We start from the raw sequence: 72,089 nt of genomic DNA on the forward strand, positions 1-72,089 counted from the left end.
GTTTGTGTGTGTGTGTGTGTGTGTGTGTGTGTGTGTGTGTGTGTGTGTTTGTTTGTGTGCGTGTGTGTGCTCTAACAGACAGCAGTCGCAGTGTGCTGTCTTATGTCATGCAAACACAGCTGTCATGCATCTAGGCCCCACTGGGTCTTTCATATAGAACCAATAACAGCTTCCCTGAAGATACCAAAAAAGCCTTGAGGTTCGTTGATACGATTATACAAAAAGGAGTGTAAACATATCTATTTCTATGAAAATGATTTACCAAAAATGAATCTAACTGAAATAATTTTGACTGAAGGAGCAGTAAACCCTTTTTGCAATAGATGCATCTCCCAGTATTAGGATTGGGATTATTTTAAATGTGTCTTTTAGGGCCTGTCATTTCTAAACAAATCCATTGAAATACCTGAAACAAGACAAGATGCACAGAAGGTATCATAATACCAGGAAACAATCTCTTTTTCATCTTGCCTTCAAAATTACGTCATTGCATTACTGTGGGTCTGGACGACACATGACACTTCCTGAACCGTTAATCTCTGTATCTTTCCTGAGGTGTGATCCTGCCCAGATGAGCACAGAACAGGGGTGGGGAGGGCAGTAAGCAGGGCAGGTGCTGATGCAAGACATGTTTGTGTAGGAGAGGGCGCACTGGGAGATGGGATCATGCAAAGACTGAAGCTGTGCGAGTCATCCTTTACTCCCTCAGGCGCCGTTGCCATGGAGGGTGTGATGCACGGCACAAATGTGAGTGTGAATAATTCCCCAAAAATAAAGCAATCAAATATAATCATAAAGATATATCATGTAATCAGAAATAATCATATAAACACTTCCACAGATTTTGAGCAGTTTTATCAGTGATAGCCCTGCAGTTTGGCAAAGAAATCAAAACAAGCACTTTTGAGGGACGTCCATGTATTCCAGTGGAAGGCTTTCTGTGGCATATTAGGAGGGAGATGAGGCAACTACACCATGTGACTCGTTAAAGAAAGAAAAACAAGGAAAGCCAGAGAGAAGAGACAAAGAGCCCGGAAAAAAAAGGAAGGCCTATTATAAGTCACAGAGGTCATAGACCATCCTTGAGCCTGTGAGAGTCGGTGGGAAGAGTCTGGGAGGAGACCCTCATATTCCCATGAGTCAGTGCACGATCATCTCTGGAGGCTAATGAGCACGACTCCAAACACATACGCTTCACCGTGTAGACAGATGGTGGATGTGCAAAGCCTCCCACGTTCACCTGAACTCTTCTCTCCTCTTTCAAACCCAGTGTTTTGGTCCTGGCTAATCTTTTGTCAATGTGCATCATTTTGTAAAACAAAACAACAACTATATTTTGAAGGAAACAGAGAGCTCAGTCGTCTCAAACCCAGGTCCCCGGTGTCATCTGTGCCGAGGAGTTCAGCTCTTTGCCAAGGCACTTTAAGCAGTGCACAGCACAGCTAACCTGAAATGGTGCAAATGATGTGTCCATCACTACGGTGATGACACATTGGCAAGGCTATTGCTTTAATCGGAGGAATTTACACACACCAAAATCCTCTCTCTTGAGATACAGTAGACATTTACCACATAGGTCAGTGAATCCACAAATTCAACCTGGCTTTTGTGGCTCACTTGAATATTTGTGACACATGCATCAGCGTTCTTAATAAGAAACACAACCCTTCACTTCACTTCAACTCAACTAACGTTTAGTAAAAATAACTACATTTATAACTGAATCAAACGAATGATGTAGTCATAAATACAAAAATGATTTACTTTTCAATACCAGGGCTGTGCTATTAGGCCGTACACTAGAATAGATAGCAAGATCTCCCCCCGGGGTGATTTAAGAAGCTCTATACATCACGTCTGAACCCAAACACCAACACAGCTCTTTTTCCATGGGAGACCACAGCGGACCCAATTATAAGTGATTTATAGTGATTTGTAGTGAGGAACTGACCTGATGAGGCAACATCCCATAGCATAAGATGTGACACGTCAGGGCTAAAGGGGAGGATGGCACGGCTTACAGCGTATTCCTCAACACAGCTATGATGTCAATGGGAGTATCAGAATTCATATCAACTGTCTCTAAACATTTTTTTTCCTCTCTTTCTAATTAGGTCAGACAGTATTTTATGAGAGTTTTCAAGGACATCCTATAGCAGAGTGATGAAAGATAAATCAATTAGTATGCAGTGCTTCATGTCTGGTTAATTATAATAAGAGCTTTCAAGTGAATGATAAAATTATGTGTTTTATTGGTGCTGACCTACAATGGTGGTGTTGTTAACTTCAGCCTCACGGCTCTCTTGCATGTATCTTCTCGACTTACCACTTTCACAAAGATGCTGGGGTCAATGAAATCATTTTTTCAGTTTTTTTTTTACAAGTGATTTGTGAATATGGAGCTGACATTTTTAGAGTAGTGTTGTCACACTGTGTAGGCATAAATATGTGCGATGAAGGATTTGCTCAATAAAAGACATAAACTGCTCGGACGAAAAAACTGACAAGACAATGACTGTGCCAGTGCCAGCCCCATCAGGCACTCTGTAAATGATCTGTGGTTCCATTCATTCTCAATGGTTCATAAGGAGTCAAAGTCCACAGCTCACCATCACACACACACACACACACACACACACACACACACACACACACACACACACACACACACACACACACACACACACACACACACACACACACACACACACACCCACACACACACACACAAACGTGTGGATGAGGGACTATACATTAACACATTTGATTGCATTAATAAAACAAGAACACACATCTCGCAGAGGAGTTTTACTGCTGCACAAACACATCTACTGGGCGCCCTTCTGTCAACAAAGAGACTGGGAGAACAGTGTGCCTCAACCTAAATGCAGCAGCCTCTGCTCAACGCCTGCACACAGCCCACGCACACACACACACACACACACACACACACACACACACACACACACACACACACCCCTGACCGGCTAAACAATCAGCATGAATGCTACAATGCAATTGCAAACAAGAAGTACACACATAGACACACAGCAATTTATTGTGTCACAACAACGGCAAAACAGCAAAAAAATAATAATGCTATTTATCTATGGAAGTTGCTACATGCGACGTTATTCGGAACTTTTTCAGATATGTTTTATTTTTATATTTCATTCAAGTATTTTTCTCTCACTGTCACAGTAGCACCTTTACCGTTACCGGAACCGCTCAAACCAGCATGATTTCAACAACCCAATTTACAATGTATGCTCATTCAATGCTAAATTAAATCATGTCCATTACAGCTTCAATGGTGACTCCATATCTTAACTGACTATTCCCTTGCTAGATTAATCTTCCAGTTTAAAAAAAAAGCAGGGTTGCCCAGGGTCTTACCCTGGGTGGCCTACCTGGTTGAGAGCATCCCTGGAGCAAAGTCCCACTGACCAGTGTCTTCTGAGATTATCCTTCCATTTTCTACAGTTCTGTCCACACAAAAAAGAGCAATGGCCACCGCCCTCAAACAATACTTTTAAATTCATCACGCCGCATGTGTAAACCTTTGGATTTTTATGGCTAAAAGTCACTTATTCCATAGACTTCCAGTGAGCACAGGCAGAGCTGCGCAGGAGGGGAGATGTGGGAGGCAGCTGGGATGGCCGGCCAGAAGAATGCACTACCGTTATCAATATGGGTTATGCAAGACTAACTCGGTGGAAACCTTTGCCTGGTACAGTGCTGGGCCCCAGCCTCGGCTCGGCCAGAGGAATCCTGCCCTGAAGAATTCCTAATTGCCCTCACTGCGCGGGAGGCTGCCAGACTTATGGAAGTCATCCTGCCCGGGGTTATCACACACAAGCTATGTGCACACTTCTACTTTTTGACCCCCCTACCTACCCCCACACCACCCCCCCCCACCCGACCGGAGCTCTATTTTTAGCTATAAATTCTTCAGTTCCTTTCTCTTTTTCTTAAAAAAAAAAAAAAAAAAAATGGACATTGAGGTCATCACTTGAGATGGTGAGGCATGGGGGAAGGTGAGATAGTGGGCAAAATAAAGTGCCAAAAGGAAGTGCTTGACTTACTGCAGGAGACTCCCACTGCATAACTAAGGTGGTCTTACAGTATGTCAGTGAGGCTTTTCCAGAAACAATATTTTATCCCGGCGGAACGTCTCAATGTGGCTTAATTTCACACTGCTTGCATTGCAAACAACTCTGAAATACAGAGGGCTACCTCCACACGGTGTCAAGTGCAAATCAGGCTGACATTTTCACATGGCGTCAAAAATGTCTGCACAATGGCAGCGGAGTGGGGAAGACAGGTATGAAATAGACAGATGATATGCGTCTGGCAGATTTAGGACTTTTTGTGTCTCCGTGTTCAAAGGAAGCAGCTGCCGACAGCGCCGGGCTCTGGCCCATTCATCAGGAGGGCGAGACACAGACACTATCCTAAGGCGCACACACACACACACACACACACGCACGCACGCACGCACGCACGCACGCACGCACACACACACACACACACACACACACACACACACACACACACACACACACACACACACCCCATCCCCCACACACAAACACACACACACACACACACATATACACAAATATCTGCAGACTGCACACACACACTCTCATACACAGACTCACAAGCCTGCCATTGCACAAACACACTTCAAAGGCACAGAAGTGTTGCATGGCACACCCTCCCCAGCCCACACATAGTGATTAGTGGGATCTGAGATCTTCACAGGTGCATCACTGTTGATGGCTATTTACTGAGGGGGACACAGACAGCGTAACCACAAGAGTTTTAAAGAGAGCTGATTATGCAACTCCACATTGTACTGATTAGTGCCACAATAATGCTGCATAAGACTCACCCAAGTCATGCAACACATTTAAAAAAAAAAAGTAGTTTATAGATTAAATGAATACAAACATTAATATGGCGAGAGTCAAGAGAAACCATCACCCAGTTTCTTGAAGGTAGAGATGTGTTTATGTGGTGAACAGCAGTTTAATTTTAATCATCATTTTCACTGGTAAATTCACTGATAATTGTTTCTGAAATTCACTCATTAGTGCAAATCTTGTACTTTTACCTTACCTGTTACAAGTCATTGAATAAATCTGAATCTGTCTGTGTCTAGAGTTCAAATGATCGTGGTGTCCGCTTATAGCTGTTTTTTTGTAAAATGCCGAAAACAATGTTCTAGGAAATGGCCTCACCCCTCGTTTCGTATTGTGAGACGATGCCGAGAAATCCCAGCCCAGGTGGTGTCAAGGGTCAGGTCAGGTGTCAGCAGGTGTGGAGGTGGGCTGTAAAAAGGGAGGTTCGGCTCGTCCCAGGAAAATCAGCCGTGTGTTTCCCCCCCCTTTCACTTACTGCCATTCAAATATGGCCCCAGATGTGAGTCATCATACTGGCAGCTCCAATTCTTCTGTTACAATTTGCATTAGAAGCAAATCAGATGTGCGTGTCCACCCTAGTTTAAAGGGAAAGTTGTTGGATATGTATGTGTGTGTGTGTGTGTGTGTGTGTGTGTGTGTGTGTGTGTGTGTGTGTGAGTGTGTGTGTGTGTGTGTTTGTGTGTGTGTGTGTGTTCAAAAGGTGATCTTAAGAGATATTTGAATGTTCTTTTAGTCGCCATAAAATATTGTTTTTTGGTGGTAATTGTAAGAACCTTTAGGTCAATAAAGCCATCTCTAGCATTCTGTTTTAAATGGTCTAGAGACAAATATCGAAATAAAAAAGCATTATAAGACAGGCTTTTGGCACAAAATGCTTGCAGCAAAACGAGAAACCTGTTCAGAAGGAGTTTGGAAAGAATAGCTTTGAGTATGAGCATTTATCAAGGACAGAAGGCGAAGACGGGAGGATGCAGTTTTGCTCTGTCATTTCCCTATTCAAATAGATTTGCATGGTGAGAGTGCAGGGCTGCCTGGGCCAACACAGGGACACTGTATGGCAGACTGCTGCTCATCTGCTCCTGGAGAAAAGTCCAACCTGCATGCAAAGTGGTGCGTAGAATCCATAGGGTTGAGAGTTGGACGGTGTGTGGCCGGTGAGAGTTTCCCTTTGGGTACTGGTGACTGTTGGACCACGTAAACATGCTGTGTACCTATAGAAAATGATTAAATTCATTAAGTTTGAATGTATTTAATGCTTTCTTAACGTATGTCCGCTGCTACTCACAAATATGTAAAAGCCCACTGGATGCTCTCATCACCTGTGATCCTTGGATGAATCCAGCTCTGCTGAGTGCCTGGCTCAGTCACTCTCCCAAGTAAACAATAGATGTCTCCCTCCCAGCCCAAGCATAAAGCCCCCCGACGTGCCCCTGTGTGATTAGGCCCAAGCCCTGTCATCTGAAGGCTTGTTTGGAGGGCCATCATTAAAGGAGCATGTTAACAAGGCCCATCTGCATCCAGACAACAGGACAGATGGGACTTAGTGGGGACAGTCACTTAATGAGGCCAGTGCACAGGTGGGAAGGCGTCATACGTTCAATCAGGTAGCTGTATGGAGCAATGCTGAGGACAGGGTTTAATTACCTGCCGGGGCAGTGTATAAATAAATCCCTCAAGCAGGTACTATGGAAACTAATTCCAGATCTTCAAATTACTGTGTGAAAAGGACTAATTACAGATAAAGGCATGCATTTGCTCCACTGAAGGCATTACACAATAGAAGACGTAATCCTCAATTTTCTTGAACTGTCAGAACAGAAAGAAAAACATATCTTCAAATGCAATTGTCATAGAAAGGGACAACAAAACCAAACGATGTAAACATTGTTTCATACATCATTTCACCAGCAGAGCAAATGATTTCTCTATCCAGGTTACGTAAAAATCTGATATTATTACACAACCTGTAGTTATAATAATTTCTATAACTCTTTTACACTAACAGTTCTACAAAGCCAAGTAGGAAGTGCAGCAAGACATCCAGACATTTTTTTGTTGAGGATATCCTACTCTGTAAAAAAGCAGTGCTCCCGTGAGCGACTTGTTGCTACACGACAAAGTAACCGAATCAATGAAGAAACAAATGCCGTTGGCCTCTACGTTTAGATAAGACGGTAAAAAAAGCGGGAAAATGGGGGACAAAGCCAAACTGTTATTGTGAAAAAACAAGGCTAGAAGCAAGGGCAGAGTACTTGTTCCTTTTGTACAGTACAGTACTTATCTTTTATACAGTACAGTACTTATCTGAGCATTGCTGAAGCAATGAGGAGTAAACAGAGAGTTTCTGAGTTGTTCACACAGGAGAGTACCAACTCAGGGACACATTGCATCAGTATAGTTTGCACCATGGCAACAGAGCCACTCCCATCCTCTCAGGAGCTGAGTGTGTGTGTGTGTGTGTGTGTGTGTGTGTGTGTGTGTGTGTGTGTGTGTGTGTGTGTGTGTGTGTGTGTGTGTGTGTGTGTGTGTGTGTGTGTGTGTGTGTGTGTGTGTGTGTGTGTGTGAAAGAGAGGGGGAAAGAAGCACAGGGAAGCGGAGAAAAACTGGATCATGAATACATATTTCATGAGTTCTTATCATCTAATTGCCATCATTAGCACTAGGACACTATTTATGTGTGAAAAAAAACATCAAACTGCCAACTACCCGTACCCAGGAACTGGAACTGGAACTTTGAACTTTATGAAGTACAAACACTCTGCATTGATGCATTCATATGAAGTGTGTTTGGTGGCTTCACAGTCAGACGTATTACAATGGAGGATTTACACAGTTATGAACTTTATTGTTTGATTTTCAAATGACTCAAGAAATTGACATATGACTAAATCTCAAGAATATGTGCAACATAAAGTATCCAAGTGCAGTCACCTTGAAACAAGCCTTAATTAAGGCACAACTCATAGAAGGAGCATTTCTCAAAAAGTAAATGTATGATGTGAATGCATTTATTGTTTTTGTAGATAAAGTAGAATGATAATAGAACTATAGAATATTTTAAGGATGACACATTTACAAGTGTTACATAACACAAGCCTGAATGCTAGCCTTAAGTGTTGTTGTAGCACTGCAAAACTACATGGTTAATTGCTGTGCCCATGGTTAATGGTGACCATTCACAGACCATTTAACCTTCAGCAAAGATAAGCTTCAACAGCTCAAATGATAAAAGCTCATGCATGTACTCCAATGTGACAGAGACAGCCTACTGAGAGATGCATTTAAATAAAGGTCTCAGGTGAGGAGAAATCACAGAGTCCTTGATCAGGGAACCTGAAATTATTGGCGTTTGTCTTTGCAGATATTTACGCACATATTCTGTATTACTTATAAAATGAAAAGGAAATGGTTACAGTTCTCTTCAGGACATTTTTTGGAATTCCAGCAGGAAGTTTGAAAAGAGAAAAAGCGCCTCAAAATCACCCCAATTTGAACCGCAATTTTTAAAAATTCAATTGTTTGTTGAAACAATCCCACCAAACCCTCACAAGATCCTGGACAGACTGCTCAACGACACAATGAGTTGGAAATAAGAGGCTGATGTAGATGAGAACTTTAACTGATTTCTATTTGACCATGTAAGACCATCTAGTGATAGTGGTAAATGAAAATATAGAACATCGTTTAAGATTTTAAGAAGAGCAACAACACAATAGCTGTACAATATGTTCTCAACATCAGCATTGTATAATATAAACCATAAGAAGCATGAGACGAACCTCAATGGCCAACGTTCATTTAAAAACTATCCTAACCTGTATAATAATCTGTGATTCCCTTTGTAAAGCTGCAGCTGTAAGATCAAGCTATCGGACGGAGATCACTGACTTCAGCAGGTGGGTGGTTGCCTGGTTGCCTGTTTGCCTTTTGACCTCCCGCAGCATGACACAGGCTCCCTCCTCTGGAGCAGCTGATTACTGCAAAAGGTTAAAAACCAACTGATGGCCCAATCAGCAGGAGGGGGAGCAACAGCCAGTCTGACACACTGCCGTTGCTCCTCTCACAGCAAGCACACAACCAGGGATCACCGAGGGAAGTAATGAGCGCACTATCAATGTGGGAGGTTATACATGAAAGCTTATGTTTGGCCCCGGGCAGTAGTCTGAGGTTAGTAGACTGAGTTCATGCTGAAATCGACAAATACTTTGCAACAGTAGAAGGGAGGATTTTAGAGATAAGAACTTTTACAGTTACATGATGGCTGTTTTATATACAGTACTGTGCAAAAGTTTTAGGCAGGTGTGAAAAAATGCTATGAACTAAGAATGCTTTGAAAAATGTAAACAATAAATGTTTATTTTTTATCCATTTACATGGTAAGACTGAGCACAGCAACAAGACACAACGTAGTTATACTGCATCAGCAGGGTCTCTCCCAGACAAAGATTTCAAAGCAGACAGGGGTTTCAAAATGTGCAGTTCCAGCTCTTTTGAAGAAGACGTTGAGGATAGACGTAGACGCAGTGTTCAGCCAAGGAAACTTAATGCAGCTGATGAAAAACACATCAAGCTTATTTACCTTCGAAATCGGAAGATTTCAAGCAGTGGCATCAGCTCAGAACTGGCAGAAACCAGTGGTACCCAGGTACAGACATTTACTGTCCGGGGAAGTCTGGCCAGAAGTGGTCTTCATGGAAGAGTTGCAGCCAAAAAGCTCTACCCCGACAAGGAAACAAGGCCAAGTGACTGAACTAAGCACGTAAACATAGAAACTAGGGTGCAGAAACATGGCAGAAGGTGCTCTGGACTGATGAGTCAAAATTAGAAATATTTGGCTGTAGAAGAAGGCAGTTTGTTCGCTGGAGGCTGGAGAGAGGTACAATAATGAGAGTCTGCAGGCAACAGTGAAGCATGGTAGAGGTTCCTTTCCAGTTTGGGGCTGCATTTCTGCAAGTGGAGTTGGAGATTTGGTCAGGATGAATGGTGTCCTCAATGCTGAGAAATACAGGCAGATACTAATCCATCATGCAATACCATCAGGGAGGCGTATGATTGGCACCAAATGTATTCTGCAGCAGGAACATAACCCCAAACATACAGCCAATGTCATTAACAACTATCTTCAGCTTAAAGAAGAACAGAAAGTCCTGCAAGTGATGGTATGACCCCCCACAGAGCCCTAATCTCTACATCATCGAGTCTGTCTGGGTTTACATGAAGAGACAGAAGAATTTTAGGAAGCCTACATCCACAGAAGATCTGTGGTTAGTTCTCTAAGATGTTTGGAACAATTTACCAGCCGTGTTCCTTCAAAAACTGCGCAAGTGTATCTGGAAGAATTGATGCTATTTTGAAGGCAAAGGGTGGTCACACCAAATATTGATTTAATTTAGAATTTTCTTCTGTTCCTTCACTGCATTTTGTTAATTTATGAAGAATTGATGAAAATAAACTGTTAACACTTCCATTTTTGAAAGCATTCTTAGTTTACAGCATTTTTTCACACCTGCCTAAAACTTTTGCACAGTACTGTATACGTGACAAAAGGCTGTGTCAAATTCAGACACATAAAGACAGACAAACAGCAAAATATAGAAAACATTCCTCAACTCTAGGAATGCTGTGGATTCTCAAAAGCATTAAAGTAGCACACATAAAGCAGGCGCCAAATGAAGACATTCACAGTTGTATCTGTCACCAGAGACACACACAAAATCAGAAGAAAACATTCTAACAATCCATTCGATGGGATAACTTAAATGACAACTGTGTCTTTAGTTTTGAGAAGCCCCCGCGGAAGGGTTAATGCTGCTATAAATGCCTTACACCAGCAGGAGGTGCAATCCCCTCATGTGGTTCAAGACTGCACAGCCCCAAACATGAAACAAGGTGTTCAGATCACAACTCACCAGTAGCCTAGTTAGCACGTCAGCGGCGCAGCATTAGCAGGCACCGTGTCAGTAGGCTGAATTTGGTGGTCCTCTTTGAGAAGGTGACAACCGTTCAGTAACTATTAACAACTTTTCAACTCTTAACACACCTGCCAACTAACTCTGAACTACATGCCAAGCAATCGCCTGGTTTAAACCGTTAATCCGAGCTGTTTGTATAATAACATAGACCAAGCTGTTATGTTGTAATGCACATGGTTACAGCAACATGTATATGCTCATCTATGTAAACGTTATGTCTTAAAATATTATGGAACCACAAACACAGGGGGAGCTAGTAATATATAGTAATAGGGTGTTTGGATGAGCTACGCTATATGGAAACAGATGGAAAGTTCTAACTAGACGTAACGCAAAGCGTTACAAAATATGGCCGCCGAACTGTACAGTATAGGTTTTGGCACAGAATGAGTCATGGTTGTCAGTGTGTTTGTGTGTGTTATGTGTTTTGTGTGTGTAAATTGGTTTGTGTTTCATTTTTATGTATTAAAGGAATTATTTGAGATAGATTTTGATGTTTTGTGTACTTCTTTTTTTGTGGATTGTTTTGGTTTATTTTTCTTTTGCAATGTAGTTTGTTAAAACAGGTCACATAAAGAGGTGCGGAAACAAAGTGAAGTTTCCAACCACCAACAGGTGGCGCTATAGGTGATATCAGTCAGGCATATGTACGCGTTCGGGCCGGATCCAGCGTCCACCCTAAGACATTTTCTCTGGATCAAACAATGTACGCAAGAGTTACAAGAGACTTTGTGTTTTGTGGCAAGCACTGGCAAGTTGGCAAAGTTTGAGGGTCTGCCACGCCCACACCTTCCAACTAATCAGAAAATCTTATATAACTTTTAGTCGCCCATGGCTGAAGAGTAACCTGACCATATTTCAAGGCGTTACCATTAAATTTGTCGGAGGAGTTCGATCAGATGCAAGGTGTGCAAATGCCGTCAAAACACATCTTCCACTCAAAATGGCCGACTTCCTGTGGACCTGCCACCATGGCGTCAAGAGACTTTTTAGTGCGTCCAAGCATGATGAAGACGTGTACCGAATTCCGTCAAGCTACGCCAAAATAACCCCAATGCGCAGGGTTTTTTGCAATGTTCTAGGGGGCGCTACAGATCCATTTTGCTCCATCCATGGACAAAAACTCTACCGAAGATGGACGGTTACAGGCTTGATGTCCCTGGCAAATTTGGTAATTTTTCGAGCACTTTGACATATGCGATTGAGTTATAAGACACTTTGTGTTTTGTGGCAAGCACTTACAAGTTGGCAAAGTTTGAGGGTCTGCCACGCCCACACCTTCCGACTAATGAGAAAATCCAATATAACTTTTAGTCGCCCATGGCTGAAGAGTAACCTGACCACATTTCAAGGTGTTACCATTAAATCTGTCGGAGGAGTTCGATCAGATGTGAGGTGTGCAAATGCCGTCAAAACTCATGAATTGACTGTGGCAAAAAGAACACAAGCACCACTAATAGGCCAATTAAAAAAAAAACGAGGCATGATTTAGGCAACACGGACTTGCTAAGAACTCTGCCACAGAGAGGATACATAAGAACATCAATATCCTCAATGAATGGAGAATTCACTGTATTTATCTTAGACATGGTTGTATGGATCATTTCTTCCTGACATTTGAAAGCATTTTATCCTAAAAGAATGTAATAATAGCTTGTGATTGTTTATTTCATTACATGCTTTACAACACATCATTTGCTAGGGTTTCCTGCCAACACATGACATATATCTCTTAGATCCAAGGCACAATAACACTGTAGTTGGTTATGCCATTATACCATGACAAACATTGAGATTACAGATCCCATAAACACTGTTTTGATAACAAGGGAATCTTCTTGCTGTACTCTGACTTGTACGCTAAAACATCAACACAAGAGGAGTCTGCCTTTTTGTTCAAATGCTCAATGTTTCATTGAATTTTTTTATAAAAATGACTTGTTTTGCAAATCTATTCTTTATTCTTTTCTGTTCTTTGCTTAAAATATTTTTGGATTATTACTATTATTATTATTATTATGATGATAAGGAATATTAGTCGTGATGACTTAGTTGCCACTACTCAACAAACAGTGGGGGGAAGTCATTAATGTAAAGGAACAGCATTCTAATGCCTCTCTGATGTTGAATTCAAGATCAATCAACAATTGTGGTGGAAGAAATGCTTGAGACAAGTTTATATGCTTTCCAACACAGTATAGTTCGTCTCAATAAAGTGTGTATGTTTATTTTGTATTTTTACACAGGTCTGCGTGTAAGTTTATGTGTGGTAAGATATAAGGCCTACCAAGTCTGCTCTCATACCATTAGTAGTTGAAAGTCAACTTTTGGGCATTTCTTTGGCTATGTTCAAACTATGAACTTTTCTGCTCTGCTGCCAGTGCATTTTCAATGTCAGCCAGAGCGTAATGAAACAGTCTAACTAGTCTCAGCATTCAGCACGACTTGTTAAAGTAGAAAGAAGCCACACAGAAGACAATGACATTCCTAGAAGCAAGAGATTATTTGGCACATTACTCCCAAAAAAAAAAACATTTCTAGTAATACCACTTTTATAGTTATATAATGGCAAAGCTTAGGCTTGTGATGTACGACCCTAGAACCAAAGAAGAGAGACTGTCATAGGCAATCCTGCTCAGTAACATAAAATACTTACTGAAAAATTAAAAACAAAACCCTCACATGACTGACACAACGCTGTTACACTGCCACTCTTCTTGTACCTCTTTTCCACCCTAGGCGTAAATTGTGCATGCCTGTTCAACATCGCAGCCAAAACTGGGTGCAATTTCACAAGTTACACATTTCAATTACAAACTGATTCCTACAACTATTCAGTGAATGTGTCTTTACATATTCATTAACCAATTCACATTTTCATTCAAGTGGAAAATATATGTAGACAAACTGTATATTTCATGTTCAATTAAGGTTAAATGGTGTGTTCATTAAGTCGTTAACATTTTTCAGTGAAATTACCTCATGGCTTATATTAAATCACACCCGATTTATTAGATTGATATTCATTAGACCTGTTTTTAAATTCCTTGAAAGCTTTGATCTTCTGCACTTCCTTGTGGCTTCTATGTAAATGGCACATTTCTAAATATGTGTCACCCTTCAAAAGCAACATTTACAAACCCCGGCACACCCTGCAGTTCAGATTAAGAGGAAGGGAATTTTATCAATTTCCTCCACAGAAGAGACATACGTTGTAGAATTGATCATTAATGGCAGGACACCACACAAATGTGTTTACCTTAAGAGAGGGATGGAATCTAAGTTAGTAAGGTAAGTCTATCTGAGGACAAAGTGCAAAAGCTAAGAACTTGATCACTTCCCGCTTCTCTGTCATAAAGATATGACCAACCTCATTCTCCTCCGCTCAAGGAGTTCCGTTAAAAGGTTAAAAGGCTAAAAGGAAATGCTGTTGATATTTGAGCTCAACTGCCAAATTACACCTCTCCCTTCCATGCTGTTGAAGCACCCTGTTGATTGGCTGGGACTGTTTATAGCTCGGCCCAAACCACTAGATTTGTTTCCCATTTACAGAACCAGGGCTGTGTACGAACACCAGAGTTTTAAGTGTCCCAACACTGAACGGACAGGACTGTGAGAAGCAATTCACTGAATCTGACAAAAAAAATAGCCAGCAAACTTTGCTTGTAAACACTAACTACAGCATAGTTGACACTGAGAAGTATGTACCTTGCTAAAGTATTTTTGGCAGTCTATTCAGGAATGTTGGGCTGCAAAAGCTGCAAAAAAAAGATGCAGAACACAAAATCACATAGTGAAAACCCTGGGGGCTTGTGTGAAGGTCAGGTGTATTCATCTCTACCTAAAATGACAAATAGGCTACCATCAAAATAAGTATCTGTAAAAAACAGTAAAATCCTTGCTGTAAGAAGAACCCTGATATTAAGCTACCTGAATATTGAAAGAAGTCCATCCTCGTGTCACGTGTGAAATTGTGTCACTGACAATAAATTAATATTGTCAGTTGATTTGGGAATACTGTGATATACTGCACTCTTACTACTTGTCATCGGCCATACGGTTCCCTGCCATACTTTCCCAAAGATCAAAGAAATGTCAAGGCCGATCCTATCCTGTGTCTCACTCACACTTTTATGTAGCCTTTAACAGCCTTTAGAGGAGGTCGAACTATTCTATTCTCGAAACATGTGTAAAAAAGGTCCCGTCTGCTTGTGAAGGACAGTTTGACGATAAAGGAGTTCGAACATGAAATTGAGACACTTGTAGCTGTGTGCCCCTGCACACAAGCCTCATTATGGGCCCCCTGAGAGGAGTCTCCCTCAGTGTCAAGAATCGATTCCCACATTCAGATCCGAGCACATAACAGGTGAGAGCGCGTTTCCACGAAGACGAGGGATTTCAACCCCCTGTGGTCGTTCCAAGAAATTATTGGGTGCGGAGCCACTGAGCGGTAAGGCCCTTTTGAGCGCAACACAGGTCTATGATTCCGCCAATAACTGATTTGTATCCTGTCTGCTTTACCCTGTGTCTAACCATTAAACTGTTAAATGTGTGTGTGGCTCAGGGCTAAATACGTGTGAAATTCAAAGAAAGCAATCTCTCCCATCGACAGCAACAGTGAGTGCACACCGTGCACATTCAAGGAAATATGCATTTTTCTGCTGGGTGACAAGCATCTGTGCCTGGCGGCATTACACAGAATCGTAGCTTGTGGTCAGTCTCTGGCCCAAAGGCAGACCTCATATTTGTTGATCTGAGCTCAGCGCAGGGCCTATAAACTCAGTCTGCAAAGAGACGATAAAAACCCTTTTGTTTTTTCCACTAGCTGTTTGGCTGGGCGGCCCTTGCATGGCTTGCTTATCACTCCCTCCACACACACGTGCACATCCTGCCTGCTGGGATGGTGACCAATGGAAACTGTTGCCGCTGCACCTCTGTTCTCAGGCCTCCCGCTCCCAGCTCATCAATCCACACGGTTGCCACGCCGACGCTCCTCTATTTACAGGCCGCCAACCGCAGTCATAAATCCTGAGAGAAATGAGAAGGAAGTTCTGCCGTTGCTCACGCTTCCTTCTTCTGTGACAGCATCCCTATGAAGCTGCCAGTGAAGTCCAATGACAGACCGTGCCCATTTAAAAGCACTTGTGTTAGCGTTTGGGTTACCACGAAACTCACTTGGGGGGCTGGGCATTACCTGTGGGATAGGCATGTTGCTATTTGCTCTGTGGTACCATAAAATAAAAATAAATAATTAAAAAGAAGCAGGGCTGTATGTAATGAAAAACAGTGAAACTGAACTGGTTTCGTAAACTCTGCAGGCATGGACAACCTATTTCATAGGGGGAACTGTACCGGCACCCTTTCTGAGAATGTAGATGAGTCACTGGTCATTAAACATTGTCATTGGTGTCAATGATTAAGCCATTTGATGACCATGACAATGTGGAATTAGTTCATACAAAATGACACACTGTAGTGAAGACACCAGTATGTTGGTTTTAGAAAACATCCGTTATCATGTGATCTCCCTTTCAGATTTTAAGGCAGATCTACAGTATATACTCTAAAGATTTTTATAATTAAGAGACATCCCTGTGATATGTATTTGATAGATGGTAAATTAGTTTGAAGTAAATTAGAAGTAAATTAATTTGATAAAGGCAATCTGCGCCAACACACATTATTTGAGAGCGATTTCTCACCAAATAACAATAACACGACAAACCGATAAATGTCCGCTTGCTGCTAGAAGTAACATTAATCTTGCTAACAATAATACTAAAAGTAACAGTCATACTTATCATTATAGGATCAACACACATATTTTACTGTATATTTCTTTCTGTCGACCCCTTTACCAGGATTTCCCCTCACCAAGGTCAACACACATCAGAAATGACAAAGATGTCAGAGAAAACACACACCTTCAGTAAACAACACTGATGTTTAATGAGTTAGTTCCATCTGGTTGCATGTTTTGGTTGCCCTAATCCATGCCCCATCCGTGGGATGTTCCCCAGCACTGTGACAGTGGTTTGGAGGACAGTGGAAGCCTGCCCATCTCTCAGCGAGCACTAAAAATAGCTGCCTCCACACCATGCAGTTGAGAAACAGACAAACACTGGACTGATACTAAATGAGGACAAACTGTTGTTGGTGCCAGAGTGTGGGAGATCAAATCCCGCACACAAATGGGGGACAGTAAGAAAGAGAGATAGGGGAATAGTTAAAGAAAAAAGAGAGAGAGAGAGGGAGTTAGAAAGGCAAAGAAAAGGAGCAGAAATCTTATCCTCTTATCCAAAATAAGGTCCCTTTCTTCAACAGGAGTCTGCCCCCACAGTCTATCCACCCCCCCCCCCCCCCCCCCCCGCCTTCTCTGCTCCCTCCCTCTGTCAAGGCCACGTTATTGTTTCGCTGCCTTTCAGGCTGATTTACATACAGAGCACTGAAAAGGGAGTGGAGAGAGGCAGGCAGGTGAGATTGGACAGTCCACAGCGGGAGAGCAGGGAGAGCACTTCACTTTTGCAGTCGAGCTGTCAGTAGCGTCAGTAGCCACTGCAGTTACCAAAAAAAAGCACACTCAAGCTTCTCCAGCCTCCTCGGTGACTGCTTCTGTGTAAACAAGGCTGCTTCAAGGCTCGACATTGGACTGCTCCCATTCTTCTAGCACTGGCCCGCTGCGAAGGGAACCCACCCCGCAGCAAGACATGCCTTCACAGCCACAGAGAATAACAGACTGAGGAGTGACCCGCTAAGGAGTGTGAGGAGACCAAGCACAACAGGGTAAGACGAATGTAAGCACATGTTCGTACTTGTCTTACTTGAACTTGGTCAGAGTACTGATGAATCACTTTGCTTAATTTTCATGCTTTAATGGTATGCTAGCCATACACTTTGAGAAGCACCTTAAAGAATGTCAATGGTAGAAACACAAAGCACGTGAGCAACTCATGTTAAAACTGCTTACTTGTAAACTACACCACCTTAGGTAAACATGTGTAGGGTGATGTTTACTATGACAGGTAAAACAGGTTCAACTGACTTTTCGAGTGGGATCCACATGGAAGGCAAATGCAAATATAGGTCTCAAAGCTCAGAACAAAATAGGTTAGTGGAGCGGTGGCTTCCTAATGCTGCCATAGATAGCAGGGCAAACCAACGACTCCCAGATAACATCCCGTCATAAAGTTCAAACTTTGCCTCTGTCACACGTGAGAGGAAACACTGTGGAGTGTCATAGCCTGAACACATAGAGAGAGAGAGAGAGAGAGAGAGAGAGAGAGAGAGAGAGAGAGAGAGAGAGAGAGAGAGAGAGAGCTGTAACTGGGACACTTGAGGGTGAACTCATTCTCCTCCTCTTTAACCTTGATTCCCCCCCAAAACACAGTGGAGGGAGACACAGACAGACGGTGAGGTTAATGAGTAACCGGCTGGGACTTGGAGCTGGAGCTGGCTGGCTTGTGCTGTGCACCGAGTGGGGCCTTCTAGCAGAGTTCGGTCCAGGTGGCTGGCACTGGGGCTTGGGGGGATGCGGAGGTTGGGATGGGGGTAGAGGAGGGTCACATGTTCCAGGACACTGACAGCGTGCTGAGAGACTGCCTGCCTGGGCACCATGCTATTTCCCCAGGAATGCAAAGAGCGGACTAATAGGAGGGTTGGGGCTATTTAGATAGTGAGAGAGACAGGGAGAAAGAGAAAGAGAGAGAGGGAGATAGAGAGAGAGAGAGAGGGAGAAAGAGAGAGAAAGAACAAACAGGCACATTGTGCAGAGGCAGGGGGTGCAAGTTTGAAGACAGGCAGGTCGGGCCTGAGGGGTGGTGAGAGAGGAGCACCTGCTCCTAATGTCTACCTACCCACTGCAGGCACCAACTGACAGACACACTCACACACACATGCACACACACACACACACGCACACACACACGCACACACACACACACACACACACACACACACACACACACACACACACACACAATAATGTGTCATCTATAGATATATGTAGCATCATAAAGGATATATATGGCATCCCGAGGAGGCTGGGGCAGTGGTGACAGAGCATCCTGAAGGGCAGTGGTGCTGACACAGGCCAAGGCTGGAATAACAAAGCGCCCTGTGTCTTCTCCCCTCCTGATGGAATCCCTAGATTAATAAACCAGCATACTGTACACTGCCCAGCCACTCGCTCAAGGTGACTGGCCACATTACTGGAGCACAGTCTCTGCCAGGGCTGGGAAAGAGTACTGTTTTATGTGATAAGAAGCATGGAGCAAGATTAGTGGGTGCAGAGGAAGGAGAAGTTGTTGTTGAATGGAAGGAAGTTGGTGAATGTGTTGATACAAACAGCATATGAAGCAATTTCAGATGATATACTGTATGAGTCAAACACAGAACTGTTGGCAGGGAAGGAATGACTTTAAACTTTAAAGTGGCAATTTTCTCTTCAGTCACCAAGCTTGAAGACTGCAAAGAGGAGAGACTGAGAGGAGAGGAGAGCGTCCAACCTGCAGCAGAAGATGGACTACGTGCCCAAGGTGTGGCACTCCCAGGTGGTGCCTCTGGAGTATGAGCTGGAGCGGGGCACCCTGGGCCAACCCGAGTGCTCCATCTGCTACAACACCTACGACAACATCTTCAAGACGCCCAAGCAGCTGGCCTGCACGCACACCTTCTGCCTGGAGTGCCTGTCGCGCCTCATGGCCGCCTCGGCCGACCGCGCAGACGGACGCATCTCCTGCCCTTTCTGCCGCAGCCTGACGGCAATCCCCGAGCGTGGCCCGCCGGCCCTCACCACCAGCCAGGAGGTGCTCAGCAAGCTGCCCCGCCACCAGCAGCGGGAGGAGGCTGTGTGGCTGGAGGACGGCCGGCTGTGCTACAAGAGCCCGCTGGACGATGACACCGCCGCTGCCGCCACCTCCGCCGGCTCGGCGCCGGCCTTCTGCGTCTGCATCGACATCGGGGCGGCCGGCAGCAAGCAGGGGGCCGGTGGTGGCGGGGAGGCGCCCTTGCAGGCGCAAACACGAGGGAATGGGCTGCTGGAGCGGATGACCGACTGGAAGCGGCTGCTGCTCTTCATCGTGCTCATGGTGCTGCTGGTGGTGATCGTGCTGTGGCCACTGCAGTGCATCGTCAGCACCGGCACCCTGCGCTGCGTGCCGCGGCCCCCCAGCCCCATGACCACCACACTCACCCCCTCCACCTACTCGATGCCAGTTTGAGTCTAACAGACAAAGAGGCAATTGCCAGCACACACACACACACACTCTTACTGTTCTACCAAACTCACACTCAAACTACACTCCAGAACGTACTATCGCACATTACTTGCACATGTGCATACAGACATGCACACAAAATACACATACTCATTCATACACATCTGGAAAGGCATGGAAAATACAGGATGATCCAAGTACTGCAGGAGTTTGCTGAGTGTGTGTGTGTATCTGTGTGTGTGTGTGTGTCAGTTTCCTACCCTCTGGGCTCAAGCTGAGTCTTTTGTTGCTGAGAAGGAAAATGAGAACACAGACTGTGGATCAGACAAAAGCCTCGCCTTAAGAACTCTCCAGACTGAGCCTTTCACATGAGCCAAACAAGCACAAAACAACTGACACTCCTCTCACTGTGAAACTGACTTGTTGCTAAATATCAGACTTTTTAAAATTCTAGGGTGTTGGGATGAATGAGACCTTGCAATGGGATATTATGTCACTGTAGAATGTGAGAAACCCTAATTGCGGGTTGCACAGGGTACACTGACAGCAGAGAGATTGTGCTATTATTACTCCCCAAAGTTGACCTTTTCTTATCAAGTCAGATGTTCTTCAAATGTCTCATGATAGGTATCACATGTCTATCATGCAGACAACAGCACACTCTCAATGTGCATGACTATCAGATTTGGTTTCACACCTAGCCTAGTTTTGAAACAATAACTCAAACAAGTCTTAAGATACATTTTTGTATTATTGTATTTATATATATGGTATATTTTGATGATTGTATATTAAAGACACATTTTGCTTACAAAAGAATAAATAAAAAACAAACACATTCACTGGTAGGTAACCAGGTGTCTGTGTTGATCATTTGTGTATCACGCCTGTTGTTCTGGCTGAAAGGTGGAATATTACCGCTTGCTCCGTAAACTGGATTTACGAGTAACAGGGAGTGTCAGAGTGGGCATGTAAACACACTGATTCACCCACCTGCTCGATTACTTCCTGCTTAAGGACAACTACCAGGGAACGTCCTAGAATCACACTACATCCACTAACCCCACTCCCTTCCCCCTCAAAGCCACACACACACGCACACACATTCGCAATGTTGCTGAAACCTAATCTTTGACCGTTAGGGCTTTGTGTGTATAGGCACAGCCACGTAATTTGATATCCTAATTCTTGTCTTTCTGGTAGGGGAAGAGAGAGAGAGAGAGAGAGAGAGAGAGAGAGAGAGAGAGAGAGAGAGAAAGAGAGCGAGAGGGAGATAGTGTGTGTGTGTGTGTGTGTGGGGGGGGGGGGCATGTGTGCATTGGCTAGAAAGCAGTAGTGTGTGTGTGTGTGTGTGTGTGTGTGTGTGGGGGGTCATTACTCAGTATTCACAGAGGTGAGCTGAGCCTCCTCTGACATCAGGAGGAAGGTTAATTCAGAGAAAAAGTTGTTTCAGTGTATGATGCAATCACAGGGAAAACCATGACCTTCCTTCTTCCATCTGCAAAGGACGTTCTTGTGTTCAGCACCTCTCACACACTGTAACCAACCCGTGGCATAGGCTGTGTATGTCAAAAATCCACAAGAAACAAAAGTTGTGTGTTGTGTGATCCTGTATCTCATGATACTGATTTTTATTGACTATTCAATATTGAACTCATCGTCAGCAGAGACCACCATTGCGTCACTGTTTTACCCAGGACAGAAGGCGTTATAGGCTGACCCAGTGCAAACAGGCGAAACAGCCTGCATTCAACACAAGGACAGTCAGCACAGCACATTTCAGATCAGGCAGATTGCAACAAACAAACCAATAAACAAGGATAAAAAATAAAAACAGAACATCATATTCAAGTAAATTAAAGGGGAAAAAGCTAAAATAAAATTAGATAAATCTTAAGCTTAATACTTGAGTTTATTTTGCCCAATAATAATAATAATTTCATCATCATAAAACCATATCATACAAAAATATCATTGGGGGACAAGTTAAAACACTTTTTCAGAACACTTACAAAAACTTCTAAAGAAAATAAAATGACGAAACACTGATGCACACTTACAAGACTAACATAGTTCTCCTGTCATTATCAGCAGAGGGGGGGACATTCTTTACCACAGACCCCATCACACAGCTTTACCTCAGCAGTTCAAAACATTTCAAGTATCAAAGTCTAACTTAAATTTGTGTTTATATATATATATATATATATATATTTATGGTTCACCACATCAAAAAATTGGATTCCTACCCATGTTCACACAGGCAAAGTGAAAATTCGTCAAACAAAACAGGTTTCAATTACAAACAGCCTTTCAAGCTGTAAAAACAATTAAAATCAAATAAATACAAGTCCGCTTCAATTTAGTGGTGTGCAAGAGGAGACACATGGTTGCTAAGTCACTGGACCATCTAATTAAAGTATTTTCAGAATTGGGCAGCCATTATTAATATACATATCCAGTGTCAAAGAATTCAAGCATCTGGGTTTTAACTTCGGTTATGTCCAAATTGAGAGGCATACAGACAAATCAACCATTTGCATCAGGTGAGTCGTCCATACCTGTATATGTCCTCCAAATGAAACGGATTGATGGAGCACCTCCTAACACACACACACACACACACACACACACACACACACACACACACACACACACACACACACACACACACACACACACACACACACACACACACACACACACACACACACACACACACACACACACACACACACAAACACACACCACACACACACACACAACATCGATGCAGTCTAAGTGATCACTGATCAATTTCATATGCTGGAACAGAGAGCCATGTTGGAGCATAGAGTGTGTATTAAACTAAGCCATCTATTTTTAGCCGGCAGAACAGAATGACCACACGTGACTAGGCCTCAATCACCAGTGGACGGCTGGACAACAATCGCGTCGTACCCCCTCCCAATCCCACTTCTACGTGACGTCAGCCCTGATACAGCGTCACTCCCAGAATAAACACGTCTGGATTACGGCCATCTTGCAAATTACTTTTTTTTGCCTCCACCACCCCCCTCCCCCTCCTGGTCCAGACAAATCTATTCTTTAATCTTGAACTGCGGCCATCTGGCCCACTGATGTTTCGCTAAAGACCTGGGGTGAAGGCTACCCAACACCATGATGCACATGTCCTGGGCTTGTGTGGTTAGCAACATTATGGCTTCTCATTCAGACACACAAGCATGTCAACCCTTAACCTACGGAACGTGAGGCTGTGTTCATGAATAACTTCATGTAGCTTTATGTACATCACCCATATAGGTGTCAATCAAACATGTTTTGTTTTAGGATAAAGGGTACTAGGCTTAATAAACTGGACAAATACCCCACCTTCAAAAAGAACACATACTTCAGTATTTCTATATAAACCTGCATATGTGCTATATGTCATAGAATTGCGCATCACATTCACAAATAAACCACAAGTCAAAAATAAATCTTTAAAAGGAATCATCAGATGTAAAATACAAAAAAAAACTGAAACTCTTCCATGATGGATCTAGCTCTGAAGGCTGGGCTGCTGGGGCTCTGGCAGGTGGGGCTGTGCTGTGGGCGGAAAGCGGGTGAGAGTCCAGAACCCCCAGCCGGATGGCAGGCCATCGGGGCCATAGCAACAGCAGCCCGCAGCAGGGCAGGGGGGCAGGAAGCTAACATTACACAGGCAGCCTGAGGCGCAGAGTCACACAGAGAGAGAGAGAGATAGAGAGAGAGATAGAAAGAGATAGAGAGATTGAATCAGGCTTTTCCAGCAGCTCCACAAAAAAACTAGAACTAGAAACAGGAGGAGCTTCCAGAAGTGCGTGCGAGGGTGCAAATTGGCACGTAAAAAAAAAAAGATGTCCTGATGTGTCACAACGGTTCACGAGCAAACAGAAGTCCCTTCCATGGCTTTCCAGTGTCCTTCTGTTCTCTTTTCCCATCTGAACTCCCACCCCCTCCTCTTCTCCTTCTGGAGCTCTTCACCCGACCACATTTGTAATCATGTGAGGCCGATTACACCGCCGCTAAATCAACATGGCAGATTAAATACATACACTGACGTCTTTCTTCCAAAAAAGGGGATATCTCCAAGGGCTGGAAAAGGTGTTGCATAATTGTGTGTGTGTGTGTGTGTGTGTGTGTGTATGTTTGTGTATGTGTGTGGTTTCACTTGTCCTTGTGTGCAAATGATGTGTACTGCAGCAAATTACTACACTGTGCGTCGTTCGTCACTCAGCAAAGCACTAATGACTGCAGCCAGTGAGATTCTGTCGAGCTAATCAAAGGTCTTTGGTTACAGTAGATGACATCCAGTGCACAGAGTATCCCCAGGCAGAGAGAGAGAGAGAGAGAGAGAGAGAGAGAGAGAGAGAGAGAAAGAGAGAAGGAAAACAAAACAAAAAAAGGTCTGGGTTACCCTCAAACATCCTGTGTCCACAACAACAACAAAAACAAATGGAAAAGAAAACAACAAACACAAACTAAGCTGTGTCGAAAAAAATCATGACCCCCTTCGCCTCTGCAGAGTGGACAAGGTCATGATTCTGTGTGCTGCGTTGGTCAACTTGAAGACAGAAAGTGAAGGGGTGGCTAGAGGGGGGCTTTGTGCAGAGCTCGCATGTCTTTGCCCCCGGGAGGCAACCGGCTCAGTGGGGGAGGGGGGAGAAGGGGCGATGCACAGACTCGGCTGTAGCTCGAGGCACTTAGTTTGCAAAAGTGAAGCCTCACGGTACTGTAGTCACATGGAGAGTCCAAAGAATAGAGAGAGAGGGATAGAATGACTTTGAACGAGATGGGGGTCTGGGTGGGTGGGTAGGGGGGTGTTGACTCGGTTCTGTGTGCTCCTCTGTGTAGAGGGTAGGTGGGTCCAGCCGAACAGAAAAGCCGGGCCTGTCCTCCTGCTCCCGCACTGGCTCCAGCCCATGGAGGGAGAGAGACGGAGAGAGGGAGGGAGGGAGGGAGAGAGGGAGGGGGGAAGGAGGGGAGGCCTCCTACCCCACCCTGCTCCAAAACGCACGCAAGGTCAGACGCTGACGAGCTGCACCTCTGCTGCGACTGCAAAGACACACACACACACACACACATGCACAGGCACACACACACATGCACAGGCACACACAAATACAATAAATATCAGCAGGGATGATGACATCCAACACCAACTTCTATGATTTTCAGAAGCTATTATGATGATATTTCAGAGCATTAGATATCTTTTCAGTGAATACATTCTCAGTCAGTGGAGTAGACTGTATGTTCTGTCACAGACAGACAGGACAGAGGCTGCTCTGTAGAGAGATACAAACACGTCTTCTAAGAAATCATGAATATTTTAAGGGCCAAAATGCTGCAAATCTCTGAAACAAGTTGCTACTTTAAAGCTGTTTTGTCATGAAAAGACCATGGAAGACGACCGTAACACAATTCCCTTGAATATCCCCACTCTTACTTAAACACAACACACGCACGCACGCACGCACGCACGCACGCACGCACGCACCCACACACACACACACACACACACACACACACACACACACACACACACACACACACACACACACACACACACACACACACACACACTCACACACACACACACACACACACACACACACACACACACACACTCACACACACTTTCTTTTCTCCATCCCTTTTGTTCCTCCACTAGTTGCTCTCCCACACCCTGACACCTGGCTGTGCATACCGGCCTGGGGAACACAGTGCTTATTGTGTGCCTGTGTGTGTGTGAGAGAGAGAAAGGGAGAGAGTACTCACAGAGTGAGAAAGAGAGAGAGAAGCTGCAGCCTGGGGGACCTATCTCCTGGTGTTACTGCTCCCACAGCTTTTTGGGCTTTTGATGTTCAAGTTCTCATACACACTGGACGAGTCGTCGTTCATCCTGCAGACACACACCGGAAAGAGATAGATAGAGAGAGAGAGAAAGAGAGAGAGAGAGGAACAAAGACATCTCATCAGGGGAAAATCCTGTCAGAAAGCAGCCGACTCCGACACCAGACCTAGGCTGCATTCCGGTTGGATCCTGTCCAGGGTTGGAGGCTCTCAAGGATGCAAATCATTAGAGTGGGTGGATTGAGGATGCTTAAGGCTCCATAGTCTGACTTCCTTATGGTCCACAAAAACCAGAAACAGAAACACTGCGGAAGTTCAGACGCTTCAGATACTTTTCAGTCAAGCATGTATGGGAACTAAAGCATTTGAACACAGCAACGACACACTATTCAACAGTCAGGCCGAATGTGTCTTGTAAATACTAAATGATAGATAGATAGATAGATAGATGGATACTTTATTAATCCTGAAATGTACATGTGCGGGTCATGACAGGGTGGGAGGAGACTTACACAGACGAGGAGCGTGAGGAGGTCATGTTGGGCTTCACTCTGGCGTTCGTCATAGGAGGGTACTTGATATTGGAGTATTCCCTCTCCTTTGTCTTGCCTCTCTGCAAAAGGTATTCAATTCAATGTCATTTAGATAGTAGCAGCAATAACTGAAACTGCCTCAAGGCCTTTAATAGAGGCCAGAGTCTGAACCCAAGGAGCAAAGCACCAAAGGTGACGGCGACAAGGAAGAACTCCCTTTTAACAGGAAGAGTTAGATAACTTACTAGATACCAACCAGGAACTATGGCTGGAGGATAATAAAATAAGCCATCACAGCAGGTTATCTCTTGAGATACTGCAACTGTGATTGATAATTAATATGAAAAATAAAGTAAAATACCATGTTTGTTTTTCTCACTGCATAAACACAGTATTCTAAACCCTTAACAAATCACATTAAAAAAAGATTTGAACTTTTTTGCTGTAACTTTTAGTTTAGTATGTGCCACTGCAAAAAGGGCTTTCTCTTGATAAGAGAGTCATCACTCATTTCCCTTCAGATCTACTTATTTTTGGGCTTCTTTTACCTCAAAGCATATTCAGCTGGACCACATCTGTGTGGTCATGTGAGGGGAAATCTCTGATTTGCTCGTATTAGGTCATTAGGTAGGTAGTTAATCAGGCTTGATTTTGACACGGCAGGAGAACTACACGGAATGCTATAATTTTAGCAGCTCATGGTTACCATGTTGCAAAAGCTGTAATTGTTCTCCTACTGAATGTATAATTCACTGTGGGTGAGTCCCTCAGAAAGCCTGCTTTATGGCAGTTCAGGGCGACACCTATTCCATTCATTCCATACTAACATCTTCCAGATTCCCCCTGGTGGATGAGGCCCCATCAGCTCGTACCTGCTCCTCCTCCAGTCTCTTCTGGGCGGTGTCGATGTACTGCTGCACGGCCATGTAGATGAACTTGTACTGGGCCTCTGTCTGCACCATGCCTGAGCGCTGCTGCCGCACCTGCTGGATGGTTTTGGGGATGTCTATGTCGCAGTCCAACCCTGGAAAAAAAAAGAAACGCTCACTAAGTTTGACCTAGAAAAAATAACTTGGAAGTTACTACTCAGTCTCACTTTAAAGCACAATGTCTCACTCTTAGACTATAGCGCTCTCACTGGTGGAAAAGGAAGTATGAAGCCGAGACATTCACTAAGTATTACAGCCCAGAAGTATTATAAATTATGTTCATCTCTCTCTCTCTAACACACCCACACACATACACACACACACAAACACACACACATACACACCCACCCACACACAAACACACTGATGAGACTACACAGCATGTGGCAGCGAGCGAACATTGCCTTCAGTGATCCTTCAGAATGCCTAATCACTGACAAATGATCTATTTATGCAGATCTGATGGGGGATGTAATGCGGTAATTGTCCAAGCGCATGCCACCAGAACCACTGTAATCAAACTCCTGCTGAGGGACATGACAGAGGCGGAGTGATGGAACGCTGCTCTTGAGACAAAGTACTGTAGGCGCTCCTGTACAGGAATGCACATGCAAATGAAACCGGCCATGTGCTATACCTTGTCTGTTGATGATGTCAATGAGAATGTCGATCACGATGATGGTTCCTGTTCTTCCAATCCCTGCACTGGGGGAAAACAGGCAACATACAAGACACACATCGTTTGAAGGCATATTACTGGGTTAGCTAGAAGTGGCACAGCCATAAAACTGTCTTCCAAGTAATGCTGACTATCCTTTAGAAACAAAATGTGTCAAGTCAGGTATCTAAAACACTGCTTTCGGAGAAAATGGTACATTTTGATACTGCTTCTAAGATGTCATACTTCTACAACTTTCTTAGAAGGCTTTCCTTGTAACATTTTATCATTATGTAAATTGTATCATTACTAAGTTAACACTTGCTATTTTTAAACCTTGCAGGCAATCCAACTAGTTCACTATCATGTTTTTACCTGCAGTGGACTACGATGGGCCCAGTCTCTGGAACAGCTCCCTGGGTCCGGTTGACCTGCTCCAGAAAGCTCAGAACTCCCCCGGGCTCGTTGGGCACCCCGTGGTCCGGCCAGCTCAGGTACTGGTAGTGCCAGATGTACCTGGGTGGTTCCCTCTGTCATCAGAGCCCAGATCATAACCCGGTGAGAACTTGACATTGTGTAGTGGGGGAGAAGTAATGGCGCGTTTCAGGAACCTAGTGGCCTTTAAATAACCTGCAGAGAGCCTTAAGCTCAGTGATGGAGTAGCTCACCTTGTCTGTTCGAGTCACCTCCAGCTCTCTCAGGATGTAGTCCTGGGCTGTGTGCTCCTCGATGTTTTTCACGCTCACTTTCCCAAACTCCCTGGTGGTGTTGATGTCGGGCCAGTACCGTACGCACTTATTCTGTCGGAGGCAATGAAAAACCAAATAAAATGAGCGTCAGATTCGTCCTTGAGGGGACTGATAACAAGGTCCTGAAGCATCTTCACAAGGCTAAAAAGCACAATGTGTGTGTGTGTGTGTGTGTGTGTGTGTGTGTGTGTGTGTGTGTGTGTGTGTGTGTGTGCGTGTGTGTATGTGCGTGCGTGTGTGTGTGTCTGAAAGGGTGAAGATGAAGCTGGGGATCAAGAGCATACCCTGCCTCGCTCCATCTCCTTGGTGGTCATGACGATGACGTGCGTGTTCTCCTGGTACACCATCTTCCAGAAGTCCATCACCGTATTCTGCAGGCAGCCCTGTGTGGCGATGAAGACTTTCCCCTCGTCTTCGTGTCGTCCATCTTCCTGTTTACCCTAGCAGAGATTGTTACACCAGACATATGATACCCCAAAACAAGGACGAGTTGGTACTACTGTCAATAAACATGAGAGATAAAGGAATGAACACTGTCAATGATTTGACTGAGCAAACTCACTCTAATGTAGTTGGCGTTGATGTAGTCGGAGCAAGACACCTCTGGGTCTGCTTCCCTGACGATTACACGGGTGGTGTCGACTAGAGAGAGGATTTTATATATTGTGAGCAAAATGACAGAAGCACATACAGTACAAACACATTACGACCACTACTACAACTAGTAATAATTATAACAATTACTACTGCTATTACTACTAATACTTACTTAGTTCTTTTTGAAACTTTTGTAAGACCCACGTTACTTACACAAAGAGCTCTAGCAGTAAGTGAGGAGTGTGTAACTTTGCGACTCACACGGCAGGATGTTCTTGTAGCGGTTCTTGCTCTTGTTCTCTGGCCTTTGTCCCTCTTTCCTCGGGTAGAGGAGCTTGCACTCCTGCTGCTGCAGCATCTGGGGACACAGAGCGGAGGGCACACCATTCACTCCTGCTGCGTCATGACCCCATTTCACACACACCAGAGCGCAACACACTGTCCCCAGTTACATCAGACTCTCCCTCCCCAGTTACAACAGACTGCTAAGCCCCACGCCCTCTGTGCTGCTTCCCAAGGACCCTCTCTCTTACATCAAAGGGGACACGGAGCAGAGCATGCTGACTTGGAGAAGTATACTTGGGTCTCAGTATCGAGGGAATGGAGTTACATTTTGACATGGTGCCCAACAGCACCCTCTTGAGGTCCCCAGGGAGGATATCAAGTGTGTAGCCCTCTTTAGAAACACCACGAGAGGTCATGAGAATACCAGGGAGAGGGGGTGTACACCCAATAATTGAATCATTTCCAGATAAAGAATATACCCACTTCTGTAATAGTTTTTGCCATTTAAGTCCATCAAAAATGTTCTAAAACACAATAAGGTAATACAATGTCTTAACCAATAATGTAAATAACATTTGTACCAATAATGTAATACATTATTACACTTTTGGAAGTTGCTACATTATTGGGCTAACCTAATAATTTCTTACATTATTGGTACAAACTTTATTTGTTAAGGCATTTTATTACATTGATGGGAGATTATTACACAATTGGGTTTTATTACATTGTTGATGGATTTAAAAGATTAAATATTGAAAAAAGATTACATTATTGGGAGTTATTAGATTTATCGGGAAATGATTACATTACTGGGTTCTATAGAGGGTTAAAACTAAATAGAATGTTTTCTTTCTTTAGGAGAAAATGATGAATGAAACACCCAGAAAAGCGATGCTTAACCTTCACACAAAAAAGGGGGACAGGAAAGATATTTCATTCAAGCGTGTAATATGCATCATGAAACTCCAAATACCTCAAATTCCTCCCAGAATCCTTGCTTGGGTTTCTCTGAGTTGTCTGCCACTTTGTTCAGCTCCCTCACCCGGTTCTCGATGTTTGCTGCATTTATTCTTGTTGCATTGAAAGGCTTCCATGTGCAAAAGGAATATGAAAACACAGAAGATACTAACATAAATTAAAAATGACATTGTCCTAGCATCAATTCTCCATAAGTGAAAAATAAATGGAAGAACAAAAACAACCAAAAATAGAGGTGCATTTTCGGTGCTATTGTATTTTATATGAGCAGCACATATCTGTTAACGATCTGTTATGTGAACCAGTTTTTTCCCCCTTGAATATTACTCTGGTAGAGATAATGAATGGAGCAAGAATGATAAATGCCTATTCCTCACTTTCATACCTACAAACCGAGCCTTCCTACATATCGACTTGTATCTATTTTTGTTCCATCTATATATTATTTGTTATTCTAACCACAAAGACGTTTGCTGTCTTCACCACACAGAAATCAAAACATTTTTCTGTAGCTGCTTTACTGACTGGCTTATCGTCTGCCTATCGTCAGCCTCTATCAGGCACTTGTTGTACCATTGTGAGTTTCAAACAAACCATACAGACTGTTTATTTTGAGGACATCGAGAAGGTTGTACTATACGCAAGGCAAGTTACTTCCCTTACACAATGAGAACCCTCCTACATGTAGTTTTACCCAGCATGCACTACTGCGTGCTTACTTGTTTGAGGTGTACCACTATTCCACTCTTCTCCACCATGGGGTTCTTCTTATAGTGCTCCACCAGGTCCGCCAGGGTGTCGAACCTCTCTCCTCCACCTACATCATACTTGCCATCCTGTGGAAGCACCCACAAAAGTGTCAACCACCACTCACTGGACATTCTGTGGTTGACATGAATATGGTGGAATACCCAGATTGGCCTCTTGTTCAGGTGGAGAATAGGGGCGTTCTCTTACTTGATATCGGATCATGACGTGTGTGACTTTGGTCTTTCGATCCACGTTTTCATGCTTCTCCTCGTTGGTGAGGACGGACAGCACAAAGTCGCCCGGCTTGCTCTGGCTCTCGCGCACCAGGAAGCTGCCCGGCTTGCCCTTTTCCGTGAGGAGCTTCTCCGCATCACGCCCAGAGAGGTGCCCGTGGTACCATCTAAGCAGGGGCCACAAACCACCACACATGAGGCCATCTTTAATGAGCAGAGGTACTCTGTTCTTCCCTAAACAACATTCTCAGACCTATTCTAAATGCACTCCCCCCCCCCCCCGTAACCAGCTACAAAGCCCCTTTCTAAGTACCCCAGACATTGCGCATTGCACTAACGTATATGGAACGTTTTTTCTTCTTCATACGGAAAGTTTGTCACAGACATATGGCTTCACGTGTCTTTGATAGCATCTCACTGGGGTTAGATGTCTTCTACTTTTACATGGTTAAGTAGAGATAGCATTTTCCCCGTTGTCTGAAGGATGCATTTGAGATCAAACCCACACACACACACACGCACACACACACACGTGTACAAACACACACATTCTCACAAACACCATATGGTGGTTATATATGTGGCTGAGAATGGATTGAAAACAGAGGTGTCAGTAGGAACTTGTTTCCACACAATGTGGAATGTGGAGGGGCCTGTGATGAACCTGTGAATGTGTGGGGGAGGAATTGCTAAGGCGACATACAGTACAGCACTGTCTGCTTCGTGAAAAACAAAGCACTTAGCACTTAATATATACCCGAGGGGAAACACTGAAAATGCTCCACAATGCAACACAACGATGTTGATACATAGTGCTAAATACTTTTCTGCAGCCAACCTATTTCATATTTGCAGCAGAGTCTGCACATAATGGCATGATTGATTTGTCTGCTTTCTACCAAATCGCATGCATTGTTCAGGGTGTGTGTGTTCTTGACCGTGTTGCAATTTGCAGGTGCTTGGTGCACAGCTCTACTGGTAATCAAATTCACCACTTCTTCTCATTACTTCCCAGATTCAGGTGAACAGCCTGCTTTACACAACCTCAGTGATATACACTGCAGCCAGAGTGAAGCTGATTTGGACAATACTATGTTCTAAGGGCTGCCGTATTATGCTCACACCACCAATCAGCATATCCATATTGCAGGGATAGCCATTTCAGAAACAATACATACTATCATTACATGTTCCGTCTAGTCATTTATTCTAAAATAGTTTGTTCAAATTGATTATTTTAGATAATATGGATTTTTCTTGTCAATACCTGTTGATCCTTCTAGGTTTCCTAAACTGGCATTGGAGCAAAAAAATGTAAAGTCCTCTGCTCCCCTGCACTACCACAGTGCAAACCCTAGAGGGCACACTACTCTACTCCCATTCAAACACTATGCAACAGGCCATGGTGTGTTGCACTGGACTGTGCTGTGTGGCGCTGTACTGGGCTGGACCGGGCCAGTGCTGGGCTGTACCTCTCCGATGTGGGGTCCTTGCAGTTGAGGGGGTACTTGAGCTCAATGACGTCGCCGTTCCTCTCGCGCAGCAGGTCGTGTTGCTCGGTGTAGTACTGCACCAGCTCGGCCAGCGTGGCAAACTTCTCCCCGCCATACAGATCGTAGTAGTCCCCAGAGTTCTGGATCTTAATGTGGGTGACCTCATCGTTACGCCTACGAACCGGGCAGACACAGAGAGGAGGGAGAGTGAGAGAGGGGGGATATAGAGAAAGTGTTGTTTATTATGTGTAGGTGGGGATCTAATCCAGTGCAATGGAAAGAGAGCAAACAGGATAGACAAGACGACCACAGAAACTGAAGACTCAGTGAGAGATATCCAGAGAGAGAGAGAGAAAGAGAGAGAGAGAGAGAGAAAGAAACAGAAAGTGAGATAGAGAAAGACAGACAGACAGCTTTATAGAGTTCATACAGCTTAGACACCAGAGTCTACAATACATTTGATTTCAGCTGGATTTTGAGAGGGATTTTGCAGCCAAAACATCTTTGTGGGCCCCGGGAAAAAATACGGCAGGTTTATGGGTTTTCGCTTAATACCTTATTCACCCACAGTCACCTAAAGACATTCTTATCAGCTTATGGGACCAAATTACATGACAGGACATTACAGGATTTTCAGGGTTATTCTAGTTCATGTGAAGTAGCCATCAAACAAAATAAGCCATATGCACTCTGTTAAAAAGCAGAGAGAGGACATTTTTGTGGAACATCGTGTGTGGGATGCACTTAAAGTCATCCAATCCAGAGAGCATTTTGTCTCCCTGTTGGGTTTCAGCTTTTCAGCTCACAATGAGCTGAGGCTTAACACACCAAACCGACAGAGTAACGGAAGGAAAAAACACCTGCGCCGTTCTGGCACCGTCCCCGCAACCACAGCCGCTCACTACGCGCACAGATCACATCTGTCTCTGTCTCCGCTGACTGCTGTGACATACCAGTAAAAAAAAAAGACAAATATCCCAGTGAGGGGGAAAAAAAAGAGATGAAAGTGTTACAAACATACACTGTCTTGTTCACAATAGCCTTCTATTCCTTCAAATGTAATTTATGGAGAAGGGTTTGGATGGAGTGGAATAAATCTCATCATTCTCCTTTCCCTCTCTCTTGTCTCCCTCCATGTCTCTGTGCTGCCCTGCCTCATCCATCGTTATTGTTCTATCTTTCATAAATCTGCACTCTGGACTGCCTGTAATTGCATTATGAATGTTTCCATGGTGCAGAGAGCAGTGCGCCCCTCATCAGAGCCAGCTAATGGTTACTGACTGCTGGGTCACGCATGAGTGTGTCTGTGGAGCCCACTGCCGGCCTGTGTGTGTTTGTGTGTGTGTGAGTGTGAGTGAGCATTTGTGTGTGTGTGTGAGAACGTGCGAGAGAGAGGGTGTGTATGTGTGGTGTTTGTGCGCACATATGTGTGTGTGTGTGTGTGTGTGTGAGAGGGAGAGAGAGAGAGAGAGAGAGAGAGAGAGAGAGAGAGAGAGAGAGAGAGAGAGAGAGAGAGAGAGAAATAGAGTGTGTATGTGTGCTGTTTGTGCGCACATATGTGTGTGTGTGTGTGCCTGCCTGCATGGCTGGCTGGCCCAGGCAGCTTTAATGCAATTACAGTGCACGCAAAGACACAAATAACAAATCCCAGTCCAACTGAGCCCCTGCCTTCTCGCTCTTATAAGGACAGACGGCCTGCTGCTCCACACAGCCTGATTGATATTCTCTGATCTGGATGCCATTCATCAGAGAGAAAGAGAGAGAGAGAGAGAGAGAGAGAGAGAGAGAGAGAGAAAGAGGGAGAGAGAGAGGATTCAGGAGTTGTGTGAGCGTTGTCAGGAGTGCGCTGCAAGTCCAGTGTGTGACAGGAGGATAATCATTGTATCTTTGCTGCAATCTTGTCCTCGTCATTACACGGGCTCCTGTGGGTGTGCTATCTTTAGCTGGCCAAAAAACTGGCATACTTGTCCTGGCCAATCGGTCTCTGCCAGCACCACTGTGTCACAATGAAAACTCCAGTGAAAATAGTGATCACAGAACAAATACATTTTAAAACGGAAAGCTACTAAAGATGTGAGAGCAAAGACGCAATTATGCAAATTGAAATACCTCATAAAATGAACATCAGGTAAGGTAAGTGCAACATATTTAGTTCAGCATATGCTCTTGAGCAGAATCTCTTTTGTTCTTCGAAAAGATGTGAACACTTATTCTTGATCCCCCACACTTCCATCCCTTACTCCTACACCACCTTACAGACTTCTTATGCATTGGTTTCTGTGTACCCACAGCCTTGCCTATTTTCAATCGTTTCTCCTCAACCTGCTGTCAGTTGTGTTGAACTCTACCCCCCTTTGGGTTGCTGTGGATAGAAGCACCACCCAAGCGTACACATGGAAACATAGTTATTGATGTATCACACTGGTACACCTCCCCCCCCACACACACACATGGAGTGAGCGAGCATATTGAATGAAAGATGGTGTGTTCTTTCCTCTCGGCTCACGGGTCAAAATCAATCACAATGGCTGAAATCTGACCCCCCCCCCCCCCCCCCCCATTGCGTGACGCTGGCAGAGGGTAGTGTGGGGCACCACCTCCTGGCAAACCCAACCCAGACCCTTCGGTTACCAAGGGTGCTCACTTCCCTTACTCCTGCTCACTTCTTTCTCCCTATTTTTACCTTTTCTGTTTTGTTGTTGTTGTAATCCCCAGTTCAGGGCGAGTACATCATTGATTGTACTGTTCTATTGGGCCAGCTCTGCGCTAGCCGGTCAGAGAGACAGAAGAAAACCGACCCAACTCAATGCCCGTCTGTCTCACTGGGAGTCTGTTTAATCACCAGCCTTTTAAACCCCCTCATCTGCCCCCCCCCCCCCCCCCCCTCCCCACAGATACCACGCCTGCCATTCTCCATCTCCGGCAGCCAATGTCATTTAGCTCGTCCTCCTAGTGGAGTCGGGCCACTGCGATTAAAGTCAGCCAGAGATTATGTTTGGACATGCAATGCCCGGGATCAATGGTGAAGATCTATAAATAGCTCCACGGCAGTGGAAATATTTACAGTGAATTGAGGCAATCGGCTATTACATAATTAGGAAGAGAGAGGGAGGGGACTCTATTTTCAGCACAAGGGGCAAGAACATTCCAGACTTTGAGAGATCTGTTTCGAAAGGAGGTTTGATCCCTGGTCTGGGATCCCCATGGGGCGTGTGGACAGCCAGGCGTCACATCTCCAGGGAGACCATTCTCACATCTTGAGGATACAGCGACAGGGCATCTCAGGACCCCTAAGGCCTCTCACCTCTGCTCCACCTGGCCTCTTCAGCCCTCAACACACCCTCCTAACTTGTATATCACTTATACACCAGTGCGAAAACACTTGGTTATGTTTCCCATTACGTTTCCATTATTCACACCCCAGCTATTAACGTCAGCAGAGATAAACTGTGAGTAATGTGAAATGCTGCAGTTTATGGTTTGTTTATGTTAATGAATGCATCATGTAAATCGTTGTTCCCGTAACAGACATAATTCAACGCACAACGTCAACATGAACAAACCATTAAACTCAACATTAATGAACATTAAGCGAGATAGCTGCTGCCTTGCTACTGTTCAGCACAGCATGTAATCAGTGTTAGTTACAGGATGCCTAATGCAATGTGTAATCCACTGATTTACCTTTTCAGTTCTGACTGGGTCGAGTCTCAGCATGCACAGAGTGTACAATAAGGAAGCCTCCACTCAGGGTAGACAGACAGACAAAGAGAGAGAAAGAGAGAGAGAGAGAAAGAGAGAGAGAGAGAGAGAGAGAGAGAGAGAGAGAGAGAGAGAGAGAGAGAAAGAGCGAGAGAGAGAGGACATAGACAGGAAAGAGAAGATAATGGTGTGATGTAGTCCCTTTGAGTCCATTTGTGGGACCGGGATGCTTTATCAAATAATGTCCTTGTAAGGGGAGACTTTCTTAATGACTTTGTAATTACCATCTCTCCAGTTATGAAAATGCACTCTAAGGGAAATGTGTGTGTGTGTGTGTATTTTCTGAGTGAGAGTGAGAGTGCATGAGAAAGTCTACGAGATAGAAAGCTCATTATTGGATCTTTGCCGTGTGAGTCAGAGAGTAATGGTCTTCTCTAAGCTTGTCTGTCTGCAGTTTAAGTGATAAAAAAGTTGCAAGCGCTGTTCATATCTTGTTGAGCTTAATAAAATAACAACTTCAAACTTTCAAGCACTCAACCACACTACATCAGACACACAATCCATTTTTAATAACTACAGATTATACTTTCAGGTTGACCATTGCAATTTCTCTGTATTATTTATTTTCTTCATGTCACATACAAGCCAGGCCTGATGATGAAAGACTACTGATGGATCATCAAGAGATGAAAGATGACAGACTGAAAAACAGTCTTTGAAAACCATAACAATCTACCCCAGCAAAAGCCCTTGGTTTGACAGTGTTAAGTTACTAATAAGCTTCATACGGGCACCACGCAGTAGCTGCTGGGAAGTTCCAGCTCCTATCTTCCGCAGACCTCGGCGTGAAAGTGTCTTTGTGTCTGTCAGCTGAACCAGCAGAGGAATCAGCCGGTCGTTCGGCACGGCAGACCCTGAGATGGGGGCTGGCTGTGGTTAGGCCTCAGGCACAAGCCTGCCGCAGAATCCGGAGCACATTACGCCCTGGGATCGGCTCAGCGCAAAGCCACAGACGCCCCTGCTGTGGCAGCCGTTACCGCAGCCGCTGTTCCCTGCGTGGGGCCTCCACGTCTTAAGGCCATTAAGAGCTACCGCTGTTGACTCCTCGCCAGCAGTCCATCCCCGCCCCTTATGGTTGCCTTTCTCTCACAGTTATTTCCCTCCACTCTCTCTCTCTTTCCTTTTCTCCTGCTGTCTCTCTCACTCTCAATCTCTCCATCTGTCTCTCTCTCTCTCTTTCTGTGTTTTGGTGCCAACGGCTGCTGTAAAGTGCAGAGAGCAGGACAGTGATACACTGATAAGTTTCCCCACCCAAGAGCCAACCGATGATGAAACTTAAAAGCTTCCGTCTCACTCTCTCACTCTCTCTCTCTCTCTCTCTCCACTGATCATCTACAGTCTAAGTCAGGGCTGGTGATATGAGCTGCAGTGTACTACTCCTTAGCTTTAGGGATACACAAACACACCGGCATGGCCACATGACGAAGGGCATGGCCATTTCTATTAGTTCCAACATCCAGCTCTGTTACAGAACATTGATAGAAGTGGAATCATCAAAGTGACTGTGAAACACTTGTGAGCTGTGCCGAATAGTATGTATTGATTGTCCACACACATCTATGCACTTCAAGGTCAATCCTGCAAGTGAAATGTGTAAGTGCTGACCAGTGTTTGTTTGTGCCATAAAGCACAGTATGGCGCCATCCACTCCTATTGTTCGCACAGAGCTGCTCTTTATGCTAGAGTTCATTAATAGCCAGGAGCGAAAGCCAAGTCTCTTTTTTTTTCTTAGTATTTTCCATTCCATCTACGCTTTTTTCCAGGCAAGGGCTTCAAAAGGTCATTTCCCTCCAAGGCCTGCATGTCACAAGCGAATAACTGAGAAATACTTTGTCTCTGATGACTTTCTTTTCCTCATACTGTTTAAATGAAAAAAATAACCAAATGAATTTAAAGACATTTGTAGATAACCCAGCAGATGCTAATGGTATCACCCACCAGGGCAGTGTGCTGTGAGAAACAATACGCACTCAACTCTTTAAATGACTGTGTACCAGCCTGCCTGAGGAGGCAAACATATTTTATTCCTTATTTGCTTTTGGTTAGGGCCTTTGCAGCACAAGCTTGCTCCAGACATTATAATAGCAACGGAAGCAGGCACAACACCACCAGCAACAAATAAACAACCATATAATATAGCCGACGGGCAGCTGTACCTGACAGAGAGTGTGAAGTCCCCTGGGTTGCTCTTGCTAGGCCTGGCCAGGAAGCTGCCGTGGACCCCCCGCGTCAGGAGGAGCTGCTCCGCCTCTAACCCAGTGATGTTGGGGTGGAACCACCTGCACAGGGGACCATACACCAGACAACGGTGAGCTCTCTTTATCTGTTAAAGAGATGTGTTCTCCCATCATTAAAACACAGCAAACTCTCTCACACACACACACACACACACACACACACACACAACACATACCTAGGGGTGGGCGGTATGGTCAAAATCACGGTATCTGTAATTTTATATCATGGTTACGGTATATATCACGGTTTATTATACGTCGGTGACCAGATTTGAGTTTGTGAAATAGAGGACACTTCTGCGGTTGTGAAATGTGTCAACAGACATAGGCTTTACATTATGACCATTTATGTATTGACCCTTAAGAACACTAACGTGATGCCCTTTAAGGTGCAGAAACAATACTGCCTCAATAGGCTATTGGCCTAAGCAATAGTGGCCAGTATAAGCCTACTTTGTACTGAAAGTTTCCATTGAATCTTTAAATAGTAAGATTAAAACAAAGTGCATGTAGTGGCATTTAGTCCAGTGCTTATGTGGCTTTCAGTGGTTCTTTAATGTACTGTCAGAAGATAAATCAAGTGTTAAAAAACTTTCTTTTCAATTTATGTTTATATGTTAACGCAATAATGATGACAAAAACATTTTCTTATATGGCCACTTATTAAAATAAGAACATTTTAAAGTTGGCCATTACACATGACACATACGCCCCATTGACCGCTTCAGCCCATTGCTGCGACGTGAGAACGTTGCCGCCATATTGGTGCGGTGAAGACTGGCCTGTAAACACACGCAAGTAAACGATGGAGCTGCGGTTTTCCTGGATAAAAAACACTTTAGCGTTTACCAATTTCAATTGAGTCGTTTTTATATTCCAGGGTGTATGATCTATGTGGAGTACCAAAACAAGTTTTGTCTCCATGTTACTTAGAATCTCGATCGTTAGGTTATAATCGCCATAGACATGTACGCAGTGTTGTATAGTAACGAAGTAGAAATACTTCGTTACTGTACTTAAGTCATTTTTTTGTATATCTGTACTTTACTTTTGACTATTTCTGTTTTACTTTTACTTTGCTACATTTTGCAAAGAAAACTGATACTTTTTTCCGATACATTTCCCCTGAAGCCGTTACTCGTTACAATATCAAATCATCTTTAGAAAAATAAATTATCATATGAGTGATGAGACCACTGTCGGGACGGGGACTGTGGTAGAACACAGACTGCAAGCAGGTTTGGCGATTCAGTGGTCCTAGCACACGTTAATTAATTTTGACCGTTCGCAAAAGCCCCCTTAGTTACTGTTGCTAAGTCGGACAAAACTCCTAGGACTGTCAACCCAAAAGCATGGCTAGGACGAGGACAAGCGCATGTTGCTGGAAGTATTTCATAGTCTTCAACCCGAGAAGAGCGAGACTGAATTCTTGCAATTTTGAGAACCAACTTATTTTGAAGATGAACAGGACATTTTTCAGTTTTAAGTAATGACTGGGTTGTTACTTTCGGTGCCGCTTTATTATTGCCTATTGTGTTAAAATTGTGTTCAAACCAACTCCTGAAAATGTAAAGTTCTATTTGCCTGAAGAAGCGTGAATCACGAAACAGGATCAAAATCGCTTAAGAGGAATTTTGGAGGAATGTCTTCTATTGTTTTGGAGAGTAACTGTATGATAACCCAGATGATGTAAAGTTTGGAGATCACTATCTACGTACAAATAAATTGATTGGATTTCAAAATAAGAGTATACCGCGGTTGAAACGGTATAGCCAAATCTCTCCCGGTAGACACACTTCTACCGTTGCACGGTATACAGCCGCGGAAAAAATTAAGAGACCACTTCAAAATTATCAGTTTATCTGGTTTTACTATTTATTGGTATGTGTTAAAGTAAAATGTACATTTTAGTTTTATTATATAACCTACTGGCAACATTCCTACCAAATTTCAAATAAAAATATTGTCATTTAGATAATTTATTTGCAGAAAAATGACAATTGGTCAAAATAGCAAAAAAGATGCAGTGTCTTCAGATCTCGAATAATGCAAAGAAAACAAGCTCATATTCATTTTTAAACTACACAATACTAATGCTTTAACTTAGGAAGAGTTCAGAAATCAATATTTGGTGGAATAACCTTGATTTAAAATCACAACTTTCATGTGTCTTGGCATGCTCTCCACCAGTCTTTCACATTGCCGTTGGGTGACTTTATGCTACTCCTGGCGCAAGAATTCAAGCAGCTCGGCTTCTTTTCATGGCTTGTGACCATCCATCTTCCTCTTGATCACATTTCAGAGTTTTTTTTATGGGATTCAGGTCTCGAAATTGGGCTGGCCATGACAGGGTCCTGATCTGGTGATACTCCATCCACACCTTTACTGGCCTGGCTGTGTGGCATGGAGCATTGCCCTGCTGGAAAAAACACTTCTCAGAGTTGGAGAACATTGTCAGAGCAAAAGGAAGCAAGTTTTTCTTCCGGGACAACGTTGTACTTTGCCTGGCTGAGGTTTGTAAAAGACCATAAGGATTGAACCAAAGCGGACTGGAGGGTCTCCTAGTTCGTCTTCTCTGATGAGTCCAATTTTCAGCTTTGCCCAACATATGGTCGTCTGATGGTTAGACGGAGACCTGGAGAGGCCTACAAGCCACAGAGTCTTGCACCTACTGTGAAATTCAGGACCCTGTCATGGCCAGCCCAATTTCGAGACCTGAATCCCATAAAAAAAACTCTGAAATATGATCAAGAGGAAGATGGATGGTCACAAGCCATGAAAAGAAGCCGAGCTGCTTGAATTCTTGCGCCAGGAGTAGCATAAAGTCACCCAACGGCAATGTGAAAGACTGGTGGAGAGCATGCCAAGACAGACACATGAAAGTTGTGATTTTAAATCAAGGTTATTCCACCAAATATTGATTTCTGAACTCTTCCTAAGTTAAAGCATTAGTATTGTGTAGTTTAAAAATGAATATGAGCTTGTTTTCTTTGCATTATTCGAGATCTGAAGACACTGCATCTTTTTTGCTATTTTGACCAATTGTCATTTTTCTGCAAATAAATGATCTAAATGACAATATTTTTATTTGAAATTTGGTAGGAATGTTGCCAGTAGGTTATATAATAAAACTAAAATGTACATTTTACTTTAACACATACCAATAAATAGTAAAACCAGATAAACTGATAATTTTGAAGTGGTCTCTTAATTTTTTCCGCGGCTGTATACCGTCATACTGCCCAGCCCTACACATACCTATGCACACATTCACAATTCAATGTTTCTAGGTTAGGATATTGAAAGCTGAAAGAACTAATTTTGACCAGAACACAAAGTGAGCAAAACAGGCGGTGCATTATGTAAACAAACAGAAGCATGAAGTGGCCATGTGGCTCGGCGGAGGGAAACCAGTGGGAGGACGTGACGGGTGGGAAGAACAAAGGGAGGAACTTGAATGCCGATGGCCGTAGCATGGACTGATTTACATGTGATAAACAAGTTTGCAATAGGAAGGGATTACAGTGGAGATTTAGGGCATAATATACTCAGATGACATGACCGTAATCCCCTTTCCCGGTAAAGGGTTACGGGCCCGTACAGTAAGACCCAGCCGCTGGGAAATATGGAGCATGTGTTGTCCCTCATGAATGCAAACACAAACTGCATCCCATCATGCTTGGAAACACAGCATAATTAACTTCCATAAATCACGCTTATGAGGCCATTGCACTAATCAGAAAAATCCCATTTGGAGCATGTTAATCGTTAATTGCATAATTACTACTGTAATTCGAGTGACAAGACAACAATTATTTTTCACTCCATTGCTTAAGACAAACGGGCGCCACCGTTCCGCCCCGGCTTTAAGAGAGACCAATCAAAAACCACTGTGCTGTTTCAGCAGTAGGCCCTGCCATTACCTCACACTTCACCCGACGTGGTGTCTGCAGGGGAGCGGGGTGTGGACTGTTACACAAAATGGAATTATTGGCGTGGCCTTTGTTCGAACGAGAGAAATGAGTGATAATTCTATAAGCTGCGAGGGATTTGGGCCTCATCTGGGATCAGATCCAAAAATAACACACAAAAAATAATCCAAAATAAAAAATGCATTCCAAAAAATGCTTGGCTATTATGTACTAAATGTGTGGCATTAAGACAAACAGACAAAATGCCAGTTACAAAGCATGTATAGACGCCGGAATTTTATTTATTTTTTTTTTTTAATTACTAGCTTTCTTAGGCCTGTGTCTCTGAGTGCTTAAACGTAATTAAATGAGGAAGGATTCATGTCTTGCTTCTCTTGAGCCTCACAAGGGAAAAAGCTGCTTAGATGTTTTCAAGGTAAATCAGGAAGAATGTCACCCATTGCGTACAGTGGAGGCAAATATTTTGAGGGATCTCAGCAGTTGATGTGCAAACACTCAACAGCGCAGGCCTTGTGGCGACTGGGTCATGGAAACGATCAAAGCAGAACAAACTGGTTGTGAGTGGCTGTGACGAAAGAAAGAGAGAGAACACTTCACTGCGAGAGGCAATGATTCAACAGGAGGGGGGAAAATAAATACACTTCTCGACAAACATTTATAGAATTGGCCCGTGTGACTCACGACGCACGTGGATGGACACACACACACACACACACACACACACACACACACACACACACACAAAAACACTCCCACTCATGTCCAGGCGCAACCAGTTGACCAGCTGATGGTGTGAAGATGAGAACGCTCCCAATTAAACCAGCACATGCAAACACACACACACTCACACACACACATCCTCATCATAACCAACGCACTGGTATCATCACTTCCATGGCTGTGACAAAAAACACCCTGAATCGGTGAGACATGCTGCCCATCATCTCACTCCTACACCAAGTCTGGTGCCACATGCACCCGCCATCCAACAGCAGGCCATACGGATGCAGCTGCGCCTACAAAGGAGCTTGCCGGTGGATCAGCTCACCTCTGACCTCCCACCGATTAAACCTGATTTCCAGGGGCCAAACTTCCCCCTCGTCTGGCCGTAAACATTAACATGGTTTAAGAGGGGGGTCTGTGTGCAAGCTCATGGCCCTGGCCTGGAACAATCAGACCCCTGTGACCTCTTTACAAGAGTGGAGTGTGCTCGTGTGGCCCGGGTCCAGCACACGGCAGCCTCACTCTCAGCACTGGGCCTGGGGCACATGAGGTCCTGATGTCAACACAGAGATGTTGATAGACACAAATAGGTGGAAACATTTGCATTGCCCACAGATACACACACACATACACACACACACATACCCACACACACACACACACACACACACACACACACACAAACACACACACACATACGTATATACACACACACATTTATATATACACACAAACACAATCCTTTCTTAATCCTACGGCATACTGCAACCTTTCCCTTAATACCTACATAGACATCCAAAATGAAATGTGACAGTGAGACTTGACAGAGCGAACCTCTTCCCTGGCCGCCTCACGTGAGAGCTGCTGGCGGAGGGTGGAGCAGAGAGCTCGGCCGGCCAGACATCTGGGACCCAGAGCTGGGCCAGATTGCACCTGACCCCCTTTATCCACCCAGCCAGCCAGCCAACCGCCACGGGCTTCTCATTCATATCCCCTCAGGGGGAGATTAGGAAACTACTTTTTTCAAACACAGCAAATCGTAAATGATTACAAACGGCATTCACCAGAGGATTAGACACAAATACATGGGAAGTCTGTGTGTGTGTGTGTGTGTGTGTGTGTGTGTGTGTGTGTAGGGTGGGGGTGGGACAATGAAGTGGGATTGGACAAGCCTGTGTGCAATCTACAAAGCACCAGAACATCAGCCGTGGACAAGGAGAAAAGAATAGCATCCTGGCATCAGGTACCATTTACAAGAGGAGGAGAATATATATTGCATATGCTTCTCCACATTCTTTTCAATGGATTAACCCTGTCGTTGTTGAGGCATTCTATACAGAAAGCGACAGATGAGGCTTTTCTGGAAACTCAGTGCGCAAACCAGTCCTCTATTTACCCTAAGCTGTAGCACTTTACTAACCATGTACCGAATCTACAGTACGTTCACGTTTACATAACTCATTCTGGTGCCTTGCAATCTGCTGGTATCAATTAGGGAGGTTCGTGCAGTGGGTAAAAAAACTGCACAGAACATCTGATCTATGAAGCCACAATAAGACGTACAATCTCAGTACTATGGCTGCTGGAAATAACGTAACATTTATTCAGACGTCATGTGATGTGACAATGGCTGACTGGTACCCACTTAATCATCTGTGTCAGCGGGTGAATGTCATCTATGGTATACAATGTGTCTCATTTGTGGAGCGAGCACACTGTTGTTTGTCCCAATCTCCTGGGCTCCCTGCACACACACAGCTAGGCTGGTGTCTCTTTGAGTTCTGGGGCTAATGTGTCTGTCTGTCATTCCGTCTGTCTGGCCTGACCCAGAGGGAAACTCCCAACTAGCACTTACACTGCACTGCTGCTGATAAAACAGAACAAAACAAAACCAAACACACACATTTGTCACATCACACTTTCTTGTTTCTCTGCAGGTTTGTTCCATGTGATAAGCATGCTTTGTGACGCTGCACTTCTCTAAACACACACATGTGTGTGCACATACACACACAACACACACATCTTCCTGAGCAATAAAGTAATAAAAAAAGACAATACATAAAAAACCTGCCCCTGGATCTTTCTTTAATTGCGCTCGAGGCTTAGTGTTGTTCAGCACAGTGTACACAAAGCGCAGTTAAAGAGAGATAACAATTTACTTTCTAAACGGCAATAAGAGTGCATACATTAAAGTAACATCTCTCTGGATGACTGTAGCTTAGATAAATACCTGCGCTAGCAAAGACAGAGGCATAATTAAGACACACTAAAGCAGAATTGGGTAAAAAAGAGAAACAGAAACACCCCCATGGCACGCCATGTTTGTAAACTTAGGCATAAAACAATTCTTGAAAAGCCAATGTTTAGCAGTCTTTCTTTTCTGGCTGGTAAGGGGTGATGTAATTCCTCTATTTCAATGGAAGATAAAAAAAAAACGGAATGCACTGTTGCATCTGTTGTAACACCAGATGTTCAGTGGTCTTCTCCCAAATCGGATTACATTTTAATTATACCATTCTGCAAATTCCAAATTAGGATATGCAACACTGACCAAAAAAAAAAAAAAAAAAAACTAAACAATGCATGTAGTTATCACATCAGAACACAACATGTGATACTAATCCTGCATCAAGCTGCCTTTGAAGTTACTGCTGGACTGTGAAATCCAATTTTTTCAATGGACGAAAAAAGACATGACAGCAAGGTCAACTGTATCTCCGAACCCTTTTGATGTTTTTTTATAAACAGTGAAATTGGCGTAACACACACAGTTCTAATCAGCGAATTAGCCAGACCACCCATCGCCCTCGTCAGTGGCCCCTCACATGCAGCAGAAGCAGCATGCAGTGACTTAATACATCCAGCTCAGTAGTCTTCACGCTAAGACAGACACAGCCAAGAGCAAAGGTCAGAAAGCCAGGTGAAGGGTTGCACCAGGTCAGGAGGGCAGCTTTGGCTGCCGCTGACAAAACCCCGGATAGTGGCTACTCAGCACAAAGAGCCTCGACGAGGTCGGCTCAGGTGGGCTACGCGGTGCTACTTCCTGCTCCCGCTAACGAACCGAACACCCCCACCTGTGCCCACAATTTTGCCCCCACATAACCTCCACCCATCCCACCACAGCCCAGAGCCCCAAAGGCCAATCTCCCCCCACCACCACCAGAGCCCCGGCAGATAGAGGCTTGGCAGCCACTTACTCCCACAGCAGCTCCACGCGACCACAACGCACTGTACACATATCCACATCCACAACGGCAGACTCCTCACAAGTCCTCTCTCTACTTTCTCTATCAAATGCAGGGTCTGTCTTTTTCCTTCTCTGTCTCCTTCGCTTTGCTTCGTTGTGCAAACACACCAACAGATTGGTGTGAATAAAACTTGCATTAAGCAGGTCCACTGACAGTGGCTTGGCTGGCAGCAAACACGCAATGTAATATGCATCGTAATAACATGCCACAAAAAAAAAATCCTCCCCAAAATAAAACATTGATAACTAGTATGCAGATTTTTTTCCCTACCTCACCATTCTGGTTGGAGCTTGACAGAGCTCCGGGTTGGCTCAGAGTTTAGTAATCCACGATCAGTACAGTTACACAAGGAGGAGAGGGAGGGGGCAGGGACTTGTAGGAGTGCTGGTGGATGGAAAGAGAGAGAGAGAGAAAGAGAGAGGGCGAGAGAGAGAGAGAGAAAGAGAGAGAGAGAGAGAGAGAAAGAGAGAGAGCGCGAGGGAGAGGCGGGGGTGTTTAATCTGGGATTTGGATGAGTGTGAGCTGCCCTGATAGGGGAGCCAGCCCGCACAATCAGCCTCTGAGCAACTGTCCATCCCCTCTGAGTAGAATGTGACACAGCGTCACACACACACACACACGACCACACGCGCACACACACAGAACAATTGCACTCATGCCCGCCTTCGCTTTATCTTTGCACCCATTATTGGAGGACAGTGGGTAGCAGCTGGTGCCATTTTTCTGTTGTAAAAATATCCCAGGGCACTGACTGTACAGTTTTACTGTACCTACATATCTGGAGGAATCACCTTCAGACCTATTATGTACTGTATGCACTACGGTACTCGGGACCCAGACTCCCATAACTGAGCGTGGGACAATTCTGTATTATTATGAGGTTTTACAGTCAACAGTCGACATTTTACAGTAATGTCCCATTTGTTATACTATCATGTCATGCTGTGTTAAAATGACTTTGCAAAAGATATTTCCTTGTAGACTGAGTTCATGATGCAAGAAGTGAATTCACTGGAAATCTACAGCACTGGCATGCTGAGGGGCATCAAGTTCACTACCCACTGACAGAGTTGGCTGGCACTCGATAAACACAGGACATACTAGCACACACTACCACTAAGTTAAATCCTAAAAACAGTGCAAAGGTCCCCAAGAGGGCTGCTCAAACCCACAAACCTAAAAGGCAAGCTGGTTGCCAGAGCCTGGTTTACTCTGTGACAGAGACAAGTAGGTCAGGGCTTCAAAAAGTCACAGAACGGGCAGACTTGTCAAGCCCAACGTGCGCCCTGACACTGAAGCATGAGCACGGCTTATTAAGAGTTTTCGCGGTCCTAAGCCCTGGTTAAGCCTTATCCAGAAGCCACGGAGCTCTGGCTGCCTGCTCACTGTGCCATGGAGACACTAATGGTTAGCAACTTCACTCTTCATGACCTTTCAATCACAGACGGGCATGGGCAGTTCAAGAGAGAGAGAGAGCACCGAGCCAGGGACGCCTGCGAAAACGATAACTGCTCTAAAGAAGTGAGTGGGTGTGATGTTAAGTTCATCCCTTTAGAGGGAACTGGAAGTGTAAGCTTTATTAATGAGACCCTTGTCTAAGTTGTGCAGTGGTTGTGCCAACGACGTCTGTAGTTCACACTCTTCTTCTCCACTCAACTAAGATCATTTGTAACTATTAATTTTCAGCCTTTTAGCAATGATAAAATAGTGTTAAATCAGCCTGAATTCACCATTGAAAACTGCCTCCGTAACTCAGTTCCTTTAACACAGCAAAAATAAATTGAATGAGTAAAAGACAGAAAACAAACTGTTGAAGAAAGTCAGAAAAAAATACACTACATGGATTCCACTCAAGTGCATTCCTTTTGTAGACTTCATTGAGGTCATCCTTGAGTTATTCTGTGCTGATGTGTTGGCACAGCCAGTCTGGTTGGGTGACTTTCCTAGAATAGCGTCTCCTCGCTCTGACCAGTGCTGTGCAGTGAGGTGTAGCTTCTGCAGCTGAGCCTTGTCCTGTCTGGAGCAGCGGGCTGAAGAGCGGCCAAGCCGTTCTGACAAGAGGCAGGCCAGCAGGCGGGCGGGTGGGTTGGGGACAGGAGAGGGGGAGGAAGGCTGGGGCCATTAACACAGGGCCCCACGTGCCCCACCACACAGTGCCTCCATCCTCTTACATAATGTCTCAAGTTCAATACAGCTGGCTATTTAAAGGCACAGGCGGCTGCGCTGGTGAAAAAAGGTGATATACTTAGCACCCCCCTAGCCCGCTTCAAAGCCCCCCAGGGGCTATATCGGGTGCAGACGGCCCAGTGTGTGTGGATTTTGGGCACCGCCAAGGGTATTTTTAGAACCGCTGATCATGCTGCGGCGTTTCCATCCAGCCCACGCCCGCCAGCCTGCCTGTCCATGTCCCCGCTGGATTCTAACGCCTGCCGCATTGTGGCGTCTGGTTGCCTATTGCACACTAGAAGGGCAACTTGTGAAGAAGGAGCAGGGGCAAGTAAAGGAATAACGGGCAACCCAGCTGTATGTGTCTGAGAGTGGGGGGGAACAAGAGGGGGGTATGACATCTTTTTTTTTTTTAAATAAACAGCTTACTGTATTATTACTGTATACTGTACTAGAGAGCCACCAACTCAGGTGCAGGCAGAGTATGGTGTAGGCGTCAAACAGAGCTTCTTGTACTTATAAGGTGTAGGGTATTCATATCTTGTCTGGACATTACACGCCTCCTCCTCTCTCTCGCCAAGGGAAGAAATATGTTGCCATTTTTGTACTGTCCCCATGGAAAGTCCAAGGACAAGTGAAATGAAATCTTACATCCATGAATCATATTCAAACGCTCAACAGCTGATAACGAACTTACCGCCTTTACACACCCAACCAGCCCAATCAGAACCAAGCCTCTTTTTGGAGTGGCGTCAAATATTTTCTCCCACATCGACTACACACACAAAGAGGGGAATTCAGAGCAGTCCTACAACAACAACTTCCTGAGAGTTCCTTCTATTTCTAGGAAACAGACAGGCCAGAAGCACTCGGAGCAGAGCCCATTGTGTGAACACGTCCCTTTGTGGGGGACTGATGAGGTTGATGACTGTGCTTAGCGGTGATGAACATGCTCTTTTCTGTCTTCCTTTCCTGGTTTCGCTCTTTTGTTTGGGGGCGCTCAAATTAAGCCGTCACAGGCTACAGCAGTAGGGAATGAGGAAGAGGTCAGGGCCTCGTTTCCCGAACGCGCACTTAGCCTAAAAAGCACTTGAAATCGCTCGTAAGAGGATTCCTACGTTGCAGACGGGTTTCCCAACGCCACACTTAGCTTAAGTGTATCTTTCATTGAGAGGAATTCTACGTGTGGTCAGGACCAGTAGTAACTTCACACTTAGCGATGTAATCCACCAGGGGCGTCGTTCGACCGTCGTTCGGAAGAAACGGGAATTAAAAAAAAAAAAACATGGCTACTTGAAGCGAGGAATATTTTACATGAATAAAGCTATCTACACAACTTTTTATATGTTTATAATGACTCGGTTTGATCGGAAATGTGCTACGCGACCAATGCAGAGTATTTAGGTCTTGACTGAAGCTTTCAAACAGTAGTTTGATGGCACATTTAGCGCTTATGCCACCACTCCATTGGCTTATATGGTAGCTTCTAGCTAGATGGTTGTATATTATGTAGAAGAAATACAAACGATGTTTCTGTGTATAGCACATCATGAGAATGTCATTGTTTCACCTGCCTATTCCCATCAAAATAGAAATAAAGAATATTGAGTATTTGAAAATAAAGATTAGGCTATACAAAACTAGTGCATTGCCCGTAGGAATTATGCATTCTGTAGTGTTAGCAGACGTAGGGCTGTTGGGTAGTGTAATGGCAAGACATATTTGCACTCCACATAGGTACAGGTTACACTGAAGTATTATTGTGATGCATGTTTCCTTTTCATTAAGAAATGTGTTAATGGTAGCCTTTTTGGAGAGTTACCAACAAATAAAGTTTGAGATTATGTAGTGGATGCAGTTGAATATACTGTAGATGTCAACGTTGCTGTCTAAACTATAAACTAAATGTCATAAAGAAAGACATTATTTAAAATGAAGTTATGGTTGAAATAGGATCACTTCTTTATTGTAAGGGTAAGTGTAGGGCAAGAATGGTCATGCAGTTGGACTCAAATGTAGGTTAATTTTATTGAATGTATGTAGCCTACTGTACTGTATGACTTTGATGATGCTAGCTTTGACAGCCCACTCTCAGACAGATCGTAATAAATGTCCTTACAATGGGAACACAGTTTAAATAGGCTTCTCTGCTGGAGATGGCGTTACTATCCCCGCCCCGAATTTAGTGCACATTGCACGTTCGATGCACGCATAGGCTAGCTAATTTCACAGCAATTAACGTAAACAGGTTAACCTGACGTAAACAGCTCCTAAGAGCTACTTAAGAACTCGTGCACGTTGCGCTCGTGCACCTGACTTTAAGTTGATGGTTGGGAAACGCACGTAAATACAAAGTGCTACTTAGTGTACGATGTCGCGAAAATCCACGTAGGCCGTTAAGATACATCGTTATCGGGAAACGAGGCCCAGAAACATCCCGTAAGTTCAGGCTGGCTGTCTTTTGTTCACCAGTTTTAAATGTCACACAAGAAATATTTTTTTTTACTAAAAGTTGTCCAAAATGACAATGTCAGATGAGACAGGTCTAAATTAAATAGCATACAGCTATTGGCACACAACATGCATTAAATGTGACAACAATTAGTCTTGGCGGTGTCTTCAGTTCTTCAGTAATTTTGATACTGGATAGTTTCAGAGCTCAGTGGAGATTCTATCAATTTTTCTGAAAGCCCCTTGTGTCAAATTCCTGGAAACTTGGGGGAAGGCTATCTCCTTTCGCCACTCTGGCAGCTCTTTTCCTGATGGGATACCAGTCTAGTTTTTGCCAAAGTGACTCAGAGCTCCCATATTTCAGGGGGTGGGATCCCAAAGAACATTCTGGAAATGGGGTGTTCACAACAGAAATTTCAGCAATGGGGGAGGGGTTTGAATAGAACAAAATGTGTGCTTTTGGGGTTACTGAAAACAACTGGAGATCGATCAAAATACTCTTAATAACAACACATAATAACATTAATCTTCCACTCCAGAAGTGAAATGTAACAGGCTCACATGATGATCAAGCACAATGAGGACACACTTCACACTGGTGTGAATGGACACTGAGGGACACTTACACAGCTGGTTGTCTGAGAATCTGAAAGCTATGAACAGAAAAGACAAGACAATCAGACAGTGTGTTTCATGAAATCTAAGAGAACTATTTGTGTAGGCAGTAACCGTCAGCTCAACCTGCAGTGTGTATGCCTGGCCTTATCTATATTGTCTTCACCTGCTCCGTTTATACGCACAGACACACACAGCTTGGGTGGGAATTATGTCTTTGACATGTTTCTGTCTGTTTTGCTGTTCTTGTTATTTTTCACCTTTTTCCACCCCGTTTTGGGCAGGGACATTCAGTTGCGACCCAGTACTCCAATTGAGGCGGCTTGCACCTCATGATTCACAAAGAACTTTCAATGCAACTTCATAAATGTTAGGAAACAGGAACTGGGGGTGCGTGCGTGTGTGCCTGACGGAAGCCATGACACTTCGGCTGACAAAGCCTGGAAGCAGCCTCCCCCGCAAGCTCGTTCATCACGCTCGCGTAGTGGCTCACCATTACCATCGCCCGGCCCCCGGTGAAGTCGTGACTCACTTGTTGTGTGTGGAGCATAGAGCCAGTGAGTCAAACATGCCCACAGCCATGTGAGTGGCAGCCAGCAAAAGATACAGGTTCAGAGACCTTGCTATGCTCTCATCACTACCATGACAGCTTTTGGGTGGTGGGTGGGTGAGCGAGTGATACATTAACCAATGTTCTGCAAATAAACACGTTTTAGACGAGAGAGCTGATTCCCATGCAACAGCGGAGCAGGACGCAGAGGAGCACACTGTGTGTTTAGCATTTCCCTGGCAATCAGTGATTATAAGGCCAAATTATATATTTATTTTCCAGAAACAGGGGACATCTTATTAGATGTGTTATGAAATCATCAGGCCAAATCATGGTCTGTAATGTAAGAGATGAGAGGTGTGTGTACCCATGACAATCCTCGTTTTGAAAGGAAATATATTAACCTTTTAAAGCCTTTCAAGGTGAAACTCGTAACATACAGTACACCACAGCATTTTCCATTTCCTGTCTCTAACCTGTACACACACACACACACACACACACACACACACACACACACACACACCCATGTAGGTTGTGTATACACAATAAACTCTATTTTTGCTGATGCAGCACCTTCAAGACTTTATCCTTCAACAATAAACCATACCCTCTTGTGTCTGTAATATAACACAAACTGAAAATACTGTCACAATAAATGACCTTATGCATACAAAGAGAATAAGAGAGCAGCACAGAATGAGAGAGGTGAAAGAACGAAGGCTACAACATTCAGCTGCCAGCAGCGTAACAGCATGGCAGACAAGAGTAACACAATTAAGGCAAATATAAATATGCATTGATAATAAACACTTATAGGAACTCTGAACGAACTCACAGAGGGTCACAGGGCCTATCAAACTAGACTCCAATGTAATGTCAGGACAGAAATATTTGCAGCATAAAAACTTCCACCTGAAAGAAAGCAATGAGGTATGATATGACTATAGGAAATTGTATATTTACAATATCCACCTGAAAATACCTGGTTTACTGTTGGAAGCAGAGACACAGATGACACCAACCCCGGGTGCTTATTCAATGTCTTTAGCTCAATGGTGGATGTTTTAAATGTAGTTTTGCCTGTAGGCATGCCTGGATGAACCGCAATGAATGGTTAACATCGTAGAAGCTAATGTTCATTAGTCCTTAGGTGTAAATATAGTTTGCTTTCTCCAGGAAAGAGCCTGATGTTAATGACATTTAGCCATCCTGCAAGATTTAGGCTTAGAATAGATTCTACGCAAACAATGCACCCATGTGTGCATGAAGGCTACCTTGCGTATCCTTCCTCAATCACGTAAAGTTAATGCTATGCTATGACTTTGTGCTACCAACACGGACAAAGTGTATGTTGAGCCAACTTTTAATAGAGTGCAGCACCAGAGTGATAGCTAGCATTATCACAAGGAAAACGATGGAGATGGAATGTTTGAATAGGCTGCCAAAGATTCTATCTTGGATTTACGATGTAATGCTCTAAGGGTGGGACAATGTACTTATAAGTGAGCCATGTTGAGAGAGTTACATTAATGATGGTGTACTTAATTGTTGCTTCTAAAGTCAGGATTTTGAAGGAAGAAGCCACTGATACATGCCTCTGGAGTCTCTGAAGCAGTATAGCTCACAGCTCCTCATGGTGTTTCTCAGTGCAGGAAATCAAAGGATCTGCCCAAACAACCTGATGGATATGCTGATTGGTTGAGATAATTCTGGCATTCCCTACTGCACACACGCGACTGATTAAGCCACAGATGGCATGCGGTCGCCACTGTGGCCTTCTAACTCTGAGTGCCAGGGCAACACAATGGCTCATGCCCATATTCAATTTTCCTTCTGCCAAAGGCCTACTCAAATTATCAGACAACTCTGCCCGGTAGGACTTCAGCGTAATAGCTGTGATCAGTGTATGCCTGATACAGAGGATTATGCTGTGTTTCATTTACCTTCTAAGGCAGAACTGGGAATTATGTTCCACCCGAGTTGACCATGTTCCAAGTCGGAAAATCAACCGTTGTTGACATGTTAGCAATACCAGTTGTTGAACATTATAAGCAATACCAATTGATACTGTGCATAGACACATCCTAGCAACATGTCCACAGACAGAGGTTAGACAGTACTGTGTCTACGACTGTTTTCATGAGACATAAGTGCTAATAAACAGCATATTACTACAGCTTTCACTTTTGTTGATGCGTGGAGCAGCCATCTTGGATTCAGGGGCCAATGTAGGTAAGATTTCCGACTTGGAACTTGGAAATTCCGCCTTTCCAGTTCAAATGTAACACACCATTATTCTCTTTTAATTATTACTATTTTCTTTCGAACTATGCGGCCATAAATAAACATGAAAATAATAATGGTGTCTCCACATACATATTTTCCTCAGAGCTATCAAACCTACTTCATACATGTCTAGCGGGGCCTGGCACCAATTTACTAGAAGTAAACAAAACACTGTTAGTGAATTGTCAAATCGTCAAATCCGTCACTGACAGGGGTAAAACCATGGGATTTCCTCCGGTAATAACGGAGGAACTTGGCACTTTCATGTTTGACTCATCAGCCTTATACTGACCAATGCTATAATGAAGCACGATTGATTTAGAAGTTTCAAACTCATTTCAATGTCATTCCCACCCACAATTAATACATGTCCTCTGTGAGAATAACCTCATACTGATCATCTGCACTTTAAAGCATTCAGATGTATTTCACATAATTTGCAGAGTACTCTAAAGGCCCTGTTTGTTGACCTCTGCTTTAACCTGAGCTGCCCTTCGTATCATAACTGTGTAATACAACTCCAATAGTTGAAAGGAAGAGCAAGTCCTGATGGTGACTAGAGGGCAATTAGGTGAATACTGTCATTACAATAGTGTCACCTTACTGGTAATTGGGTAAACAAGGAGAGTCCTGTGTATGTGTAACTTACGTTGTGTGGATAAGCAGTTCCACACATACTCGCACTTGTAACCTCGGACATGGGAGGTGGGCCTGCTAACAAGGAATCCCAAACCCATGGGTGCTAGCATCTGCTGCTAGCACCTCTCTTGTAGGGAAACTTCAGGATTTTTCAACCTAGGCCCTATTTTTGAGATCTTTTTGGGTCCAAATCTTAACTGAGAACAATTAACGATCAAAATTGTTCTAGTATTGAGTTACAATTCTATAACCTGCAGCTGCAAAACAGACATACAATGTTATCCCACAGGGCATGCATCCACGTACAAGTAAACCACTTTTTTATGCCGCTGAGTAGTTCAGCACCGGTTTTGGAGCTGTGCCTGCTATTCTATACATCAACATGCTCAAAACTGGTGCTGAACTACGCAATTATAGCCTACCCAAAGTTTTATGAAGGGGAGTGGGTGCGAGGCGCCAGACACCACTGTAGAGCCTCCCAGAGGTGTCTAATTCAATGAAACACTGAGGAAGGAAGGTGCTTACTTGACAACCCCAGTGGAATACTCATGAAGTGTTGTTGTTTCAGTATAATGGATAAAGTGCACACTGTTGTTATAATACTTCTAGGTTGTTGGGCATTGCATTTGACAGTGAGAGGTTTGACCACTGTGGGGAGTCCCCAACCAGTAGCACAAGGCATTTAACATCTTTTCCTGTGTTGGCTATAACAAAAAGAAAATATGTGCCTGCCGGAACATTACTGGGTGTTTCGCATGCTAAATACATGCATGCCTATTCAGTTTGGGAAGGGGGTGTAGAGGACACTACAATTCTTTGTTGGGCCCCTGAATTTCACTGGTGCTATTTTTAATCGACAGTATAGGATTCTGGGGAAGAACTGTGGAGTTGGTAGGAAAAAAAACTAGGCGTCAAATTTAGGAGGCTACTCATAGCCTACTTTATTTGGTGAGGGGGTAGTCACAGAAGCCTGTTCTCTCCCTTCCCCCTCCTCCTTTTTGCCTACTCCTGTGCTGGCTCACTGCAAGTTGCAGATTATATTGTCAGAAGTTCTTTATTTTAAACAAAAGAAAAAAGAAAACCAAAGTAAACTTTGCCTAACACAGTTTATGCACACAGGATGGGACGACTACCCCTGCCATCGGCAATGACTATGAAGTCCTCCAAGTTTAGTCTATCCTTAAGGTTATACGCATTTGACATGGAGTTAGCGATAGGTTTGTCCTCCCTGCAGCCTAATGGAATCGAGTTCAGTTAAAGGATACGGTCTGCAAGACCCTCTGTCGTTCAGTCAAACTTAACTGCCTGCGGAGCTTGCCGAAACATATCAGCAAGTAGCCTATATGGAGCAACACTTGAACAATGACACACAGGTAACGGTTAATGCCACGGCTGTTTGACAGAATAGTTCAAAGCGAGCGAACCCGACGCAATTTAACTGTAAGAGGGTTTCCCTCAGGTCGACAAGCTAATGCTACACGTATACTCTGTAGCCACGCTCAAAACTGTCTTAAGTTCAACGGGGAATCTTGTTACAGCAGCAATGTTGCAAACGGAGAGTCGCTCGAAACATAGTTGTATTTTTTCTAAACAATAATGGTTAAACGGCTGTCAGTAAAGAACAGACACTGAAAGGGCAAGAGGGGAAGACCGGGTTTAAAGCTGTGGAACACCATTCCTTTACGCGGAGCCACCAGTCCGACCCCAGTGAGGTGCATATCCAGGGATTATATGGGCAGACTTCACACAGTTAAAAGAGAGCTTGTGCCCTGTTTCGAAGCAACCGTCATGGTTACTAGCGCCTTCACCTTACCTGCGAGACGTCATCGCAGTCTGTCAGAGTTCCACGAACGAGAGGGCAAAGTCAAACCAAGTGCGCCTTCACGGAGCCTCCGACCGCCGTGTCGGTGGAAGTGAACGTGAGTGCCGGGGAGGGCGTTTGTCAGGCAACGTTCAACTCTGGGAACCTATCAACGCCGGATACTCCGCCTCCATAGTCCAATTCACTTTGACAGAAAGTACTCCAGTTTTACGAGTGACATTGCCACTGTTTTACATTGCACACGCACGCAGGCACACACACGCACAAACACACATTTGAAAAGTAATGGGAACATGAGTTCATGGTTAAAAGAAGAAATACATAAATAAAATTCCCACCCATATCACTCACACCTGACTGTTTTATATCAGATACTAAAGTATATATCCACTGTAAGAAAAACAAATCCAGATGATGCAAGTTGCAAGAGACTTAAGTGGTGTTACAGTAAACATTTAATGATGCGTTTATCTAAGTGGAGTCGTTAAGGATGGTTATTTTTGACCTTGAGGAACTTGGAGCATAAAGAAGAAAGTGTGCCCCGCCAAAAAGTGCCGTTTGAAATTTAAAATTCAACAATTCTTCTAGCAATAGCAATGCTTGATCCCTGCGCATGAACTATCAATTATGCAAACACATCATAGAATGACATTTGCCCAAGGCACAGTGTAACTTAAAACAATGATTTAACTTTAAAAAGAATACAAATAATCTCATTACTTCTTCTTGACCTAGTGGACCACACAAATCTCACGCATGACATCAAAAGATTAAATAGTTGAGTAGATGATTGTTGCAAGTTAATGAAACTATGCTATATGAATATGATAGTACTTTTGATCCTTCCCCAGCTGGCAGAGACAGAGATCTCCTTTGTAACTCTTGGTATGTCGCTGTCATCACATTTTTGCATGACCCAGAGAACAGTTATACATCAATTAGATGAAGAGAATATTACTCTAGAGATCAGTCATACTCTTTTCCCTGCTATATTATGTAAGGGATAATGTATAGAACGCCGGTCATTATCAGGAAAATAAGCCCCGACAGGGGGAACAGCACCCCGACGTGAAGCGGAGTAAAAGTACTGACAGAACAAAAAACTGTACACTGTGAAATAATCAACACATATAAACTCCTACAGAGTTGTTTTCCTTTCTCACCCTGTCACGAAACAAAAGCAATGCTCAGGTGGCAACTGTGGTCAGGGGCTGCCAGAGGCATTGCAGTGCCTCTATGGCTGAGTTGACGTCATTAGCCCCTAGAGAGGCTAATCTGCCGGGGATGGGGTTATGCAATTGTCTGAAACGAATGGCTTTCATCTATGGATCCCCCCCCCCCCTTCAGCTGACTGTTCCTATTGGCCTGGTTCAAAAGCAGACTGCATATTTGTACGGGACCACAGTGTCTGCCCATTTTACTGCTCCGCTTTACCTTATTGTACATCTATAGAATATGCAGTGGTGTAGTCCAGGGTATACGCAGGTATACGGAGTATACCCACTTATTTTTAAAACAGGGCGTCTATCCTGTGCTGTATGGGCTGCTTAGAAAAATTAAGAGTATAACCACTTCTCCAGGGACCACTACACCACTGAGAATATGGGCTTCTAGGCTTTCTATATGTGCAAGGATGCATGTATGTAGCAGTGTCACAAAATAATGTTAATAAAACTTCCATAATTTGTACCCCTGTTTCATGCAATGTAACACCATCCTGGGGCAAAATGTTTGTTTAAACATTCCATATCACCTCTGAACTGCTACCTATATGAAGGCACTGAACTTATTTGTATTATGTTATTTTTATGAACTAAGGAAGCATATAGGGATTTTAGCTGGAAGTGATTCCTTTTTGTAAAGCTCCTTGGACACACACAATTTCCTCTCTCAAAGTTCTCCAGTGATGCACATTTTGACTCAGTATAGCACAGACCAAACTTGATTGGCCTATAGAGACCAGGTCCAAGATGGTCCCATGACCTTCTAGCCCGAGGACTTTAAAGTCCTGTGGTCCCAAATAAAAGTCCATGGGGATGAACAATGGGAAACATAGAGACCCTGACATGGTCAGACAAATGAGTCCTTGTTATGAGCAGTAAAAAGGCCCCTTTATTTCACTGGTGGATGCATAAAAACATAGACAGAAGCCTCCTCTTTTCCAGGGGTGATTGGATCATTTCATCACTATTTCCCTTCCCATTTGAAAAAAAAAATGGATATTTGCTATTGGCTGTCATGAGAAAATCTCTTGGACTAATCTCCTATTGCCATCTTGAGGCTACATTTGCCTTTCCATATCAGATGCCATTTCAATTTGCCCTTCAGAGAAAGAGATGGTATTGCAGTATTATTCCTGATGCCATTTTGACCTTTCGTTACTATTCAGTTTTTCCCCTGAATGACACAACTTGAATGATAGACACTATTCTTAATGCAGGTGAAAAGTTCTGGTCAAATCATTTGATAAAAGACCGTTAAGACTGTTTCACAGAGCAGTTACAGAGTCCAATACTTTGATTTTTACACTTTATTTCATGGTGGTAGGAACACAAGACACAAGTAATAAAGTTAGTAATGGTAACATCATGCCCCTCTCATTCTGTGCACTGCCTTTCAGTAATATTTCACTCAATAACAGTAGTTTTCAAAGGCCAGTCTGGAAATCCATATGAAGACATAAATAAGAAACTGAAAATCATATTTATACAGTAAATAGTATATTTGCAGAGCCCAGAATATTTTAGTTTTTAACGAGGCCCTCTGGAATTATGCATTATTATTATTATTATTATTATCAACAAAATGTATTAATTTACATGATGGGGATGGGACTAGTATACTGGCTTAAGTGAGAGCACAGAACAGTATGGAACACAGTTTGGTCACCATTGAGTGATGATCTGATTTAAGGCAATTCTTCGACAGGTTTTCCTCCTTAGACGTCCACTGTTAATATTTCTGGTCATTTTCACGAGCCCACATACTTTTTGTCCTTTTGAGCGACGTTCTACCACACACACAGGATTTCCCTTCTTATGCTCAGTGACTGGACCATTTGAGAAACAATGTTTGTGTGTCCACAGAAAAAAAGGAATAAACAAACTGAGGAAACAAAAGAAAGATGGAATTGCTTTTTCGTTCCTGACAGACTCAGTGCATGGTGGATGTTCCTCATAGCTTTCGCACTCGTGAGAAGGTTCCTGATTTTGACCTTGGAGGTGGAACCCTTGAAAATCCCCTCAAATACCACTCAAACAAAAACACCCCCACAAAATGTCCTTATGGCTCCTTACCCCGCCCCTCCCCCTAAGACATAGGAACATCATAAAATGTGTAGTGACTAGACAGAAGTCAGAATGGGTTCCAGTGTATTATACTAAAACAAAACCTCCACAGTTACACATCGTTACATTTACATGGAAAATGGTGAGGCTGTACAAAATGGTCTCTTTCACTGATGGGGAAAGTCAGGGGTGGGTAATTATTACAAATTTATATTTCACAGGATTGTGATGCTCTCGAACAAATAGGTTTGATCTTTGTCACATATGTTGTATTCTCCGAGAAAATGTGTTCATTCTTGAACTGGGCCAGCAATAGGAGCAATTGCATTGCATATGTCCACAGACATGTTACAAAAAGTTCATCTTGACAATACAAACCCATGCATTATTCTCACTTGCTATTGTAATATGCTTGCTTGTTAATATTATTCATTTTCACTGCTGTTTTTCCAGCGGCAGTCCTAAAATGCAAGGGCCTTACGTGTTACATAATCCCTTTTTTTCACAGCAAGAGCTGAGAGCAATTCCGAAAAATAATGTTTGCATTTAAAATTAGAATAATAAAACGGCTGTGAATTGTTCAACACTTCAGGACTTTATGTAACATCTGAACATTCTGAGGAAATCTCAGTGCTCTGGCCTCCCTAGAGAGGGTTCATTCACTCTCTCACGCTTTCCCTTCTCTGATTTCTTCAACCTGTGCTACAGCGCCTCCACATGGAGGGTTGAAATTACAACTCTCACAATTTTTTTTTCTTCTAATCGTCCAACAAATATAAAACTTTTAGAATAACAAACAACAAATATAAAAAAGTTAAATATTTATATATTTATATATATATTTATATACTTTTTCTTATTCAGGTGATCAAATATTTTAATCAGAAGAACGTGATGGAACCTTTTCCAATACAGAGCACACCCACTGCTGTGTCCTCCCCTCTGACACAACAGCCACTGTTGCCCTGAACATTGAAACCAATGCAAAATGAATCTGTCATTAGGAGCTGCATGCAACACGGGTTTGTTAGTAGATTTACTGTTTTTCAGAATTTATGACGCACAACACATGTGAAGAACAATCCATACAGAAAAAAAACAAACATTATTTGTCCATATTCACAGTCTTATGTTTTAGGATATGATGCATTCGTTGTTTACATTTCATCAATTACAATTCAAAGTGATTGATGCTTGCTAATATGATATGTTCTTCTCGCACGGTTAGCATTTCTGCAGTTAGGTTTGGTGTTAGAGAGGGATTTGATCCTTTGAAAAAAAAACAGCAACAACGAACTAACAAATAAAAAGGAATCAACTATAAGAAATCTGTCTAAATGGTCTCAGCTAAGTTGGTATTTGGAGCACTGCCATAGACACAATTTGATTTTTGTTACAGAAAATGCATCACTGTGTAGCAAGCTTATAGAAGACTTCGTGTTCAGTTCAGGTTGGCCTGTTGAATACAGTAATGGTGAGTAAAGAAAACTGCCCAGTGGAATGTCTAGGTACTGCACTGCATGGAGAATTATGGCACTAAGAGAAGGCAATCAAGAGAAGACCACAGCACCAATGTCGTTTGTTACTGTTCAAGTAATGAGCAAGGTTATGCTTTTTGTTTTAAAACAACAAAACATACATAATACAACTTTTTTTTCCTTGTGACACCATGTACATCATGACACCAACATTTGCATTTAACAGGGTGAGGGGGATTACGCATGGAGGTGCAGATCAAAAAAAGAAATAAAAAAAATGAAACAAAAATTAAAACAACATATTTTTTTCCCAATATAAAAAGCGATGAAAAGTATACAAAAATAGAAAATAATTACAGCAGTAGACATGGCGATTTTTTTTCCTCTTTTCTTTTCTTATCTTTTTTGTTTCGGAGGGAATGAGGCTGTGACCGGCTATTTGGCGGAACAGTGTAAAATTTTAGGACTGTTTAAGGCGTCCTCCACCAGATGCAGTTCCACACCGTCCACGGTCACGTCCTTCACACAGCCCACAAAGCCTGTGCTGTATGCCTTTGGCAGCCGACGCGCCGCAGACAACTCCTCCAAACCTCCTGGGGATAGAAAAGAGGGAGAATTGGCTTTTAAACACAACAGAAGCAGACAATCTGTACACTAAACACACATTCAGTCCCAATTACACTCTACTCTGTAGCTTAGAACCGTTGAAAGCACAGGGTCAACACATTAAGGAAGAGGAAAGGTCAGCAGCATTGGACGAATAGAGTAATAAAATGACGAGAATGCATGTATGGTGAATACAAGACGGTTGCGTTCTGAGGAAGAAAAGTACGAAAGCAACAGCCAAAGAGTCATGGGAGACAAAGGGAAAATGAGAGAGTTGCTGAACTAGGTGAATGATCTTAACCTCAAGAGTGGGGAGCACTGCGAGGTGTAATAGAGGTGTAACTCTCATTAGCAGGTGTAGAGATCAAACACACTGTCTCTGCTCACGTGCCTGGAGGGGGGGATCTACACTGACAGCTCGGCAGCAAAGATACACCAACTCTCCCCAAGGACGACGAGGTCGTTTGATATATTTTTCCGCACCCAGTCTCACTCTACAGCTCTCACTCGATCTTCTCCGGGCTACAAACACTTGGCCCTTGAACTCTTTTTGCGACCCAAGTCTAAGTTCTGCTGTGTTTTTCTTTTATACTACTCCTCTGCGTCCCCTTTAATCGTGTTGTGAGCCTGTGGGGGGGGGGGGGGGGGCGGCGGACGAAGCTAATTTCAAGCAGGTTACAGATGAACAACTGAATAAATAATGCGATATGAAAAGGTGGATTTAAAGAGGCAGCTCTTGATTTGAGGGCAGCCTGAGGATAATGTAATTTCGCTGCAGGGCATCCTCAGCACCTGTTCCAAGACATTAAGGAGAGGAGGGCTTAGGCCCTGTGCACGCGCACACACACACACACATATACACACACACACACACACACACACACACACACACACACACACACACACACACACACAGACACACAGACACACAGACACACAGACACACACACACACACACACACATGCAGGCACTAAGGGTGGCACGAGGACATAATTTTACAACTCGAGTACTCCTTGCCTAAAAAAGCATGGGGGGTTAGTGTCAGGGGGGTTGTTGCGAGTGAGCGGTATTAATATTTGAGGGCATAGCACATCTCTGAACATAGAAAGTATTGTATTGATGTAGTAATATTGATGAAACCAGTGACAACAATTTACCATTATTATTACCTACATTCTACAGTTGCCCAAGACAGAACGTTCTGTGACCAAAGTTTTCACCTAGTGATCCTATTGTATTGTATTTTTTTCAATCCTGGTCATAAGTAAGCCTAACCAACTTAAACGTGAAGTTAGTCATGTTTGCTTGCATCTATCTTTAACAACAAATTGAAAATATTAATTTGTGAAGCTGTATACGTAGTACACTATGACTGACTCGATAGTACATCCTTAAGAAATCGGTCCTCAACCCACTAAAGTTGCATGTTTATTTCATCACAACAGTTCGAAAACAACATTTGCATAATGAAATGCTTTGCAAACAACAACATAAATATGCTTTTGGCATTGCTACTCATCACCTCTATTTTACCATTCACACTAATATCTCTCTGACACATAGCATTTGTGCATTTAGAAACTTTTAGAATCCCCCCAACTTTTCTAATCAATGCTGCTTCCCCTTTTTTATGCCCATAATAAAAAAGTGAGTGAGTGAGTAGCTTTAAAGCAAACTCAGGATTAGATTCCCCCCTCTCCTCGTTTTTTTCCCTTGTAGATAAGAAGACAGCCTTTGTTATTTTTAATGTCTACCCCATTTTAACAAGCCGCCAGGCTCCTTTCACTTTGGGGTCAATACTTGCTCTGAATTTGTTCTGTTTGTACTTATTACTAGAGCATGGCCATGTAGAGCATCCATAATAGTCTCCAGGGCTGGCTTACTCTCCGATTTAGACTGTGGGAGCAGAATTGAGAATGGTGTGTGCGAATAGAAGTGTGTGAAAGGGAGGAGGGTTACTGAGTTGGCGAGTGGTGGGGATGAATTCAGAGGGGTGGATGAGGAGAGGAATATATGGGAAGACTTACCCAGCCAGAGAGCGCCGTCCGTGTCCAGCTGGGTCGCTGCCAGGGGCGACGACCCCGTCACCGCGGCCTCGTTACCAACCTGCAGGGAGCCGTCCCTGAGAGCCCTGGTGCAGGAGAGAGAAAGAGAAAGAAAAAAAGAATGAAAAGACGAGAAAGGAAGGGAAATTTCTTTCACATTCAGTGTGACTCTCACCCACTCTATATGACCCATCTGCATTCCTCAGCATACTGACATGATGACTGAGCCCTCCCTCCTTACCTGCTGGCCTTGATGCGGATCCAGCGGTTGGTGTTGACGCGCACGGACGAACGAAGGACAACCGGCTTAGAGCCCAGGTCATAGGTCATCTGCACGCGGCCGTCCACGATAGCCAGGGCGATGTAGTCGGAGCGCTCAACGCCCTTGCCGCTCCACAGGATCAGGCCTTGCGTGGCCTCCGTCTTGATGCTCAGCTCAAACTTGTTCACCAGCAAGGCCTTCTCACTGGCGATGCGAGAGGAGGAGGAGGAGAAAGAGAGAGAGAGAGAGAGAGAGAAAGAGAGGGATGGCAATGAGTTACTCTTTCATTAACGGGAAGGAGGGAAGGAAAGGGAGATAAATAGAGCCTTGAGGAAGAGGGGCTGTGAGGAGGCGCTGCCCTCACTCATCCCTTGCCTCATTGGCTGAGGGGATTGTGGTTTTCAGGGTCTGGTAATTGGATCTGCAGGAGGAGAGTGAGACTAATCCTGGCGCTGGTTTCTGGAGGGTGTGGATGCTAAAGCTGGGTCAGATTGTGGTGAGAACCATGGAGAAGTGTGAGCGTGTTTGTGTCTCATCTGCATGGCTCTGCATGGGTCCTATGATGACTTGTTTTTATATATTATTAAAGGAGAAACAACCGGAAGACACAATTTTTAATCACAACAATGCTGTGAAGGTGAAGACCTTGAGATTTAGAATGTATTCACCTATGCAGCAGCAGATGTGTAAGGTAGTGTATCTGTGTTGAGTTTGTGTTTGCGTGTATCTGTGTGTGTGCGTGAGTGAGAGAGTGAGTTGGGGCTGGTGTCACGCTCTGGGGTGATGGCGGGTTTTTTGAGATGCGAGCACTCCGCCCTGCTGTGTCTCGCGTGAGCAGCCAGCCTCTGTCTCTCTGCGCTGGGAGATCAGGGGGAACAGATGCAGATGCATTAATTGCCGTAGGAGCGCCTTTTTGATCTCGCTCCCAGGACGCTCCCCCCCTGCCGGGGCCCAAGCGAGGAGAGGCAAGGACCTGCGAAATCCGCTTGGGCCTGTTGGGAACGGCAGCGTTGTCACAGCTGTCAGCCCAGGAGCCACTAAGCTGCCGCCGGGGTCCGGGAGGGATGTGTATGTCTCTGGAACAACTAACACAGCCTTCCACCTCATGACTCTGCGCGCCCATAAATGCGCTCCTGAGGGGGGAAGGCTATTTTTAAACAACGGTTCCTTTTGTTCTCTGTCGCTTCCCTGAGGAAATGTCCATAGAGGTAATGGCATAGTGTATGAGGTAAACAGAGCGGGTGTGTGTTTGTGTGTGTGTAGGTCTGAGAAAGTGTGTTATTTCAGTGTGTATGTGTGTGTGTGTTATTTCAGTGTGTATGTGCGTGTGTGCTTTTCCGTGGTGCACCTAAACAGTGGTTAGACGGCCGACACAAACATAGCAAACACAAAGAACAAACAGCCCATAACGAGACAAAACAGCATGGAGCTTAGCACAGAAACAAGAGCCACGGTGAACAGAAAACACAGACACGGTACACACCTGGTGACGAGACAGACACACACACACACACACAAGACACACAAGAAACACAAGACAAAAAGAAAAAGCAGATGTCGACTCCGTACGCATCTTCACACCATATCAGACCATAGCAGGAGATCAAATCAACAGCTCCCTCTCCAGGTCTGTCAGGTCCGGTGAGCAGCCCAAAGTGAGAGGTCACTGAGGCAAAGCTGCAGTATGTGGACACATGTCTACTCTTTCCTAGAACCACGCAGCACAGGGCATATAATACACTTGGATATTTTGGGGTATGATTTTTTTGTGTTTTTTTGTTTTTTTGTAATTGGAGTTTGTGCTGTGAATTCATACAGTACACATATATGCACACGTATACACATATGAATATTAATTTCATTTCTATATAAAGTGCATACTTATATATGTATACCCATGAATTCATATTCACCATTCATCGCTAGTATTTCACCTGGCCAAGACAAAAGAGTCCAGAATCAAGCAGTAGCATGTTGGTCTTAATACGGGGCTCAATCATGCTGTCAGGTTGCTGTGATGTCCCAGGCAAGCCCAGAGGCAATGTGCCATCTCAAATTTACCTCACGCCGTAGGGAGAGGTGGGGCTCGAAGAGTGAAGCTGTCCTACGTTAAGCCTGAAAAAGTGCACTTTCATCAGGGAAAGGAGCAGGGAAGGTCCCTCTTACAGCATGAGCGCCGGGTATACACCCATATGTCTCAGACCAGTGACGCCATTGCAAATTAAAATGCTAAATTTTTTCCCCCCACTAATTGAAAAAAATGTCATTACGCAAATTGTTTTAGACGGGGCAGTAATAAACCAAAGCCGGAAAATTATTCGGTATAATTGAATTCAGCAGCTCTCCGTACCCCATCTCTCTTTCTTCCATCCTCCCACCCTTAAGACACACACATGTTCTGCTGATTGGACTCTTTCTGCAGGGCCATTCCACACATGGCTACCAGTCAGAGCTTCAAGAGGGGTGGGGTAGGGTGGGGTGGGGGCAGCACTTGCGGGTCACTCTTTCACCATGACCATTTCAGTACACTATTTCTCAGTCTAGCTCTTAATAAAGCTAAGAATATGTCGCAGATTTTCAGCTCACCTGTCTGTAGGTAGCAGACATTCTTTCATATCTTTAAAGTAAATTATATTACATAGTTTTCATTACATTTGATTGGAACATAACCCCATCAGTAGGATGTGTCATTTGTAATTTGCCTGTGAAGGCTGCTAACAGTCACGGATACTAAACTTGACCCTGCCACCCCAGAGATGGCCCTCTCTGCCTTGGCTTTGAGTGGTAGCGGATTGAGGGGGTTGGGTAAGGGGGAGTGAGGGTGAGGGATGGCATGCCAGCGGCGGCCCGACACGGCCGGTGGGCACTCACCTCTGGTCAGAAGGGTTCTCCAGTGACTCGGGACTTAAAGGAGCAGTAGAGAAAATGGAGGGCATGCAATAAGCACTGGAGGCGCAAAAAAAGGGTAGATCTCTACCTCACTCACTTCCTAGCGGGTCAGCGTAACCCAGGCAACGCAACTGGATTGGCATTGGCGGAGAGGTGGTTTTGTGAACAGGGGCCAAAGCATGTCAGCAAATGCCTTGCTGTGCAACTGTTGTACTAGCTACTGTTCACAGCCATTGCACTGGCAATGGTGGGGCATTGAGTGAGGTCATCCTCAGTAGGCAAACACAGGCCCACTGTGAGCATGGGGGGTTGTAGGAGCTCTTGAAGGCTCGGCTCTGTTCCATCCCATCATGTGGTAACTGCACTGTGTCAACAATGGCTTCATTCTCCCTGTTTGAAAACATTGTGTATTCTAGTGAACATGAGTGTCTCTGGAATAGATGCGGCGTGTGTAGTGTGTAGTGTGTGTGTGTGTGTGTGTGTGTGTGTGTGTCTGTGTGTAGGTGTGTGTTTGTAAGCGTGTGAGTATGTGTGTGTCTGTGCGTCTGCAAATGGGCACATTTGAGTAAAACATCAAACTACCACTTTGCCGAAATGGGTTTAAGAACAGATTTTCAATTTGGACCGAATGGGGTCAAATGTCCAATTATGGCAAAGCACAGCCGCATCAGCTCTGGCCTATGGAATAATGAGGCATGTGGTAATGGATCCCAAGTTACAGGACAGGGCAGGGAGAATGAAGACAGATTGGCACTGCAGTAAATAGTCACAGAAATATTATTCCTGGGTGGATGGACACAGCCCCTTTGTTAATGTCCCCTGAGGCATTCATTAACTTGTAAGGCCCTCTGCTCAACAACCAAATCATATTGAATTGATGGCACTCATTCTGAGAAGTTCGCCAAGTTTCCCTGGGTGACATTCGTTCTAATCCTACTTCTCATTTTTACAGGAAGTGACATCCATTACTGGCTGGGCAGTCTCGGAGCGGCTCAGAGAAGGCTTGTCCCTAACTGTTATTGATGTCGGTGGCCATGCTCTCGTCTGGACTTTCAGGGATATTACAAACGGGGCCTCTTTTTTGACAAATCCTTGATAAATGTGTCATATAGTTTTTTTTTTGCCTGTGGAACGCAATTATTGGAAATTACAGTTGAAGATTTTGACAAACATAGCGCTCGTGGCCCGAATGCTGAATGGGCTGTTTCGGACCTACTTAGCATGATCAAAAATAAATCAAGCCCTGACTTTGTAGGAGTTCCACACAGTCACTCAGACAGCTAATTATATTGTGGGACAGAAAAAAAAGAAGTTGTAAAAAGGAACTATAAATCCTGCATTTTATTAATAGGTCAATTAAAAAAGACATTCAAGTCAGTAATGTCTTATTGAAAGCCCTATTCACATAAAAGCCAGTCTAAAAAGCCTCCAGAACATGGACAAATACTTGCAGTTAAAAAGGGATCTCATACATGTCAACATAGCAGTTAATAACACCCAGAGCACGGTGCTTGTTCTTTTCTAACCATGCACATTGTCCAGAGAGGTCTCTTCCTGGATACCCTATAGTTAATAACACAATGCTTATCAGACATGCCAAACATGCATTGCTCTATGGAGATTACAATTCATCTTGTCAAAAATGTTCACTGATAAAAAAAAAAAACATCTGAATAAAAAAATGGCTGAGATGGGCCCTGTCTCACTGACAAATAGCTATCTACCTCAGTTCCTATGTACATGAGTGATTAGATCATTCCAGAATGATTATTTATCAAGGTTAACTATCAAGGATGGATCAACTGAAAGGTTAGTCTGTCGTGAATCATGTCCATCCCAGTTCTCGTCTGGTTTACTTACTCTGGGATCTCATTGGTCAGTTGGCTTTGAGTGCAGAGGAGAGACAACAAGGAACACTCATTTAAGACAGACGAACAGACAGACAGACAGACAGACAGACAGACAGAGACTGACATACAGAGAGGAAGACAGAAGGACAGAGGGACAGGGACAAGAAACAGAAGCAACAGCTCTCCAGGCAGACATGAACAAACAGAGCTTGGACGACAGCCGCCGGGAACAAACCTGAGTGCTTTCCTGCAGCAACTGTGACGATTTGCACTCTACATTGCAAGATTATGTGACAGTCTACCTCATTATCCGTGCTGAGTGGCTTACTGTACAGCAGTTGCAGAAATAACATATGCTGGTATTATGCAGGATTTGAATGCTATGCTTCACATATCTGGGGTCAAACGTTCAGAGCCGTTTCATCCCTGCTTCTTGCATCTTACACAGCATATAGTGACAGTAATAGGATAAATGTGAGAGGGGAGTGGATCTCCCTCCATCCATTGGGAACTATGAGATTATTCAAATATTGACTTCTGGATTGACCCTCGGAAGACAGAATGTAGAATAGCGCACGTGAGGATCCCGTAGAAAGCCACCATTATCTCATGCCTGTACAAGAAGGCAATTAGTAGCAATGACATACAGAGGGAGAATTTAAACATGGCCTCTGAATGATGTGGGAGAGAGGTCAGTGGCTAAGTCGTTGGTGGGTGGTTGGGTGGATGTGTGGTTGGGGGACGGCAGAGATTCATCAGCCAGGCCAAGACGTGTGTGTGCGCTCAGGGGGCCTGCACTTTAATTGGAGCGGCTGCACTAATTAGCAAGATTCACTGAAGACCAAGAGCAGCCGTGGCCCTGGAATCTCTGTGAGGGATGGGGACAAGCTATTAGCTAAAGTAGAGAGGCGCGGCGGAAAATGGGGACGAAGTAATCAGTTCAGTCATCGCAATTTGCTGAACGAGACTATGGGGAGGAGGGGAGAGGAGGGGCTGGAGGGAAGGGGTAGGGTGGTGGTGTCACAGATAATTCTGCTCTTACGGGAAGCCGCCTCAGAGGGATGTGTGGGTGTTCTGATGACAGACAGGGCCCTCCCAGTTGTTCATCTTACCTCTTTGTGACGCCATTGTGATACTCGATGAACGTCCTGCCGTCAAAGGTGATGGCCTCGGTCTCCCCAGCGGACTTCTCGTGGATCACTGTGGAGAGGAGGGAAAAAGAAGTGAAGGAAGTCAAAGGCTGCATCAATCGATAGCAAAACACAGTAACTCTTAATTAAACCGGAGGCAAAGGAGGTCCTGATGTATTGTCGTCTTCATGCTCTTGTGGCTTAATTAAGGTTAAAGAAACACCGGTGAGCCACGGCAAGGTTAATGAGGTTGGTGGGGGTAAAAATTATTCGGAGCACCTATCTGTGTGGCAACGAGTGTATGGTGTGTGTGGGCCCGTGTGTGTGTGTGTGTACAAAGCATATGAAATGAGATATGAGGTCATTACAGGGGTTCTGCGGGGAGATGTGAAAGTGGGGTAAGTGGATGGTCAGAGGACCGATATTAAATTACACAGTCAGACAGCCCCCGCATAACAACACCTCTGGGGTTGAGATAGGAGGTGGCATGTGTATGAGACAGAGAGAGTAAAATAAAACGAAAGAGAGAGAGAGAGAACGAGAGAGCGAGAGAAAGAGAGATAGTGAGATAGGGAGATACACTTACCGAGCTGGCAGTGATTGCCCATATAGCCGGGCTGACACACACACTCAAAGCTGTCTAGCAGTGGGTTGCAGCGGCCGCCGTTCTGGCAGGTGGCCTGGGAACAGGGGTGGCTCTTGAACATGGACACGTCGCGGGAATCCAGCGCGTTTTCTGGCTTCAGGATGGTTGTGCCCATCAGAGTGATCTGTGTCCGTCCAAACACAACGCAGGTGGTGCTCAACACACAGTACGGATATGGTTCACACAGACAGAAGGGTGAAGTGTTGCCCTGGTCACCTAAGGTTCTAATCCCTCACCTTCTGAATGGCCCCTTTGAAG

The 72,089-nt window shown here is 44.1% G+C and overlaps 3 protein-coding genes across 5 annotated transcripts in view; 1 reads left to right on the plus strand and 2 right to left on the minus strand.

Moving 5' to 3' along the window:
- Nucleotides 1–19,416: 19,416 nt before the first annotated feature.
- On the plus strand, nucleotides 19,417–20,118 carry rnf223 (ring finger protein 223; the record flags this gene model as incomplete). The annotated part of the gene is made up of 1 exon (XM_080853692.1): nucleotides 19,417–20,118. One exon carries the CDS (start codon nucleotides 19,417–19,419, stop codon nucleotides 20,116–20,118), a length of 702 nt encoding a protein of 233 aa, XP_080709818.1.
- Nucleotides 20,119–21,725: 1,607 nt separating this feature from the next.
- ptpn11b (protein tyrosine phosphatase non-receptor type 11b) lies at nucleotides 21,726–57,749 on the minus strand. Of its 3 annotated transcripts, none has more exons than XM_080853374.1 (16): nucleotides 57,629–57,749; nucleotides 39,119–39,241; nucleotides 33,180–33,374; nucleotides 31,682–31,874; nucleotides 31,444–31,560; nucleotides 30,720–30,833; nucleotides 29,720–29,816; nucleotides 29,424–29,503; nucleotides 29,146–29,301; nucleotides 28,781–28,912; nucleotides 28,488–28,642; nucleotides 28,092–28,159; nucleotides 27,398–27,549; nucleotides 26,505–26,605; nucleotides 25,918–26,041; nucleotides 21,726–25,191 (listed from the first exon to the last, which is right to left on the minus strand). In XM_080853374.1, exons 1-15 carry the CDS (start codon nucleotides 57,640–57,642, stop codon nucleotides 25,957–25,959), a joined length of 1,782 nt encoding a protein of 593 aa, XP_080709500.1. In that variant the 5' UTR covers nucleotides 57,643–57,749; the 3' UTR covers nucleotides 21,726–25,191; nucleotides 25,918–25,956. The 3 variants fall into 3 exon arrangements, with proteins under 3 accessions (XP_080709500.1, XP_080709499.1, XP_080709501.1); XM_080853373.1 differs by having other exon boundaries at nucleotides 27,353–27,549; XM_080853375.1 differs by lacking the exon at nucleotides 39,119–39,241 and having other exon boundaries at nucleotides 27,353–27,549; nucleotides 57,629–57,670.
- A 4,522-nt stretch (nucleotides 57,750–62,271) lies between these two features.
- Nucleotides 62,272–72,089, minus strand: part of agrn (agrin) — a gene marked incomplete at its 5' end in the record, with an annotated part of 200,835 nt that continues 191,017 nt past the window's right edge. Inside the window, 8 exon segments of the mRNA XM_080853360.1 lie at nucleotides 62,272–62,995; nucleotides 65,037–65,140; nucleotides 65,296–65,520; nucleotides 68,188–68,220; nucleotides 70,066–70,089; nucleotides 71,168–71,255; nucleotides 71,772–71,955; nucleotides 72,068–72,089. The exon segment at nucleotides 72,068–72,089 is cut by the window's right edge and continues 95 nt beyond it. Of these exon segments, the coding sequence (XP_080709486.1) occupies nucleotides 62,838–62,995; nucleotides 65,037–65,140; nucleotides 65,296–65,520; nucleotides 68,188–68,220; nucleotides 70,066–70,089; nucleotides 71,168–71,255; nucleotides 71,772–71,955; nucleotides 72,068–72,089 (838 nt within the window). The 3' untranslated portion in view covers nucleotides 62,272–62,837.

This window comes from Sprattus sprattus, assembly GCF_963457725.1.
Source record: "Sprattus sprattus genome assembly, chromosome: 16".
Lineage (NCBI taxonomy): Eukaryota > Metazoa > Chordata > Actinopteri > Clupeiformes > Clupeidae > Sprattus > Sprattus sprattus.

Coding starts and splice junctions, on each gene's coding strand:
- ptpn11b (XM_080853373.1), bottom strand. Junction 33,375..39,118: donor GACTTCACACTCTCTGTCAG/GTACAGCTGCCC, acceptor CCCGGTTCGTAG/GCGTAACGATGAGGTCACCC. Junction 31,875..33,179: donor AAGGACCCCACATCGGAGAG/GTACAGCCCAGC, acceptor GCCCCTGCTTAG/ATGGTACCACGGGCACCTCT.